Raw genomic sequence first — 72,089 nt, forward strand, 5'->3', positions numbered from 1 at the left:
TTTAATTAATACTTTTCTGAGAGCTATAAACCTGACACTAAACTGGAAGATAAATATACTGTTAAAATAGTATGAAACTTCAAATATGTTTTTTCTTTAACTTTGCATGGTCTTGTCAGTATGTGACTAGCTATGCCTTCCTGAGGTGGAAGATCTCACCTCAGTGCCACTGTAGCTGTGCTGATAGATAAACCTCTGTGTCCTTTGAAAGTGCAAACTGCAGAGTGATGAAGGCTCCTAATGCAAAAAAAGGTGCTCCATTAGTTACTCCCGCCAAAATTTCTCCTGAAAAGAGTATATTTCCATGTAGCATCACTCTCCCTTTTTGAGAACAGACAAGCACAGATGATCTTAGCACTAAAGCAGAGATGGAAAGATTTCCTCCTTCATGCAATTAGCAGCAGAAGGGCAAACCACTGCACATGGTTCTGGAAGGAAACTCCCTTTCTTTCTCCCCTCTTCTCCTCTGCACATCCATGGTGTCAGTTCTGTCTGCGTTTGGGTTTAGGCACTTTTGGATCTGAAAGGAAGAGGACACAATAACAGAAGCTTTCACTTGGAAGCTCAAGACATATAATCAAGCAGCAAGTAAAGGGTCTTTGGACCAGGGGTGTAAGTGGGACCCAGGTGCTCCTTTAGGTGCCTCATTCTGACACTCATTGGTCATGGTCATTCACAAAATCCTGCTTAGCTACTGTTGAATCTAACAGAACATACAGTCTCTTGACATCTAACTTTGTGCTAGTGAAGTTCCCATGGCATTTACCGTTTGCTGCATAATCACCTAGTATTTAATTTGCTGTTACAGGACTAATTACACTAGCATCTCTCTGCCTGTCTTACTTATGAAACCAATGCAGTCCTTATGTTGTCAGTTGAGCTGAACACAGGCCCTGTTTATTTCTAAAGCAGAACTGTTCTGTGCAAACCCACAGTAATAAAATATATATATATATATATATATATAATGTCTATATTTCCTGTAAAGACAAAGTGGGGAAACTTCCCTCTTAAAGCTGAAAACTTTAAAAGCAAACAAGCAAAAAATATATTTGCAAACAAGCAAATGAGTTTGGTTTGTTGTTGTTAAAACCCTAAAACAGATAGAGAATGACAGCAAGAATTGTTTGCCTATTAATTAGTTTCTGTTCAGAAAAATCCTTTCTATATTTTCAAAGGTGACAGCACAATTCTTGAATTAGATGAGAACAATAGAGGAGAAACCCCCTCCCATCTATTCTTACATGCAAAGACAAAGATTCTCTGTCACATTTTGAGATATTATTGGCAGCAAGAATAAAGACAGCAGTTCTCAGTGTAGCATCACAAGTATCCTTTTGCTGGTGGAGCTGTGGAGGCATTCCCTGTTCAATGTGACTTTGTTTTTGGAAAAACGTTGTCTGAAAAGAAAAAAACATCAGAGTATATTCACCTGCAGGATTCCTTACAGATTTCCTATTACAAAGCCTTCCTCTTGGGAGGTGACAGGCAGAATTCCCTGTGACCTGTGGAAATCAGCATGTGAGGAGGGCAACTTGCCACATGTAGGACATGCAAGACCCTGCTGCTTTGAGTGTAGGTACAGGTTTTGCAGATTGTGAGAAGGTCTCTAGACTTGCAACCTGACCTTTGCCAACTGTTGTGTAAACTTAACCTAAATTTAAGCAAATTGTACTCAGACAAAAAGAAGGTTGGCTTTCTACAAACCTGAGAAGCAGCAGGGAAGGTTTTAAACAAATTAATTTATTGCAGTTTAAGTGGCAAGTATAGAAAATATATTCTTATTCTGTACAGAGTTTAGGAACATGATGAACCAGGACCCTAAAAGTAGATTTTGGGAGAAGTATCCCTAAAAATGCTGAGGAAAGAGCAGGAGCTCCAACATCTGTGAGTGACCCCTCAGCAAAAGGCTGGCATCAACATGGGAAAGCAAGACATTTCATGGGATCTTCATGGTCTCTACCATGGAGAATATTGCTAGATAGATCTCAGGTACAGTAATTTAATAAAATTAATTTTTAGCAGAAGTTGCTTGCAACTTGCGCATTAAGAATCAGAGACAATCTAATCTCATAAGCAGAACACTTAGCCTGTGTGGTTGATTCAGGAAACTGATGTCTACCAACCTAGTACCGTTGCAACAAACTAACCCAACCGCATGTGCCAGAAGACAGGGATGAGGAGCAGAATGAAACCCCAATAATCCAAGGGGAAAAGGTTAGTGACCTGCTACACCACTTGGACACCCACAAGTCTATGGGGCCAGATGGGATACACCCAAGGGTGCTGAGGGAGCTGGTGGAGGTGTGTCCTGGGTCACTGGTGGGAGCAACAAGAGGAAGTGGTCTGAGTCAGGTGACCACGAATCGACCAATTGGAGTGTTCCATCCCATTCACGACTTCCTGGATATAAAAGGTGGAGACCTGAAGGACACTCTCTCTCTTCTGCCGGGTCTTCTGCTGCTTCTCTTCGCTTCTTCTTTTCTGCTGTCCCTGCAAGCTGAGGCCTCGTGGCCATCCCTGCAAGCTGAGGCATCGTGACAAACTGAATCTGGTTCCAGTTGGCTGCAAGATCCTGCCGGAGCAGCTGCTGGGAATTGCAAGACTGGTTCTATAATATTTGTTCTGCTTTATTTTTTCTCTATGTTTATTTAGTAGCATTAGGGGTTTTTTTTTCCAACTCTCTTCTCTCTGTCCTTCTTTTCCTTTTCTCTCAAAATCGCCTGTCCTTAGTGAAAACGGGGAGTGGGGGGGGAAGGGGGAAGGGGGAACAGGGTTAAGGAAAATACATCTTCCGCGGTTTTTGATTGTCTCCCCACGATCAAACCACGACAAGGTGAAAATTAAGCCACTTTCCATTATCTATCAACAATCTTGGCTAACTGGGGGGGACCCAGTTTGACTGGAAGTTGGCTAACGTGACACCCATCTACAAGAAGGGCCGGAAGGAGGATCTGGGGAACTACAGACCTGTCAGTCTGACCTTGGTGCCAGAGAAGGTCATGGAGCAGATCATCCTGAGTGACATCACACAACACATAGAAGAAAACCGTGTGACAACCCTCAGTTCAAGAAGGAGAGGGAACTGTGGGGAGAAAGTCCAACGCAGGGCCACGAAGATGATTAAGGGAGTGGAGCATCTCCCTTATGAGGAAAGACTGAGCGAGCTGGGGTCTCTTTAGCTTGGAGAAGAGGAGACTGAGGGGTGACCTCATTAATGTTTATAAATATATAAAGGGTGAGTGTCACGAGGATGGAGCCAGGCTCTTCTCGGTGACAACCAATGATAAGACAAGGGGTAATGTGTTCAAGCTGGAACACAAGAGATTCCACTTAAATGTGAGAAGAAACTTCTTCTCAGTGAGGATGACGGAACACTGGAACAGGCTGCCCAGGAGGATTGTGGATTCTCCTTCTCTGGAGACATTCAAAACCCACCTGGACGCCTTCCTGTGTAACCTCATCTAGGTGTTCCTGCTCTGGCAGGGGGATTGGACTAGATGATCTTTCGAGGTCCCTTCCAATCCCTAACATTGATTCTGTGATTCTGTGATTCTTTGTGATTCTGTGATCAGGCCTAGTCAACATGGGTTTATGAAAGGCAGGTCCTCTTTGACCAACCTGCTCTCCTTCTATGACAAGGTGACCCACCTAGTAAATGAGGGAAAGGCTGTGGATGTTGTGTACTCAGACTTCAGTAAGACCTTTAGCACCACATCCCACAGCATTCTCCTGGAGAAGCTGGCAGCTCACGGCCTGTGTGGGTGTACTCTGCGATGGATAAAGAACTGGCTGAGCCCAAAGAGTTGTGGTGAACAGAGCCAAATTCAGTTGGCAGTCGGTCATGAGTGGTGTTCCCCAGGGCTCAGTATTGGGGCTAGTTCTGTTTAATCTCTTTATCAATGATCTGGATGAAGGGATTGAGTGCATCCTCAGTAAATTTAGACGACACCAAGTTGGGTGGGAGTGTTGATCTGCAGGAGGGTAGGAAGGCCATATAGAGGGATCTGGACCAGTTGGATCATTGGGCTGAGGCCAATTGTAGGAAGTTTAACAAGGCCAAGTGCCAGGTCCTGCACTTGGGTCATAACAACCCCAGGCAGTGCTACAGGCTCGGGGAAGAGTGGCTGGAAAGCTGCCTGGCAGAGAGGGATCTGGGGGTGTTGATTGACAGCCAGCTGAATATGAGCCAGCAGTGTGCCCAGGTGGCCAGAAAGGCCAACAGCATCCTGGCTTGTATCAGGAATAGTGTGGCCAGCAAGACTAGAGGAGAGATTGTGCCACTGTACTCAGCACTGATGAGGCCCCACCTGGAATCCTGTGTTCAGTTTTGGGCCTCTTATCATAAGAAGGACATTGAGGTACTAGAGAGAGTGCAGAGGAGGGTGATGAAGTTGGTGAGGGGTCTGGAGCACAAGTCTTATGAGGAGCAGTTGAGGGAGCTGGGGCAGTTTAGCCTGGAGAAAAGGAGGCTGAGGGGAGACTTTATCGCTGTCTACAACTACCTGAAAGGAGGTTGTGGCATGGAGGGTGTTGGTCTCTTCTTCCAAGTAGCAAGTGATAGGACAAGAGGAAATGGCCTCAAGTTGCGCCAGGGGAGGTTTAGATTGGATATTAGGAAAAAATTATTCATGGAAAGGGTTGTCAGGCGTTGAAACAGGCTGCCCAGGGAAGTAGTAGAGTCACCATCCCTGGAGGTGTTTAAAAGACGTTTAGTTGAGATTCTTAGGGACATGGTTTAATGTTAGAGGTAGGATATGGTTGGACTCGATGATCCTGAGGGTCTCTTCCAATCAAAGTGATTCTCTGATTCTAAGATCATCTTGATCAGCTTCAGTTTTGTTTTTAATGAGCTCTATTTAAGTAGCCATACAGCAAACAGGAGCAGTTCCTATTATTTACATACATTTAAAGTTATCAATTAAAAACATATATATGGGTAGGAGGAGTTACAGCTTTATTTTTAATTTTGATGATATCAGAAGGTATTTCTAGAAAGGTTTTTTCTGAATCTCTAGCGGGAAAGGAAGAAAGGATAGTGTTATAAAAATATCTATTTCCCTGCTGGCTGAAAGATATCTAGAACAAGGCTAAGACTTACATAATTGAAATATTTGAAGACCAAAAAATCCTGGCAGAGATATAAAAATTACTTTTCACGAAAGGAAACCCAGAGGCCTTGAGCAGATTTGGAAAGCTGAATTTAGCAGCTATATGCATACATCTTACAGCAAGATCACGACCTTTAGCACCAAAATCCTGAGAGCTCCAGCAAAAGCAAAATGTTAATGGCAGAAATTTTTTATAATACCAGTAATACCGGTACAGTTTGTGAGTGCTATAGTGTTCTAAGTTCATCAGTGTTGCTTACAGAAAAAAAGAATTCTGAAACTGAAACAAAACACATATATTAATTGTTCTACTTTTATTTGTGATCCGAAAGTTAATGCATACATTTATGTAAAACTCAGCTCTGTTTCATGAATTTCACATTTTCTCTTTGAATCTGTCCTCCACTGCTACACTTCTGTTCAGCAGAGCCTACCAGCCTATTTCAGGGATGCCACCAGTCTTTTTACCTAATAGCTACATAAAAAAGATCATATCACTTTAAATTAGCTTCCATAAAGTAATTATTTGATAACTGCAAAGTAGAAAATATAATTCTTTATCTTTTGACTATTTTGGATCTCCAGGTTTCGTAAAAAAATCTTTGACTATTGTTCACTTCTATTTCCAGCCACACTTATCACTGAAATTTCAGCTTTTAGCAGTCACTTCTGGGAGATACAAAGGAAATAATATGATACAGTTAGAGGAAAGCAAACCTCTTACAGAAAAGAATATGTGCTGCCACAAAAGCATCAGAGCTGTCTGCTAATCTCATAGTACACGTGGTGTGTGAAATAGAGCTTCCCTCAATACACAAGTCCCTTCCACTTTGACGAAAGAAGACTTTCCATTAGCAGTCAGGAGATTAGATTTTCTGGAGGAAATGGCCAGAAGTCCATTGATGTTGGCAGAAATAAATACAGCCCTTTAATACCAATACAGAGCTCAGACTACATTGTCTTTCTAGTTTCCTTCCTCATCCATAATTCACACTGTGGTTTGTAAACTGACCAACTCCTTTTTACAACTAGAATAGCAAGTATATATTTGCTTATTTGTTTAGCTCATTTTCATAAGGAAAAGAGACTTACATATGTAAGTAGTTATGCTAGTACTTATGTACATATAAGTTAATCTTTATGTGTTATAGCCCTTAGAATAGGCTTTTAATGACTTGGAAAATTTTGATAAATTTCAAAGAGAAGAAGAGGTTTCCAAGATAGTTATTTCCTGCAAGTTTTGTGAAAAGCTAGAGAAGAGCAAGGAGAATTCTGCCATAACCCATTCTGCTTGAAGGTACCCAGCTGCACCTAACATCAGTGGGCACAGAAATCTAGACGAAGTATAGCATGCATTATGCCTTTCACAGTAGGTTGTGTTTGAACTTAGGGAAATAAAGAGGAATTTTCTGAAATTTTCTGAAATACGAAAATCGGAGTGAATTCTTAATCAGACTAAAAGCCTGTACAATGTCACTTTAAAATTAATAGTGTATATGTTTTATTTTCCTTCCAGTTAGAGACAATATTTTCAAATTATTATTTTTTCCCAAATAAACATCTATATTTTAAAATATACATTATTAAGCTACACCTTTATGACCTTTATCATGTCTCCTCAATCATTCATAAGTGTGAAAATTGTTCACATCTTTATTGATCAAAGGAGTCCAATAAAATACTTAAAGAATCAGAAAGCTAATTTCTTCCATAAAACAAGGGATACTCATCTGGCAGCATTAGCTAGCACTACAGTTATGTTAAACCACTGAAATCATATTTTTTATTTTCCTTTTTTATCTGGTAGCTGTGCGGTTTATTGCATCCGTCTGATTTCTAGCAAGTTCTGAAAAGTCTGGAAATCTTTTCTTTTTAAAAATGAGTCTGAAAAAAACCCCTTTTAGCTTCATAGATTCATAGAAAGAAGCATGATGTGAACTTTTTCTACATTGCATAACTTTCAAGCTGACACCTTTAAACAGTTTTTCATAAGATCATCCTTTGCAGAATTTGAAGGCTTTGAAGACTTCATAATATACAGCCACAGCTTTATTGGTATTTGATTTTGAAACTTCAGTAATTTTAGACAGTTATCTTTTTGAAATTTTGAAACATTTATTGCCTGGGATATTTATAGTGAGACCTTTTCTCTGCAGGAGGGAGAAACAAGGTTACCAGAAAAAAATCAGAATTTTTTATATAAGTATTTGCTATGTTATACTTAGTATACTAGTGTTCTTACAATTTAAAATATGAAATTAAAATAAAATTCATCTCCCATGGTTACCAAGGGAGTCCTTAATTTTGACAGCATGTGACTGCCTTTTCTTGACAAAAACACTACTTGGAATTTAGAATTACTTACATTTGCGTACAAAGTCATCATATAACACAAATCTCAAGGCTGAATATTACAATTACTTTGCATCAGATAAAAAAAGAACCAGTATATCTATGATAACAAAATTCAGTAAGTTTATTGACATTATGAAAGCAGAACATCTATATTTAAGCTGAAAAAAATAAGTGACACAGCATACTATGAGCACCAAAGGCTGAAGACTGAAGTGAGCCTGATTTCATCACTATATCTTTCTTCATGCTTTGTCAGACTTAGTTCAATCACACAAATTCCTAATTAACTTTCTGTATTTTAATGGCTCTATAACTTCATTTAATACATACTTGAACTACTTCTGAAGTCGGGCAATATGGCTGAGCATATATTTGGGTGCTTAAAAGCCACTTGGGCTTTTAAGGTAGGATTTAAGTGGAAGTTAGATGGCTTAGCTTCAGAAAGCTTGTGCTTGAGAGGCTTTATCACACTGGAGATGACTGAATTTGTAAAATTGCCTCCCTTTGAACTGAGATTTACCCAGAGACCTAATTAGGAGACCCTCCAGAAAAACATGGGCAGCCTGGTGCCTGGCTTCTTCCTAACTTCTAATGTCATTCAGAAAGAAGTCCTAAACTCTTGAATGTAACATCACTGTCAGTCTGACCACACCTAATGCAGGTGGGTACCACTGTGCTCGGCACAAAGAAATGTGAGCAAAGAGGTTTCCATTCCAATAAAGAGGCAAAGGAGGCAGTGTTTTGTGCTAATAGACTATTGGTTAGAGTATTGTAAAGAGAGAAACCTGGCCCTATTACCTAAAATCCAGAATGGAGTCAAACCCAAGTCTGTCATTTACTGGAGGAAAGTCTTGAAGCTGTGGTGTAATGTAAACAAACTTAAAACTGATTGCCTGTAAGATGGTGCTGGGAGAAACACTCTGTAATTTAATGACTAGGACATTTAGAGGTAGAAAGAAGAAAAGAAGAGAGAGCAGCCCAGAAACCTGTTTCCTATATTCACAAATATTTATTTAAACAAGAATTGTTTAACACGAAATACATACCCAGACATGCAAGTAAGGAGAAGAGCACTGAATTCCCACCTTCAGGTCAGAGTTCAAGGCATTGACCTATTGAGCCTTAGTCTGGTTTTCAGTCCCTCGGTTCAATGCAGATTAAGTTTTAAACTACTCTATGGCAAAGCTTTAGTAAAAGAATTCACTATTTTCTTCAGGTTTTCTAGAAGAAAGATAATTATGAATCTGAATCTCTCAAGTAACGGATGGCCTGGAATTCAAGTGTCTGGCTTGGCCACAAAAAGTTTTAGTCATTAATGATGCTATAATACAGATGGATACGGGAGGAAAATATTATATTTGGGCAGATTTTTTTTTTTTAAATTACAAATCCAGAATGAAACATTGAAATCCAGTTTCTCCTACTTCATAAAACAGACTGCAGAATTTTCTGATTTGATTCCTGCTGGTACAATATGCCCCGACATATCAGATGTAGAATATCTGACTCCGGAAGACCATACCACTAATCTAGACAAGACTGTTCCAAGTTAATTATCTTCATTATTTTAAAAGTGTGTTTGATAAGTCCGAATTTGTTTAGCTTCAGTTTCTAGCCATTTATAATTTTACTGATAAATCGAGAAGCCTTTCAATGTCATTTTGTTCTCCACATGTATACTTAGAAGCAGTGGTTCCTAGTAATTTTCTTTTTTGTTAAGTTGAATGAACTGATCTCCATGAGCCTTTTACTGCGTGACATATTTTCCAGTCTTCTTATGGTTCTTTACCAAACCCTGACGATTTTTCAATATTCTTCTTTAATTGTGAGCATGTAGAAATGGTCAGGATGTGCCCATATTGGTCAAACCAATACAATTATAAGGTAGTATAACCCTTTTACTCCTGTTCAGTATGTGTCCCTTTCTCTTGGTCTGTAGGCCAGTCATGATGCTGTGAGTTAATATTTGCTGATTATTCACCATTACCACCAAATATTCCAGGATTTAAAGATATAACTTGTGCTGTGTTTTTTTACTTCAAATGTCTGAATTAGGAATTGTCCAGCTCACTAAATGCACAGTTTCAACGGGAATTATGTTTCTAGCATCCCTTATTCCATATAGAAATCTCACTTGGTGCTTATTGGTCCCTTTTTTACCAAAACAATTTTGAAAATCTGGCATATATTTCCACAGCAGAGTTAATAACTTTTCATTTCCTTAAAAGAGGTTTGAAATTGATGTTGTAAGAAAAATGAAAATAAGAAAATGATGTTACATATTTTTAAACCTGCTTTCTACATGCTAAAAAAATAGAGAGTAGCGAGACTGATTCACAAGAGCGTTGTATCCAAATGTAATAGAAAATTCCCAGAACTCAGAAGCAGAAGTAGTTCACTCTTTTGTTTACTGCTCCTTGTATTTACTCATGCTCTTTGGTGTCAATAGGTTATTATGACCTTATTGAGCTGTGAATACCTAATAGAAGAGGATAACCTCATTCAGTACTAGAAGAAGAAATTCGAAACACAGTGTCCATTAAAATCAATCATTCATAAAATATTAATTGTATTAAAAATCTAAATACAAGCCAGAAAGTTTTTAATAATTAAGCCAGAGCAAAAACATTTATCCATGTGCAATTGACAAAGTAAACTTTTAAGTGCTTTTGATGGCATTTTAAAATATTGATAATAATATAGATTGAGGTGGTATATTTGAGGACCCTTACAGGAATAGATCAGTTTAATATCCTCAGGTTCTTTTGTTGCAGATAAGCTAATGGTATGAAAGACAAAAGAATACATTTACATTCTTTTCATATAGGTACCTATTGAGCGTAGGAAGAACAAGTTGTACTGAGATAACCATCTAAAGGGCAAACATCTCTATTATGTACTTTCAACTTCCCAAGAGGCTCTCAGTGGCATCCCAAAATACTGTATACTGTTGTGGTCTTTGAGAGTATGAGAACTCTGCATTCAGAAGTGCCAAAAGCCAGAAAGTTGTGAAAGCAGCATCTCACCTTTACCACTGAACTCAGAGTTAATAAAAAGCTGTTGTGCTCTACAAACACTTCTGTAACTTGTTGAGTATGAGCTGGTAAGAACAACCACAGACTTGATATGAGGAATGAATTGGTGAAACTTTTGTTCTGAAGTTCTTTAAATTTGAGAGAGGGAGAGAAGAAAAGGAAAGGAAGGAGTGGAGAAAATGACTCATTTAGTGATGCTGTCTGCTGCCAGTTGATTAGAAAGCCCTAGGAACTGGGAAACAGGAGGTAAAATACCTGCCCTGATCTAAGTGGAGCATAGCTGAGCTTGGTCTTTTCATAGAATCATAGAATGGTTTGGGTTGGAAGGGACCTTAAGAATCATCTAGTCCCAACCCCCCTGCCGTGGGTAAGGACACCTTCCACTAGACCAGGTTCCTCAAAGCCCTATCTAACCTGGCTTTGAACACTTCCAAGGATGGAGCATCCACAACTTCTCTGGGCAGCCTGTTCCAGTGCCTCACCATCCTCATGGTGAAGAATTTCTTCCTTATATCTGATCTAATTGTACCCTCTTTCAGTTTAAAACCATTACCCCTTCTCCTATAACTATATGCCCTTGTAAAATGTCCCTCTCCAGCTGTCTTGTAGGTCCTGTTTAGGTACTGGAAGGCTGCTATAAAGTCTCCCCAGAGCCTTCTCTTCTCCAGGATGAACCTCTTCCAGCCTGCCTTTATAGGAGAGATGCCCCAGCCCTCTGCTCATCTTCATGGCCCTCCTCTGGACTCACTCCAACAGGTCCATGTCCTTCTTATGTTGGAGATTCCATAGCTGTACACAGTACTCCTGGTGGGGTCTCATGAGAGTGGAGTAGAGGGAGACAATCACCTCCCTCAAGCTGCTGGTCACACTTCTTTTGATGCAGCCCAGGACACAGTTGGCTTTCTGGGCTGAAAGTGCACATTGCCGGCTTATGTTGAGATTCTCATCAACCAGCACTCCCAAGTCCTCCTCAGGGCTGTTTTCAGTCCATTCGCTGTCCAGCCTTTATTTGTGCTTGGGATTACCCTGACCCATGTGCAGGACCTTGCACTTGGCCTTGTTGAACTTCACAAGGTTCATACCAGCCCACCTCTCAAACCAGTCAAGGTCCCTCTGGATGGCATCCCTTCCCTCCAGTATGTGAACTTCACCACACATTTTGGTGTTGCTGGCAAACTTGCTAGGGTGCACTCAGTCCCATTGTCCATGTCACTGACAAGATGTTACACAGACTGATCCCAATACCGACCCCTGAGGAATGTCATTTCTCACCCGGTCTCCACTTGGACATCAAGCCATTGACCACTACTCCTTGAGGGTAACCATCCAACCAATTCCTTATCCACTGAGTACTGCATCCGTCAAATCCATGTCTCTCCAATCTAGAGACAAGGATGTTGCACAGGACACTGTCAAATGCTTTGCACAAGTCCAGGTAGATGATGTCAGTTGTTCTTCCTTTATCCACCAACACTGTAACTCCATTGCAGAATACCACCAGATTTTCCAGGTATGATATGATTAGTGAAGCCATGTTGTCTGTCACTAATTATCTCCTTATTTTCCATATGCTTTAGAGTAGTTTCCAGGAGGATCTGCTCCATGATCTTGCTGTGCACAGAGGTGAGACTGACTGGCCTGTAGTTCACTGGGTCTTCCTTTTTTCTGTTTTTTAAAAATGAGGGTTATGTTTTCCCTTTTCCAGTCACTGAGAACTTCAGCAGACTGCCATGACTTCCCAAATATGATGGATAGTGGCTTAGCAACTTCACCCACCAGTTTCCTCAGGATCTGGGGATGCATCTCATCAAATACCATGGACTTGTGCACCTTCACGTTCCTTAGATGGCCTTGAACCTGCCCTTGTCCTACAGTGGGAGATTCTTCATTATTCCAGTCTCTGGATTTTCCTTCTGTGACTTGGGTGACTTGGACTTTTCTGCATATATTATTACTATTAGCAACTGACTTTTGAAATGGATCTCTGATTTTTGAGAAAGATTCCCAGACTTCAGAATGTATCAGTCTGGAAAGGCAGCATTTTCTTGGCATTCATGAAGTTTAATGGATTTAAAAACAAACAAACAAAATCAGACACACACACAAAAAGAAACAAAACCAAAACACAAACACACAAAACACACACACACACAAAACAAACAAAACAAAACAAAACTTCCAACTCTGTAACCCATATTCCTGAGGTACAAAGAAATCACGGTATTCCTCTGCCTCAGATAATTCAGCCCTTCTGTGTCTGTTCAGTCATATTAGCACCCACTATTCAGTAAAAGAAAGGACTGGTCTACTTTCATTTTAGGGAGAAAAAAAGTACTATTGCTTTTATTGCAGTATTTAATAGGAATAATTTTTATTAGAACTGGTTGGAACTCTCAGGTGGGCTAAAGATAAATGAAAGTGATAAGCATGCTATTTATGAAATTTAAATATGGAAATATTGTTTGAATACCTAGTTCTTGTGTAAATCATATTAAAAACTTTACCACTTATTAATTTTTGTGCAATAAAATAATAAATAATTTTTGTGCTATTAAAGTTGAAAAGACAGATTGTCAAAAGCAATCAGCAACTCAGCACCTTCTGGTTTGGTACCAATATGAGAAGACAGATTGTCTGAAAAGTTCATTTCCATTTAAATATATAAATGAACCACAGAGATATTCTTCAGTATTCAACTCTCAGCATGTCCCAATGAGAAGAATGGATCTGTTAAGCTCATGCTCTTGAGAACAGAACTGCTTCATTTAGGTGCCTAAATGGGAGGGATGTCTTTTGACAGTTTTACAGGAATAAGAAAGCCTCACAGACCAAAACTTTGTCCTATTATAAAAGAGACACGTTAATGGTAAGATTCTCATATCACTATGTTAACTTTCTTCACCTGTAATTACTTCTATCCTGCTTATATGAAATAAGCTGATAAAATACATAGTAAAATGTTTTTAGGATTTCCCAAAATATTTGTTTGTTTCTAAAGTGAATTTGCTCTACAGTGACCCAATCTGCTGAGCCCTGTGGTTGGATTTCTAAGGATATCTGCAATAGATTGAGTTATAAGCTCAAGGATACAAAAGTATTTCTTTCTTCCTAAGAGTACGCCTTTTGAGACTACTAAATATGTATATGCAATTCCCTACTAAACCTCCATGGATTTACTGGAAACTGTTTACATCTTTGAATATACCTTTATAGCTTCATAGATTTTTACACCAAAATGATCCTAGTCTAATAGTTTGTATATCACCCATAGAAATATTTCTCCATGTCAGTACTGCCTTGGACGTGTTTATTTGGAGTTTGTTCCAGGCAAGGTCTCAATGGCCCAGAGCTGTGTTACATCTTTGTGCTTTTAAAACTATGAGTGGCAGTTCTTACACAAGAACAGGGGTATTACATATGTGACTGACAGCAAAATAGCCATAAAAGATTTCTTCCTCTTGAGTGGAGGGAGTAGGAGACCCTCAAAGAGTTTTAAGGGTATGAACAGAAATACTAGATTTCTGCTTTTTTTCCCGTCTTCCATCTTGGAAATATTGGAATCCCTTCGTTGTCTCAGAGAACCCTTTTCATCTTCAATTACTCACTAAAATCTGCCTTGAGGAGTGGGATGTCGAATGTCTTGAGCATCTGCATTTGGATTGCCCCATCTGATGATATAAATGATTTCTGCATGTCCATTTTCTCTGATTTTTCACATTACACCCATCTTCCCGCATCGGGAAGGCATGGCTAACTAGCACTAATTGGGTTACACTCTGGACTGAATGGAAAGACAGACAAGTTGCATCTAGCCTTCTAGTTTATTCTAAGCACTTATTAACTGATCTTAAAGAAAAAATCTAAAGTTCCCAATGCAATGTTCCGTTTACCCAGATCACCTTTTGCTTAGCTTTTTCAAGCATAAATCTCTGTGGGTGAAAATGCATATTTTAAAATCACAGAGAACAACTCAAACCTTTTTATCAAATTAGACATGAACCATTATGACAAATAAAATCATTATGAAAGTAAGGTTGAGGATATGCATTTTTAAATGAACAGTAAAAAATTTAAAAAGATAAATAAGTTTTATTGGGAAGTCTCCATTTGTGCATGAATTTAAAATAATTCCTTGCAGCCTGACATTCTTTAGAAAATTTTCCCTGTCTTCACATCTCTTCATCAGAAAAAGGAGGAAAGTAGTAGAGAAAATTTTCGAGATTAGACTGTACATTTCACAGCTGTGTAAGGAAATATGGGATCTTTCTTTAGTGTTTTCTCGTACTTTGACTTTTTTGATGCTGTTAACATCAGATGTATATACTATGAACAGGGATGTAAAACACATACAACTGAATTAAAAATAATGAGATGTCAATGTAAAGGGCTTTTTGATGTTCCTTTCTTTGAGATTTTTGTGTGTCGTTTTTGTGGTTGGTTGGTTTGTTTGTTTATTTGTTTGTTTACTGATGGACTAGAAATCTGCAAAAATGTTAACACGAGTTACTTGTCTCTGGGAGCTGTTGCATAAGATAATACATGAGAAGCACACTGAATCAAAACATTTGAGACCACTCTTATATTGGTTTTTTTAACACCGTAAATCCATTTTGCCTGTGGAGCTGCCTGCCAGTTTTTCTCATTGACTAGTTCCATTCTCAAAAACGCAAATGCAGCCCAAGCTATTTGGATCCCTTGCCTCTCTCTCATATAATTGTCTACCTAAAGAAATGCCCGATTTATTGTAATAAATATCTAGGTATGCACATGGGGCTAACTTTTTGGAATACAGAGGGGTTTTTAATTCTTAGTTTTTGTTCTTTGAAATTAATATTTTTTTACCACCTCATGACAAGTTTGTAGCCGCCTCTGCATAAACAGGGGCCTAAAGCATCCAAAATAAGAAGCTTTTTAGAGAATAGTAGTGAGAGAAAAGATGGGTGAGCTAGCCTAGATAAAGCCATATCACTGGATTTTTAAAATGTATGGGAATTAATTGATAAGAGGGTACAATGAAAAGGTAGTGGAGAGAAACAAGGAATGTCAGGGATGCCCAGGCTCTGGAGCACAGACTGTCTTGAGCTAACTAACTGAAATGGCAAAGCCACCCAGGGCAGCAGCACAGGCATGAGGATGTACCACTCCAGGACAGAGGCTGGCTCACACAGAACCAGCTTGGGTTTTCAGCCCATGGAGAAAAATTAATCTACAGCCTAGGTTATCCACCCACAGACAACTGAAAGTTTGCTATAGGGTTTTTTGGTAAATACAATAATGAAAAGGGAAAAGCCTCAGGAAATGCATCCTGCAGGTTTTTTTCACTGCTGAGTGAAGCAGAGGCTGCTTTCTCTAAGCTCCCTGCATTACAAGTCGAAAGCAAAAAATGGAAACCTGGATAGAACTCTGAAATATTATAGCTCAGTAAATCACACTTTCTTCCAGGTGTGAAAAAACAACCTAGGTTTTTCTAAGAGACAGTTGCAAACACTTATTGCATGATTATTGATAGTGCTTGTTTTCTACCAAAAAGATCATTTTCCAAGTCTCATTGGAGTGACTGGGATTTTTCAGGTTGTCTTCAGTGAGCTTTGGATCAGGCCTATACACAAAGACCAGAAACACAGATGTTCATGAGTGTACAGATAACAAATGTGAAAAATACTTTCCAGTAATCTTCTTAGCAATCTTTTTCAAACCCCTGAAGTTCTTTCATTTTTATCTTGTCATTGGCCTCTGGCTTCTCTGTCTCTCAGCTTTTCCTTGGTTTTCCAGAGCTTTATCTCCAATCTTTTGAGGATTTTCTGATGTGAAACACCTTTCTCATGGAAGACGAAATTCAGCTTTAGGTATGTTTCGCGACATGAAACCGTTTAGTCAACAGGTATGTACTTGTTTGCATAATTAATGACTTCATTTTTTAGTAGTTTTCTACTGTCTTGTGGATGGATTACTTAGTTTTATAGGCAAAGAAATCAATTCACGCATGTGTGACTCACATCTAAATATGCATCAGCTTAAAAGTAATTTCTTGCCCTCTTGCAGAAAAGAGAGCACTTTTCACAGGGTAAATGTTTCTTAAAATCCTGGGTAGTATATTTTTTCTTAATAACACCTAAATAAATTCACAGAACTTTTATCATTCAGTTTGGGTGACATTAATCCCTGCGCAAAGTCTCAGGACCAGAATATACTGAAATTGCACTAGTGCACTAGTGCCAACCACGCATGGACAAACTTTCACTTTCTTACCCACATATTCCTGTTCCTCGGAGCATATGGTCTTAAAACTACTTTATCTACCCACTTCCCTCTACTAGTCTATTGTCATGAGCCAGATCTCCTACCACATGTTCCCAGCTAACACTGTATGACTCCTTTTCTTCCCTTTTGTAAACAAGAGTGTGCTGTGTTCAAGGTGGTTAACTGTGGTCTCATTAGTGTTCCTCACTTGCTATTCGGTGCTACATTTTTTGCTCTGATGTTTCCCCAGTGCTCCTGAAAGAGTCCTGATGAGCTAGGAAAGACAAACCCCAAGACTACCAGTCTTCTAGAATGATATTTTCAAAGGAGTCAGCACTTAGTCCCATCTTGACATTTTTCTGGCAACAGTAACCATTCCTTTTGCATGTAAGTGGCCGTATCACTACTGTCATTGCCAATGTGATTATTTTTTTCTGCTGATTTGGGTAGCCTTAATCTGACCTCCCTTCCCTTTTCCCTCTGGTGCCAATTACTTCAAGCATTTTTGAAATGGACTCTACTGGAAAACATATGCCAACTAGGAAAACAACGCTTCCAACTACTTTCCCCACATGCTTCTAATGCAAGTAGTTACTTTGTTTTAGTCTGGTTCCAGAGTTGATCTGTGCTTGGCACTATTAGCATTGCCATTAGCATCTGCTTGACCACATGAGACATTCAGCTAGGTAATATCTGAGAGAATCTGAGGTAACTTACATTGAAAACTCCAGTTTCTTCTTTACTACTAGATTAAACACTGAATCATTTGCAAACCTATGGACTAATTTTACCCTGTGGAACTCAATGAAGGCTTTCTCATTTCAAGGAATAGATCAGGCTCAATAGCCGTCCCTTATAAGGTTATTTATATATGTCTGTGCTACATAAAGTATGTTTCTGTTATGTTTGCTTCCAAGTTCTTACACAGCCATGGTTTTTATAGAGAGATTTTTCTTTTGTTGTCTGTTAATCTTTCTGTTTCCTTTGTGGAACTACTACATTCACTCTCTGCTTGTTGTCTATTTAAATTTTGTTTGAGATTTAGAAAAGTCCTCAGACTGAGATTTTTCCATTAAATATTGTATTCCAAGCCACTTTAGTACCTCTTTCAGCCATGGAAATGAACACAGAAAGCTGAAATACTTGCCAGTATGTGACCAAATCTTTTCAGGAATATATTTGCTTAGTGTAATCTTTATAAAGCAAGAGAGATGGAAACACATGCCTTAGGCGGGACAAGCCAAGTTAGAGCTAAATTGCTTCTGCCTGCTTTTGCTTCATGAATTAATTTCTCTCACATTCATGTGTTCCAAGAAATTCTTAGATTCCAGGTACTCATGCTTTTTGTGCAGGGCGATCTAAGTATTTATCTGCAATGACAAATGCTGAAAACCTTTGAGACAGACTTGAAAAGTACGTTTGCCCTCCCTGTTTGGTAGAGAAATTGATCTGTTCTGCTTGATATCTGTCAACTCTTCCCCTCCTGGTCTCGTGCATCCTTCCAATGTATGCTGCATTTTGAAAATATTTCCTGAGCTACTGATCATTTTCAGAAATAGCTTCAAAGTTTGGAACATTTAAGGGGCAATGTCTATCCCTTGTATATTGCTTTCAGGTATCTTCTGTTGCACAAAATCTAGCACCTGTGTTCAGAATGGGCAAAGCTTTCAAATCCAAACATGACTGATCGAATGAGGATGGTGTTAGACGTCTAAGTTGTTAAGGTGAATTGTATCTTCTTTAATTCCCACTTTTCCTTCATCTAGACATTTATCTCTTGGGATCTGCACTTGTGTCCACTGTTGAAAACATAGTAAGGGAGTGGTTCTGCTGCTGCTGCCAGGTTTTTCATCACCAGTATGATTGTTCCAGTTCCCACAGGGGAGTTTTCAGCTTAGGCACGATACACTTAGTTCATGATAAGAGGAAAAACTATGTTGCACTTCAGCTCTAACCTTCCTTAAGGAATGACTCTTCTTCTGTTATATTATCTGGTTAAAACATTGTGCAGAAGAATGTTTCTTGTATCAGAGTGTCAAATTCCTCCTAGGTGCTCTTTGGTTTTGGCTATTTCACATTCTAAGAAAGAATGTGGTGTGGAGAAGCGGAGAAGAGGTAGGTTCTGGAGGATGAGCTGGCAAACCCCTTCAAATCTTCTTTTTTGAAAAAATATAGTATTGTTCTAGAAACGTATTTCAAACAATTTATTTTTATGACAGTATCTTCTACTCTATTAAATGGTAATAGAGCTTTAACAAAAATTTATTACCAAGCGACAATATGCTACCATAAAAATGTTTATCCTACAAAACTCATCATGAAATGACAAGGCTTAGTATACCAGTGGTGTGATATTAAAAAACATAAGAAATTTAATTGGAATAATATAAATTTTTATTTGGAACCAAGAATATAACAAGATGTTTTTGTTCAGCAGATACGAGAGAAGAATTTAAATTTCCAACTGGAGTGTGCAAAAGTTTTGTCGCTGACTTCAGTTCCTCATTATTGATTATTATAAGACATGTGATCATTGTTAATGGGAAAAAAAACATCTCAGAGAAAAACTCAAGTCAGGTAGTCCCTTGTATATTACCACTGTCTAACAGGTGAAGCCCCCTCACAGGAGAGACAGGGCAGCACTTGGCTCAACATCATTTAAACTCTCTAAATGCTGGAGTGAAACAGAAGATATAGTAAGTATAGTTTCTACTCTAAGTCTGTTTTGATGTGTGTCCACTGCTTCTCACCTTCCTACCCAGGTTGATGGTTGAGCTGGATACTCATCTGTTCTTGACCAATTACATAACGAATGTATCCAGGAATGGATATGATGTATCGAACCCATTCATGGTATCCAAGAATGGTTACCATTGGTGCCCAAAAAGCAGATGTAATAGTAACCCTCAGGGACAGACTTTGCTACCAAATCCATGGGATTAGAAAACTGCAGAAGATTTGAGGAAAGGTTACATTTCCCCTTCAACAGTGTTTATACCTAAGCAAAGTACAATCACACATGTAGAAGCTTGCTGGATATCCAACAAAGGTGTTGGATAGCAAAAAGTTATTAGAAAAAATACGAGGAAAAGTTTTTTAACAAATAATCAATGGAAACTTAAAGTTTGGGCTTATCTAAAATTGGTAGTAAACTGATGCTGAATTCAGCAAACATTTCTGGCAGAGAAAAAATAAGAGAGAAAAATATTTTGTGAAAGTTGAAACATTTTATTTTGACATTTTAACAAGTATGTTGAGATTAATATACCAACATTTAATTCTAATAAGAGAGTAAAGGACAAAAAATCAAATGGTACATTTGGAATCCGATTAAAAGTTTTGTTCACCTCAAAGGAAAAACAAAGAAGAAAAATGCTTTATTTCTGCAAAAAAACCCTAAAGAATTAAAAGAACAGATTGACCCCAATTTTGTTTTTTTCATTCAGACACTGTGCTGAAAAAAAACAATTTTTCACATCAGTTTATTTGCCAGTGTTCTGTGAACTTTCTAGCTGCCTGTTGTTTTTCCTGTGAAAACTGTAATGTTGATTTTAACTTATAAAGCACTAAATGAGAATTTTCTCTCTTCTCATGCTGTCAGCTTGACCTACATTCTTGTCATTATAATGAAAGCTGGATCCCTCTCTTTGCAAAATATGCAAGACATAATATAAAAGTCTCTTTTTTCTTTAGGATGTTTTGTACATCGGTGTCCTAAAATATTAGTTGCTTGACCTTCAAGGCACATTTCAAAGCCTGCCTGTTTGCATGAATGTTAGCATGGACATAAGGCAGATGAGGATTAGATTTGTATGAGCAGGAAGTATAAAAAGAAGTTTTAAGATTTATTTGTCTGTAGCCCTTTTTATCAATTGATATGTGTAAAGAAAGAACTACTGTGTTATAATTTTTGCCTTATACTACTGCCTCATGTATTCCTCTTACTTCTAATCAAAGTTTACCTAAACTTTGAATCGCTCTTTTCATTGAGGAATTGAGGCAAAAACCTGAGTCGATAAAAGTAAATTCAAAAGTATCTAATTGTACTGTTCATCAAGTAATAATAAAGCTCATGTATTTTGAGCTGTTCAATAATTGTTATTGCTTTGCACAGGACATGTGGGGTCTTGATCCTGATATCTATGGCAGAAAGATGGATCTTCAAGAAGGACATCAAACTAAGAAGACTGAACTTTGAAATAAATGTTACGTGACTCTATTCCAGAAGGACAATCAGGACAAAAAAACCCCACCAGTGTAAATGGGACAGCCATTGATGTAGGCACTGGAGACCAAGCTCTCTCCACCTGAGGACAACTGCAAGGTAAAGATTGTGAATATGCTGATCTTTCACCACACAGAACAGACCCAGAGGTAGACAAAACATGGTGTCATTAAGTGGAATAACATACTGTTTATTCCTTTTTTCCGTCTTTCCTCTGACACAGGATCCAATGACAGAACAAACATTGCTCTTCAGTCTATGATGTTGTAAGTTACTGTATCTTTCTATTACATGATCCCAGTCAACATTTTTGGCTGTAGATTTAGATGCACAAAAAAATTAGCCCAAGAGTGCTGGGTAACCACGGTTTCTGTGGAGACCTTGAGGTTACATATTTTGTAGCTGTAAAACAGAGACAGAAGAGGACAAGGTATAAATGGAATGTATTGCTTGCCTTTCACTGCTTAGTCGCTACCTCAAAGTGTGAGTTTATTGATGGTGGTCTTATCAGGAAATTAAGGGGATCACATCATTTATTTATACTTCAGTAAACTATTCTTAAACTCCTCTCAGAAATGTCTCTGTGGAACTATGGACTACTTCTCCTTCCATTTTTGACAAAAATGGGGCATAGTTTTGAGAGAAGTTGATTAAGGTCACCTAGGTACTTTAAATAATGACTCTAATTTAGATTTTCTGTCTCCCATACTTATGTGAATATTTTGCTAAATGTATTGTAGACTATGCATTTTAAAGATAGATGTTTGATGTCCCTGCTCTGATCATATAGGGAAATGAAGTACATCTTAGGACAAATATATGCTCTCAATTAAATCAGGATGGATTTGAGTAGAACTACAAGTTTATGTTGATGTAAATGAAAAGAGAATTTGTCAGTTTTGCACAGAACAGAATTTTGAATTGCATGTTATCGGTGACTAAGGACCTGGCCTGGTTCTTATTTCTTTGTCTTACATCCATGATGTTACAGATGATGTTCAGAAACCGTCATAATTAATCAAGTGCAATTTTATTAACCTAGTTATGAAAGCTAGGTATAAGAACATTCGTAATAGGGTGGGCATGGGAAAGAATGTGGCATTGCTGCATTTTCAGTAGTTCTATTTCTCTTATTGAGAGGACATAAATTACGGAAGGAAGAATGTTTAGGTCACATAGCAGGTGTGATGTTGTGGTTTAACCCCAACTAGCAATCAAAACCATAAGAGCTGCTCACTCACTTCACCCTCCCATGACCAAGTAGGGGAAAGAATTGAAAGAGAAGTAAGAAACTCATTGATTTAGACAAAAACAGTTTAATAAAATAACAAAACAATACTAATACACTACTACTACTCATATATATAAACTGAAAATAGAATATAAAATGAAAAGTATTCAATGCAATCTCTCATGAAACCTGTCCATGCAGAGCAGCCAGTCCCAGGAAACAACATCCTGGTCCCGAACAGCCAATCCCAGAGAGAAGAGAGGAAAAGGCAGAAAGATCCAGAAGCCTCTGCGAAATGGCAGAATGTCAGAAGGCTAAACTAGAGGAACTCCTGAATGAAACTCAACCAAAACAGAGAAGAACTGGAACGTATCTCTCCGGCCGGAAAACCTAACTCTCATTACATATGATTCATGATGTTAATGGCATGGAATATTCTCATTGATTAGTCTGGATATCAGTCAAGGTCTGTCCCATTTGTGGCCCCCTTCCCAGCTGCCTCATACCTGCAGATAGAAAACCCAGGAAGACCTTGATCTCCCAGACAACAGCTAAGATATTAGTAAATTCTTAAATTCTCTCCATTCCAACTCAATACTACTGGAAAGTTACCGCTTGAAGAAAAACATTAATTCTGTCCTGGGGATGTTATCTTATTATTCTCAACCTGAATCCAAACAATGACTGTGCTAGCTACAAAGAAGAAAAGCTTCTAACTGGAAGAAGAAAATTAACTTGATTTCAGTCAAACCAGCACATATGCAGAATCATAGAATCATAAATTGATTTGGGTTAGAAGGGATCTCAAAGATCATCTGGTTACAAACGCCCTGTCATGGGTAGGGACACCTTCCACTAGTTCAGGTTGCTCAAAGTCCCATCCAGTCTGGCCTTGAATGCATCCAGGAAGGTGCATCCACAACTGACAGAATAGAGAAATAGAATATAAAATCAAATACAAGAAGTGTGTGGCCAGGTATATGGAGGGGTAATCTGTGTAACTACATTTAAGATATTTTATTTAGATAATTTTATTTTCAAAATAGATTTAAATCTCCTCTGGAGACAATATTTCTGCTAGTGCTAACCACAGGAGTACATCCTTCAGACTATTTTGGTCATCATATTGATTGTGGCTATTATTGTCACTGGGAGGGACAAAAAGAACACAATAAACAATAGATTTTCTTAAGATAAAAGGATATTTTTGTAGTGTTTGAATGTAAATAATATTTTGATTATTTTAAAATAAAAATAATTGAAAGGAAAATAAGTATTTGGGATGTTTTAAAGCTTTTATTCTAGGGTCCTCAAATACACAGTTATTGTTGATTTAAATTTCTTTTTTTGTTTGTTTTTTGTTTTGTCTCAGGAAATGAGTGCCTATATTCTTCAACATTTTTGACCTTTGGATAAATAACCACCTTTAAAAGCTACCTCAAACACATCTACTTAGGAAAGGTAGTTAATTATGGAATCTCCAGAGTAAAAAACAAATGGAAAGTAGGGGGAAAAAAGTTATTGGTGTTCTGTTTCTATAAACCATACTTTTGTGTGTGTATGTAGAGGAATTAACTGAATGTGGTGTGACACTCAATGTATCTTTAGCATACTGATCTCAATTGAGGAATGCCTGAAATTGGAGAAACTGTTCAAAAACATGAAGGAAGCCATGGTGAAAATGCCATACTGAATCCTTTCTGTACAACTCTGTCTTAAACAGCAAAATGTTGATTGAAGAATATTATTAGTTCTTGCACGAATTTATGATAAATCAAGTGAAAGGTTGTGCCCAGGTTTAGACATTGATCAAAGGGAAGATCAGGGACAACTTCACAGACTCTACCTTCCTTGCTTTGTGGAGTACTACCCGAGCCCAGCCAGGCAGTCTGACAGGAATCATGGATAATCACACATTGGCGTTGGGGTTTGAAGTGACCACTGGAGATCATCTGGTTCAACCTTCCTGTTCAAGCAGGACCACTCAGAGCTGATTGCCCAGGACCGTGTCTAGTTGGCGTTCGAGTATTTCCAAGGATGGAGGCTCTATAATCTCTCTGGGCGACTTCTGCTAGTGACCAGTCACTCTCACAGTGAAAAAGTGTTCCTTGATGTTCAGACAGGACCACTTGTATTTCAGTTTGTGCCCATTGCCTCTTGTCATATCACTGGTCACCACTGAAAAGAGCTTGGCTCTGTCTGCTTTACACTCTTCCCTTCAGGTATTCATGCACATTGATGAAATCCCCCATGGGCTTTCTCTAGGCTAAACAGTTGCAGCTGTCTCAGCCTTTCCTTATGAGGAATTCTCCAGGAGTACAAGAGAAAAACCTAAGTTTTCTCCTTTTTTCTCTCTGATCGACCTTGTATCCTTCTGCTTATGCACAAATTTTTCAGGTTTCCCCTCAACTGAAATTGTTGCAGACATGCTACTAACATATTTTCCAAGTTCTTAATTTCTGTAACCTCTACTCTTTCATCTACAATCCCATTAAATTTTTCTTTCCTTTAAGCATTGTTCTGTTTCTGATGGGTGACTTACAGGCCTGTGGATCTCTGCAAGGTGTTACTAGTCTCTAGAAAATGTGTTAGGATGATTCAACACTTCCAGTGAGAGATCTTTTTCTTTCCAGTGTCTCTTAACTCTGTCTTCCTAATGCTTAACCAGTTCCTAACATCTGAAACTTGCCTTCCATGTCATTCACATTTAATCCTGAATCACTGAATTCTGCTGTGACCCTTTACTTGAGTGTATTGTTAGGTACGCTTCAGTCCTTTGGTCACAGTTCTTGCCTGAGTGTCTTTCCCAGAGTCTGCTTCCACAAAATGCAATTATCAGGTACCATAATGTGGGTAGAATCAGTGAAGCCAAAAGTTGTATCAAGCCAAGAAAACACAAGTAGCATATGGGATGAATCTTAGAAGTTGAGAGACATCAAAGGTTATGTTGAGAGGGGTGTGGCAAAAGAAGAGATCGACTGGTTGGTTTCTGAGGTTCCTGAAAAACTAAACACAACCATCTACTGTTCTTGGGTGGATTATGAAAAAACTACCATGATTTTTTTCTGTGATGATTTGGGCCTGTCATCTTTGCAATGCTTGGGAACTGTTAAAAGTGCTAAGCAGTTCTTGTTTCACAGCTATGTTTCTTCAGAAAATTCACCACAGTGGATCTCTAGGTGCTCTGCTTACCTGCCCTGTTCTTCAGATCTGGTGCATTATTCAGTTGTTCAACTTGGTTTGCTTTGCTGTGAATGCCATGCTGCATTATGCTATGTTAATATTTTAAGGGATTTGAAACTCCTGATAGCTGTGTACCAAATATGAAAAAATCTATTTGTATAGTTTTGCCTGTATGCTTTGAATTGCTTTGGTTTTTCTGTCTGTATATTACTACAGTTCCTAAAAGATAAACATGCATAAACAAGGGATCAGCTCTGATCAACTTCAACCTCTCTGAACTCAACCTAACATCAGGCTTCCAAAGTCTATTTATAACTTTTGGCAGTATAATACCATGGTTCTAGACATTATTTTTCTTGTAATCTCTATCCTTCAAAACCACAGCAGCATCAGGTACAATTGTGGTGGCTACCAATCCCACTAGTATTTGATTCTGTGTACTTTAGAGGATCTGTGTGATATTAATTATGTCTACAAGCATAACCAACTACTGGCCTCTATGGTAATGTGGCAACGGTTGGCAAAAGAGTGGTTCATTTAATTCAATATGTCAGAAATTATTTTAATACAACAAAAATGAGGATGTTTGCACTGGGATAAATTCACTTTTCTCATGCCTGTGGATGACCTGGTAGGAGGAAGATGAGGCCATTTTTTAATCTTTGCATTCCTTATTCTCTTCAGATTGCTGTGAGGAACCAGCTCTGTCTGCATTTGAGAATGATCTCATTTCATATTCTGACCAGCTGAGTGGCTTTATTGTTCTGCTTCCATATAGCAAGTGGTGTTTCTGTCTGTCAGATACTCCGAAGTCCACTTTATGCTATCTTATTGACTTCCTGCGTTTTCCCACTGGCCTTAAATAGTTTTAGTGTACAACATTATAACACTCTCATATTTCTCTGTTTATCAATGTTGTTAGGATTACATCATGTCTGGCTTCACAATCCATCTGGAATCAAATTGGTCATTGGTCTAATATTGCAGTGTATCAGCATTGTTTGGTTTACATTGCAGATGACTCTGTATACCAGCTGGAATTGAACTGGTTGTTAATCTAATAGCATCATTGCAAATGTGGCAGTTAAATTGTTGCCTCCTTCTGAAGTTTCTGTGCAATAAATATCTTTGCATTTGCTTGAGTCAAACTGCAGATATCATCTTCAATGAAGGAGGTATCTATCTACTGACTAATTTTCTTTTTTTTTTTTCCATTTCAAAAGTCACTTTAGGATAAAAAGTGCTTTTGTTTCAAAAAAATAATGTCATGACTCAAAGGTAAGACATTGTTCTGACCCATCTTTCTATATTATTTCACAGTCTAATAATTACACTGAGACAAATCCTTTATTTCACAGAATCACAGAATCACAGAATCACAGAATGTTAGGGATTGGAAGGGACCTCAAAAGATCATCTAGTCCAATCCCCCTGCCAGAGCAGGAAAACTTAGGTGAGGTTACACAGGAAGGCGTCCAGGCGGGTTTTGAATGTCTCCAAAGAAGGAGAATCCACAACCCCCCTGGGCAGCCTGTTCCAGTGTTCTGTCACCCTCACTGAGAAGAAGTTTCTTCTCACATTTAAGTGGAACCTCTTGTGTTCCAGCTTGAACCCATTACCCCTTGTCTTACTGTTGGTTGTCACCGAGAAGAGCCTAGCTCCATCCTCGTGACACCCACCCTTTATATATTTATAAACATTAATGAGGTCACCCCTCAGTCTCCTCTTCTCCAAGCTAAAGAGACCCAGCTCCCTCAGCCTTTCCTCATAAGGGAGATGCTCCACTCCCTTAATCATCTTTGTGGCCCTGCGCTGGACTCTCTCCAGAAGTTCCCTGTCCTTCTTGAACTGAGGGGCCCAGAACTGGACACAATATTCCAGATGAGGTCTCACCAGGGCAGAGTAGAGGGGAAGGAGAACCTCTCTGGACCTACTAACCACCCCCCTTCTAATACACCCCAGGATGCCATTGGCCTTCTTGGCCACAAGGGCACAGTGCTGGCTCATGGTCATCCTGCTGTCCACCAGGACCCCCAGGTCTCTTTCCCCTACACTGCTCTCTAATAGGTCATTCCCCAACCTGTACTGGAACCTGGGGTTGTTCCTGCCCAGATGCAAGACTCTACATTTCCCCTTGTTATATTTCATTAAATTTTTCCCCGCCCAACTCTCTAGCCTGTCCAGATCTCGCTGGATGGCAGCACAGCCTTCTGGCGTGTCAGCCACTCCTCCCAGCTTGGTGTCATCAGCAAACTTGCTGATGGTACACTCAATTCCCTCATCCAAGTCATTGATGAATATATTGAACAGTATTGGTCCCAGAACTGACCCTTGAGGCACTCCACTAGATACAGGCCTCCAACCAGACTCCGCCCCATTGATCACAACTCTCTGGCTTCTCTCCTTCAGCCAGTTTGCAGTCCACCTCACTACCCGATCATCCAGTCCACACTTCCTCAGTTTTGCCGTGAGGATGCTGTGGGAGACGGTGTCAAATGCTTTGCTGAAGTCAAGGTAGACCACATCCACTGCTCTGCCATCGTCAATCCACCTTGTTACGTCTTCATAAAAGGCTATGAGGTTGGTCAAACACGACTTCCCCTTGGTGAAGCCATGCTGACTGTCCCTGATGACCCTCTTATCCTTGATATGTCTTAAGATGGCACCAAGGATAAGGTGTTCCATCACTTTCCCAGGGATGGAGGTGAGGCTGACCGGTCTATAGTTGCCCGGGTCCTCCTTCTTGCCCTTTTTGAAGACCGGAGTGACATTTGCTTTCCTCCAGTCCTCAGGCACCTCTCCCGTTTCCCAAGACTTGGCAAAGATGATGGAGAGCGGTCCAGCAATGACTTCAGCCAGCTCCCTCAGCACCCGCGGGTGCATCCCATCTGGACCCATGGATTTATGGATGTCCAGATTGCTTAATTGCTCCCTAACCCAGTCCTCATCAACTGAGGCAGACTCCTCCATTGCCCTGCCTTCCTCTGGGGCCTCAGGGGTACGGGGCTCCTCAGGACAGCCTCCGGCAGAGTAGACAGAGACAAAGAAGGCATTCAGTAATTCTGCCTTCTCTGTATCTTCTGTCACCAGGGCACCCACCCCGTTCATCAGTGGGCCTACATTGCCTCTGGTGTTAGTTTTATCTGCCATGTATTTGAAGAACCTCTTCCTGTTCTCCTTGACCCCTCTCGCCAGGTTTAACTCTAAGGAGGCCTTAGCTTTCCTAGTTGCCTCCCTACATCCTCTGACAACAGCCTTATATTCTTCCCAAGTGGCCAGCCCCTCCTTCCATGATTTGTAAACCCTCCTCTTCCACTTGAGTTTGCCCAGCAGTTCCCTGTTTAACCACGCAGGTCTCCTGGCTCCCTTCCTTGACTTCCTGCGCGTCGGGATGCACTGATCTTGAGCTTGGTAGAAGCAGTCCCTGAATGTTAACCAACTATCTTGGGCGCCTTTACCTTCAAGCAGCCTTGCCCACGGGATTCCCTCCAGCAACTGTTTGAAAAGGCCAAAGTCGGCCCTGCTGAAGTCCAGGGTTGCAATTCTGCTCGGTATTCTGCTCCCACCACAGGAGATTCTGAACTCCACCATCTCATGGTCACTGCAACCAAGGCAGCCCCCCACCTTTACTGCTTCTTCTAATATTAACCATTCAAAAGTGACATGCCCAAGTAAAATTTTAAAACTTGTTTTTTGGGGGAAGAGATGGGCCTTTTAAGTAAGCTGTTAGTCCCACTAGTCTTTGATTGTGATTGAAATGATTCACCCAATAGAAGAACCTGTATTCTCCACTAACTAGAGATGATCAGTTTAGAGTACACCTAGTTTTTAGGCTGCTAAAATTTGATGTGATGAATTCTCTGTTTGGTTTCCTTGGTCCCTTTCATTTTGACTATATGTTTATTCTAAATCACAAGGTGCTTTGGTTTGTTGCTCTTGCTGGACAGTTTAGTCTGCTCTGCTCTGGCAAAGCATTCTCTGTTTCTCAAAAATATCTTCCATCAGCTGAAGCTTCTTGTTCCATTAGAGAAAAGCTATTTCTTAGAAAACAGATTTTTTAGAGAGTTATCTGTGGATGTCGTAGATCTCAGATTTGTAATACATCTATTCTGTCTTGTGCTTCTTGGTTTCAAGTAAAATCTTCCAGTTCTGCAGTCTTGCTCTGTCTGAGATCAGTCATTGTCTGATACCTTCATCAACTGATTCAAATGCCCTTCACTATTTCAGGCAACAGTTTTTCATGTTCTCCCACCCCACTCCACCCCACTCTCACCCCCTTCATAAAGGAGCTTTGCCTTCATTTTCTCGTTTTTATTCACTGCACTGAATTCCTTACATCAGGGGTGTATTTTAGAACTGTATAAATGTAGTAGTTACATTTATATAGTCCTAAAATTACATTTGGCCCTTTGAAGGCAACCGTGAGGCTGATGTGGCCCCCGATGAAAATGAGTTTGACACCCCTGGTTTACATGTTTGGGCATGATATTCTGCATGTAAATTTGGCTTTTCTTGAAGCTAAGGTTATGGCATTCTCTTTGATTACTCTGCTTCTGGAGGCTACCTTGTCTCTGTGTTTGTCTTAACATCCTGTTGAGGCTATCATTACAAGTTCTATCATGCTCCTAAAACTGAACTGGTTCCTTTCAAAGACAAAGTATTGGAGAACAGTTTAAAATGTAGCTGCCTTTGCAGCTGCATTTACATATTGTGTGCTCCCTCTAGACTCTTTCCTCCTGAAAGCTGTGCTCCTCCAGGAACACGCTACACTGCAGTCTTTCTTACCCTTATGGGTAAGCAAAGGCTCTGGCATCTACTCCACACTGGGAGAGAACAGAAACATTATTAGATCACACTGGCTTTCCCATCTTCTTCAAGTGCTTTCCTGACCTTTTCATAAGTGTATTACTGCCTAGTATAAAGTTTTAAGATTAGCCAGATGGGAGAAATATTTATCTTGGTCTCTTAATGCCTCATGTATTTTTATTTTTCTATTTATTGTTCACTGTTCATTAGAAAGTGTTATTTAACTCTACTGTGGGAAGCCCTCCCAGTACGCCAATGGATATGCTAATCATCACTATGGGGAATCCACAGAAAAAAAAAGACTAAAACTGTTAACATTTTCCATTAGATATTTTGTTGTTTTTAAACAATACTTTTAATTTATCTTCAGTGATAATATAAATTTGATACTGGAGGATTCAGACATCCCTTCAAATACAAAAGCTTCAGAAGGGTAATGAGGATAATTCCACCTATGTGAATGCAGTGCAATCTTGCTAATAACATGGGTAAAGAGGACTTGAATCAATATGAAAAAACCCTGAGAGTCTGGCTAAATAACTGTTTTCCTCAACTAAGAGACAAGTTAACAGATAAGCTTGTTAAAGGGTGGGTACCACTGAGGAACAGTAAGAATGAAATACTGCTCCAATAGTGGTAAAGTTAACACTCACAAAACTCACAGTGGTTTAAAGATATAAATTTTTAACCACGCTAATAACTACTCCAAAAATGAATATAGTCTAGTCCACACTGGGAGTTGGCAAAAAGGTATATTTTTTATAGATTTTGTCTTCAGTCATCGAAGACCATGCTGTCAGATGAACATCTCTTTCAGTATCCACACATAACTCAGCACATAAGTGGGAACTATCACCTCTACTAAGTCAACACATAAAGTTAGAATAAATCAGTCTGGCTGTTTTGAAATACACGACTAGTTAATGAAGATTGCTTCAAAGCACAGGTGGAAGCTAAGTGGAGACCCTCCTGAAAAATTAGGTGCATCTGTTTCTGACCATAGTTTTCTCATTCTGTGTTGCTGTGAATCACCCTCTGTCCTGTAAAAGAGGACTGGAAGAGGACAAAGGCAGGAGAGTCAGGTTTGTCCATTTTCTTTTGAAAATCTGAAAGGTAACCAAGGCTCCTGGAGAACTGCAATCTCTCCTCACTTGCCACCAGCAGTCGAGTGCTCAGACACGTGTCCTAATGAGAATCTCATTCCTTTCAGGACCCCATCTCACTCATTTGCTGGATTCTTTATAGCACGTGCCTGAACAATATAGCTCACTGTGGAAAAAAACACAATCCCGGGTATTTCCAAAACAAGTTATTGTCCTTAAAATTAGAACTATTTGAAAATAAACCAAGTGATGAATTGCATACGGTGGTGAAAGAAGCTCCCTCGAAATAATGAAGGAAGGGATTCATACAGCTGCAACCTCACTGCACGGCAAGAAAGACAACTTCCATGTCTCTCTTCCCCTATTAAGCCTTCCCTCGGCATATTTGCTGCCACATTCTGCCATGCAGATACAAAGGTAAAATAGGTAAAGCTAAGTATGTTCATAACTGTGCATGGGAATCTGCTTGCTTATTCATGTGCTTAATTTTTTATGAAGTTGCCACTTAGATCATGGCCTAATATCTTGGACCACATGTAACTGTTTAACTTAGTAGAAGCAAAGCAGAGTCTTATTAACCCTTTATTCTTTGCTGAGCCTAGGATGCTTCTTCATCAGCATGATCTGTAGAAAGAAAATGGAAGAAACCATTTGTTCCAATCACAATCTAGCTCTTGTGAAACTCCTTGAATTTCTTCTTTAAAGGCAGCTATTTTGCTATGTGAGGGTTATATTCTGTTACTTTAAAAATGAAAACTGTTTGAAACTGCCATAAATTAACATTGAACAGCTTGAAGAACAACAAACAACCAAATGAAAAAGAATAAGTCAGCCTGATATGTGAAAAGAGAAAAAAAATCAAGAAATCCATTTGCAGCAGTAAAAGCATTAAAGGCAGCAAAATAATCAGAGTAATGGGTAAAAAAAAATCCAATGAATATAGTATTAGTGGAAGATGAGGATGTAATTCACAAGTAAGATGAAATTGTTAAGAGAGCGGATCAATATACGTAAACCCTAACATCCAAAGTAGCGTAACCTCAAAATACTGAGTATACCAAAAGAAACAGGAAACTGCCAAAAAAAAAAAAAAAAAAAAGAATAATTGACAGAGGAATTAACAAAGCCAAAAGAGGATATTGTTGATGAGAAGACATAGTGAAAAAAATCACTATTATTATGAAAACATCTAAGTTACAATTTTTTTTTTTTTACTTCATAATGTACAAACTTCAGTGATTTGGTTTTAGATCATAGAATCATTTTGGTTGGAAGAGACCCTCAGGAACACCGAGTCCAACCATAACCTAACCTACCTCTAGCACTAAACCATGTCCCTAAGAACTTCATCTAAATGCCTTTCAAACACCTCCAGGGATGGCGACTCCACCACTTCCCTGGGCAGCCTGTTCCAATGCCTGACAACCCTTTCCATGAATAATTTTTTCCTAATATCCAATCTAAACCTCCCCTGGTGCAACTTGAGGCCATTTCCTCTTGTCCTATCACTTGCTACTTGGGAGAAGAGACCAACATCTTTCATGCTACAACCTCCTTTCAGGTGGTTGTAGACAGTGATAAGGTCTCTCCTCAGCCTCCTTTTCTCCAGGCTAAACTGCCCCAGCTCCCTCAGCTGCTCCTCATCAGACTTGTGCTCCAGACCCCTCACCAGCTTTGTTGCTCTCCTCTGCACTCTTTCTAGTACCTCAATGTCCTTCTTATGGTGAAAGGCCCAAAACTGAACACAGGATTCAAGGTGAGGCCTCACCAGCACCGAGTACAGTGGCACAATCGCTTTTGTAGTCCTGCTGGCCACACTATTCCTGATACAAGCCTGGGCACACTGCTGGCTCATATTCAGCCTGTTGTCAATCAACACCCCCAGATCCCTCTTTGCCAGGCAGCTTTCCAGTCACTCTTCACCGAGCTTGTAGCACTGCCTGGGGTTGTTGTGACTCAAGTGCAGGACCTGGCACTTGGCCTTGTTAAACCTCAGACAACTGGCCTCAGCCCAATGATCCAACTGGTCTAGATCCCTCTGTAGAACTCTCCTACCCTCCAGCAGATCAACACTCCCATCCAATTTGGTGTCATCTGCAAAATTATTAAGGGTGCACTCAATCACCTCATTCAGATCATTGATAAAGAGATTAAATAGAATTGGCCCCAATTCTGAGCCCTGGGGAACACCACGTGTGACCAGCCACAAACTAGATTTGGTTCCGTTCACCACAACTCTTTGGGCCAGGCCCTCCAGCCAGGTCTTTATCCATTGAAGAGTACACCCATCCAGGCCATGAGCTGCCAGCTTCTCCAGGAGAAGATGAAAGCATTTGGGATAACAGAATTGAATTATTTCCATGCCTAAGATGTGGCTATTCCATTTAAAACAGTAAAACGGCAGCAACCTCTCAGCTACTATTAAGACTCTCTAGGTACAACACCCACAAGATGAGGTAGGATGGCAGTGGCACTGCTCGCTACCCGTGGTGGGGTCCTGCACCCTGGGCTGTGCCTTGGGGGTGTGAGGATTTCACAGGCAGGAAACAACAGTTTGGGATGGTGAAGTAAAGGTGTCCACGCCCAGGCCATTTAGATAGATGTGGAAGAGAAATACCAGTGGAAAATGTTAATTTTGTGGGGAAAAAAAAAGAAAACAATAATGAGCCAGTTTGCTTGGCACTTCAGTTTTTATGACAGAAGTTGTATGGTCTGATTGTTTCAGTGGGTTATTAATCATGATGTTTGGGCTAGTTGTTCACTTCAAGCCTGGGATAAGTGGGCACAGATCAAAGGTTTAGTGTATACTGGATTCATTTCCTTAGCTATGTACTGAACAAATATGTGATTATGTAATATTACATTACATTACATTACATTACATTACATTATATTATATTATATTATATTATATTGTATTATATTATATTATATTATATTATAATATTATTTCTGTGTGTTTCACACAAACTGAAGCAACAGAAAAATAAAGGTTTGGCAAAGCCCAGACTTAACTTAAATGAGTATCCTTGGAGAAATCTGGTAACTGATGCCCTTAAAATAAATCAGTGAAATAAATCTAAATTTCTGTTCTGAAGAATTGCAGTAGTCCTGTGTTCAGAGTAACATTGGCACTGAGTGCTCACGGTTTATTTGGTCGATGTCAATGAGGGCTGCAAGGGCTCAGTATACTGTCTGGCACCACTGTGAACACAGTCCTCACAATAAATTGATGCTGTGAGGAGTTAATGATTTCTCTTCATGACCAACAAACTGCACCCCACTGTCACTATAGCAATAATTCACACTCACCTCACATGTACAAAACTAGCCCAGCCAGTAAGAGTCCCAAGACCATATGTATCTATACAGTACAACTATTCCGTACATGTACTGATCGGTATAGCATTTAAAGATTTAATTTATTAGATTAGACTGAGGAAAAAGAAAAAAGGTACAATGGCAATCTTCTGAAGAATTACTTATCTATTCCATAACATTACACTGAATATAGTCCTTTTGGTGACTCCCATTATTTCTGTTTCCCTGCCTGATGTTAAAGATGGTATACAGCTTTTGCCTGTCTTTTGGTCTCATGAGACAGTATATCTACTACTATTACCTCCATTGGATAAACTAAACTTGAGATTTCCAATTGCTGTGTGCATTGAAAAGTATTTGCTTTACTTAATTTCTGTGCAATATGTATATTTCTTCCTAAGGTACTAATTTTACACTTCACACTCTACTGTAGCATTTTATAGCTGTGTATGATCTAACAAAGAAATAGATTATCTGAGGAGTCATAGTTGATCACCAGTGATTTCTCAGGTGGGAAACTTTAGGAAGTATATTCTGTGATAGTAATTGTGTATAGAAAAGAGAAGCCCCTAAAATCTGTTCCCCAGGATTTGAGGGGTAAATAAACTGAAAACCACAGTTTTACCATATCAAACTTGTTGAGAAGAATGAATATAAAGCTAACATAAATTCAGTGTGGCACCAAAATTCATTTTCCCTAAAGGAGTTCATAGTTAAGGTTCTGTGTGACTTTTTCTTCCTCCTTAGAAAGAAAGGATTTTGGATGAAACTTTTAAAAACAAAATCAGATTTCTTACCAATTTTAATACAATAATAGAAGTTTACAGGAAGTTACAGATAATATAACTTTTGTTTGGATGAGCACACTGAAAAAGAAACTAAAACAAAATAAAATGGTCTCAGAGGTATTGTCTCTTTTACATGGAAAAAATGGAAGCAAAGTTAATTTCAGTTACAGGCAGATGAACAAACTTTCCTTACAAGTAAAGATCCCTTTGGGACACCTATAGTGCTAGCTGACAGCCTGTCAAGCTGTTCTTCTGCTTTGCCTTTTTATGTGTTGGTGGCTGTCTCCACATTGTCTTTAAGCAGGTCAGTCTTCCTTCCTCCTAGGTCAATGATTCTCAGCACAGTAATTTATGTATTTCCAAATTATTCTTCATTTCTGGAGATCTGTTGGCTGGCTATACTGTAATCCCCAAATAAAATTAATCCACTAACTATTGGTTCTAACATAAATCACTGAAAACAACTTGAAATGTCTGAGGTTTCAGAGAAAGCCAAGAAGCAATGGCTCAGAAAATGTTTTATCTGCTGTTTGCATATTACATCTGACTAGCAGTAATTGCTTGCATGTTGTTTCCCAGAATTGGATGAATTAGTATAGGCATATTTTTTCTTTACCAAGTGACTTCATGTTCTTACTTTTTTCTACATGGACCCTGAAATAAAAATTATTTTAGGGCATAAATCAGTATATGCTTTTTTGTTATGTAACTGTCACCAACATCAACAACAGTTCAGGTGGAATTGTTTACTAAGCAGGAGATATTCAAAACACGATGTCTTCAAAAGAAAGCTAAGAGCATAAATAACCTTTGTGCTTATGAAAATCACCCACCAAATGTGTTAATACCAAATAACTTATTTTCTGTGGCACTCTGACTTAAAAATCATTATACAAATGTGATGGAGTTAATGTAATGCCTAATGAAATACCTAAATTGCAGAAACCAAAGTCAATTAATTATTTCATACGTGGATATTTCTTTTATAGCATACTCAAACCTGAAAGAAATAACTCCATCTTTTGGGCTGTTTAAATACTCCATGATAGTATGATGTCCTCAAATTTCTTACAACATAAATGAAGTGGGATAAGTGCAAGATGTAAAAATGAAAGTTAACTGTAATAAAATACTGTAGTTTATTTCAAGCTAACAATTTAAACAATTATAGGTAGCTGTGGAAAAAACAAATATGTGCAATAAAAATTCTGCTAAGCTAAAAGAGATAAGAATAAAATTTACAGTAAAGTTTATCATAAGCATTTTTTTTGTTCTGCTTTCAATCTTGTAGAGAGCTATGAAGAAAATGGCAAAATTTTGTAACACATTTGAACAACAAATACCGAAGGTTACTGGTACACCTTTTTAAGTATATTTGACTTATAAGAGCTTAAAGGCAGGTCTGGCTTTGTCCAGTCTATGGATGGATGGCCTGCTGGAAATCTTAATTACTGTAGGCAAGAAAAAAAGGATCGGATCAACTCTGCAAAGTACTTCTGTACTTGCTGAGCTAATGGATGAAAGAAAGGGCAGAACATGCAGAAAATTGAGGAGTGAAAAATACTGTGATGTGGGCACTGTGAAAAGCACTAGCTAACAGTGAAGAATCAGGTTGAAAAGTTGGAAGGTTAGAAAAGAAATCCTTCATATGTTCACCACTTTTGTCTTATCCTTAATCCTCAGAACATAAAGAGTTGGAAGCTTGAGCCTGTTATGCAAAAAATCCTAACAAACTCATGCAACTTCTTCAAAGTCATTGAGGAAATCAGAGACAGACAGATAGACTAGATGATGAAAGTAAAATGTTTTGACTATAAACTGTGCTCTGTTCCTTGTAGCTATTCTACTCTCTATGTATCAAGGTGACACTGCTATATATATTTACCCAAGGTCTCTATTGTTTACTTTCATTGTTTTATTTTTTTTTATTCTCATTTTCAGAATGGAAACCTAAACAAGCAGTAATGCGTATAGAGAAAGTGACCTTGTTCTGTATTTCAGGATACTTCTACCAAGAGACATAGCATCAACCTTATAGACTACAATTGTGAATGAGGAAACTTCTCTCAGTAAGCTCAAAAAAGCTGCAAGTCTACTGATGTTTGAAAGGAAAAAAAATACAGAAGTTTGCAAAAGACTTCAGAGAAACATTAAAGTGGGAGACAGGGGAATGGGACAACTTGAAAGGTGGCATCCTAGGGATCGATTGATCGCAATTTGTCTGAAGAGTCAAAAGGGGCCATGTGAGTGTTATCTGTTTTCTGTATCCTGGGAAGGCTTTTCTTCTCTGTGTGAGATGTAATCAGGCTTTCTAGTTTTATTTATCTATTTATTTTAATTGATAATGGCCAGCAAGTCCTGGCTTTAAATGAACAAGTTGACATCTGATGTCTGTGTTCAAGATGGTAAACCTTTTATTTTTTTTTTAATATTCATGCTCTTCAATTTTCTTGTCAAAAAGACTGCAGGGCTGACTTGCAGGAATCCTCTCTTAAGTAGGTCAACAGGTAATGGCATGATGTCCAGGTTGGCTGGAACACATCTGACTAGGTGGTGGCTCAAAAATGCTGTGGAAGAAGTTGCTGGAAGAGTGTTGTGCAGAGCCAAAAGAATCTGGAGTAAAAGATACCAGAAAAGCACTAATGGTGATAATTTTGTGGTCTGGATTTGCAAATACTGACAAAGCAGATTTTCGCAGTGGCTGGAATCTTATATAAAACACTAATACAAGTCGCCCTCCTCCTGCAAATGAGGAAAAATGCTGTAAGCTATGTGTGGGAAGTAATAAATCCCATGTAGAATCCTGGCAAGATTAAGAGCATACCCCATGCTACAAGGAGAATCTCTCTAATAATATTTACAAGCCAACTCGTCCACTTTTCAGTCATTTAAAGGGAAATGTGTCATTTTGAAACCTTTTTTACTAAAGAAGGCTCTGCAAGAATACAAATTTTTGTGGAAAATCATGTGTTTGTCTGCACTGATTCAGCAGTCATTGTGTGGACACCTGCTGCAGTTCCAATTCAAGGGTAACTATACCTGTCACATGATCCTTAAATTTCTCTTCGTACATATGTAGCAGTTGATTTCTCACTAAAGATTGGAGGTTACATTGATCTGAACAAAATTTTTTGTTTATTACTCATATACATTCAAATGAATTGAAAAAAAGAAAGAAAGCCTCTATTTTGATGTTAAATGCAGAGAATAGATTTGCTAAATAGTATTTGCACATTCCCCTGAGACAGGTTCTGAAACAGTAGTCTTCCTGGCTGGTGTCAGCATGATACATGCACAATGACTGGGAAAATGCTGTCAATTCCCTTGCTTCAGAAGATTCAGCTGACACATCTGAAGCATGAAGAAACTTAAACACCTGTTCAAAGATGGGAAAAATCAAAGGGAAATCGATGCAACACTTTGTTTTGTACTTTCAGCTCATGAGGAAGTGAGTATTATTCAGAAAAAAAAAAAAAAGGGGGGGGAGGGGGGAGAAGCGATTCCCCTGTCCCACAAAGCAAATGAGAGCATCCTGAGCAAAATAAATAGAAATATGGATGCAAATTATTGCTTTGCTGATGCTGAGGCAACTGTAAAAATATAATATTGTAGAAATGAATAATTCCTCCTCAACTTTGGAGATGAACCTGATATAAACAGACCTAAAAATATTTCAAGAAAGCTGTTTGGAGATGGGATTTATTTTGAAGTGCGAAGTGCTGGATGTGAGGGAAAATTCAAATGTCAAAGATTTGAGTCACGCAAACAGCTAATGAAAATATATCAATGTGATGTCAGAAAACTATAAGCAAATTAAATCCTACACAACAAAAGGTGTGGAAAGCAGAAGTCGTTTACTATTGAAAACGTAAAGAGTAACTATTTCCAAAGCTTAGTAGCCTGGTATTTTGTGCCTGATCTATGCCTCCTACACCCACAAGCATTTTACGTTCATTTAGTTCTGTTTGGAGAAATTCTAGGCGAAAGACAACTTTCAGTTTGAACATGAACATCTGAATTTGTTTTACTTCAGCAAAGACAACTGTGACACCTACAAAAGTAATGCTTCTGGTCCTCACAGAGACAAGAGCCTGATGAAACTGATTTCTTTAAAGACTTGGTGAATTACACTATTTTAATAAATGTTTTGTGCTTTTACAAATCTTACAACTTTATTTTGAGGCTGAATTATGTAAATATGTATGAAAACTGTAATTAAATTTCAGTATGTTTTCTTCACAAGATTTGCAGCTAGACTTATAGATAGAGAACACCAAATGATGCAAGCAAGTATGAAAACCAAAGAAAAATTATCAGTAGCAATAAATGTCAGCATGAATAGCCCCAAATAAATGTCAATTTTAGACGTCAATTTTCATTAGAACTAGAGCTGAATGCTAGATATGATTGACAACTTCTATTATCAGTTCTAAAAATTCACATAACTTTATTTGATAGGCATCAGTATGAAAAGTAATGCATATTATGTTATTACTTGCATCTGAAATGTCATTCAGGGAGGTCCCAGAAATAAGGGGTAAGTAACTGGATGTCTCTCTGTGTGGACCCACATGTTGGAGTCACACTTTCCATCTGGTATAAATTCATTACAGACCTGAATGAAGATATATTCAAAAGTGTGAAATTATTCCGTCTTCCAATTCACATTTCGAGAAACAGCAAGAGAAAAAAAGTTCAGCTATGAGCTGCTCACAGTCACATAGGAAGACCAAGACAAATTCTCTGGAAATAAAAGCCATGAACTGACGCAATGCTGAAATGGCAAGTCCCAATTTCCTTTTGATTGCTGAAGATTTTTTATGACAGTTTTGTACTCTGCTGCCAATGTTATCACCAAAATACACTGCAGAAGTATTTGAAGCTACTGTATGTAATTCAAAACAGCAAAGGAACAATCCTCCAGCATTCCCTGGCTCTGTACAACCTACCTGGATCAAGAAACATACTCTTTTCTGACCCCATTATCCCTCAGATTTTGTTTTATATTGAGGTAAAATACATTGCAAAAAGTTGAATGACTACCCATAACAATGAGACGGCTTCGTATAGTTTTAATAGGTTCCAGAGGCCCTCATCAGACAGCTATCTAACTGCTGGTGTGACTGAGATGTAGCTCACCAAAGAATATTTTGTCCTGACTGACTGAAAGGGTTAAGAAGTATCTTTGCAATTATGACTAATGTCACTGCAGAGCTGAACAATGAAAGAGCACCATGGAGAACAGGAGAGCATGTTAGTCCCAAATGCCAACTTAGTTTATAGTATTAATGAACAACACTAAGGAAAAAGCATCATCCCTTTCTTTCTGCACTTCATTAGAGGAACTCTCAGAAGGCTAGAAGCAGAGACAAGACCTTAAAGAACTTGTGTCTAGGTTATGTTTAAAACAAATGCAAAATTGTGGCTGATTCTCTATTCTGTGTACAGTTTATTCATTATTAAATCTGACCTTAAGGCAGAGTTGGAAGGAAGTAAGAGTAAAAATTACCACTGAGTAAATAGTTCTAACAAATTTCTGTTAGGAATTCTTCCTGTTTTAAATTAGTTTCTGATATGTTCATGTTCCCGGTGCATTAGTTTTAAAAGATAATTGTGTTTTACTATAAACCAAGTTCAGACAATCATTTAATTTCAAAGGAATCTTGTAAAATACTGATAAAAAGTGCATTTTGAAGTAGCCAATGTGGTGGCTTGCATAAAAAAAAATAATTTGTACCAACTAGGGGACATATTACTGAATTCTGTGCTTTTCACAAGCCAATAGTTATCTTGTACTTTATCTTTAATTCTCGATGTTGAAAATAACTGAGAAAAGTGAAAGCTATTCAACCATAATTCTAGAAGAGGCATGAGATGGGTCATCATACTGCAAATATTTTTTTTTCAATTATGGAGTGACTCCAGGAGAGATATAAGGAAGGACATAAATTTTGCAGTTAATTTTGAAGTCCGGTGAACTTTTTCCACTGAACACCTGAAAAACTGTAAATGCCTGGCTTCAGCAGAATCTGTGAGACATCTCAAATTAGGGACCTACTTTCCCTGTGTAATCATTTAAGAGATTAAGGTCTTAAGTAAGGGCCTACTAGCAGATGCTGTCCACAGAGATTTGAGCCTTTATCCTCAAGGGTTAAGACCCTCAGTTCACTTGATAAAAGAAGTTCTTCTCCTAAGGATAAAGCTTTTCAAAGAAGAGCTCATTTATTTTGAAAGAGCACCAGACACTTGTAACGCACACCTTTTTGTAATATCCCACTTGTTCACATGCCATTTGGCATCAGTGAGTAGTACTCTCCAAGAAAACTCTTCATTCCTGTATGGAAGAAATATGAAGATTGTTAGGAACAACCTCTTGAAATTGCTCCTCAGAAGGTGCTGATTCAACAGACTGAGGTGTTTTAAGAGAATCCATGTAATGAAAAATCTTGACCAAAAATTATTGAATGTTTTCTTCTTGAAAAGTTTGGGATAGTTTGTATGTATTTTTGTGATTAATATGGCAATAAACAAAAAGGTACCTGTCATCTATCAAATACAACATTAAACAGCTGTTTTCCACATATCTTATGCATCATTGATGTGGAGTGTTAATGATACAAAGCAGGTAAACATGTTTTAAGTCAGGGTATAAATAAAACTTTCACCTCTGTGCTACTGTATCAACTTCATAGCTAATTTAGCAGTTTCCTACTCATTTGAAAATATCACGCCTCTGTTCATTATACAGTTATTTGAAGGGAAACTGCCTGCACTGCCTAGCTGCTATCTACAGTGTAGGTATTAGGCTTTTATTGCTTTTCAAATCCAACTAATGCTAATTTAGTATTTGAAGTTTTGGGATTTCCAGAAAAAAAATCTCTAATACTCTTCTCTGCTTACAGCAGCTCTAACAGTCAAGATTTTCTGAAGCTAATGATTTATTCTAAGTTGTGAATGCACACTGGGGAAGTTTCTCTAAAGGGTTTTTTCCCTAAAAATCCTAATAACTTCTCCTCATGCTGCAATTCTGACACCTCTAACAATGATGAGATTTCTGGTGTTGGCTGACCACTGGTGCTTTAACTTCCAGGATAGCTAACACTTTCTAAGGGAGGTCTTAAATAACAAATATATTAAAAAAGTCAAAGTTGTGAAGCCTTCTTATTTGTAGACTCCTATCACTACATCTTCTTTACAGAGAATGTGAGTAGAGATAGACACAAGGCCAGAGTGATCTCTCAGATAAACTGGGCATTATATCTCACTTTTAATGCTTGCAAAGTTTCAACCTTTCACTCTTTACAGTTCATTTAACAGTATAATTGAAATTAAATCCCAGTGTTTCTACCCATTACTTAGCATTTTCCTTTACACTCCAACTGTTGTACCCTTTTCACTTTTCCTATGATCTTTAAAGTTTGTATAATTTTTCTTCTCCCACTTTATTCTAGTTTTACCTTTCCGTGCAGTCACTCCACATTTTTTTCCTGTCTGGAAATAATGCATCCTGAAATTTTCTTCTGCCTTCTTGTGCTCCACTTCAGTGATAGTACCCTATTAAAACCTTTCTATTAAATGAAACACCTACAGAGTCCATCTTCATAAAAAGCTTCATTCCTTTCCCATAACTTAAAAATTCCCGTTCCATCAGTTATGTGATCTTTCATGATATTTTTAATTTTCTTCCTTCTACTCACTTACTTTCCTTGTCTATCATCTCTTTGTCAATGATGTACTTAATTTGTGTCACTTCACTCATTTGGTCCTGGTAGAGCCATTGGTGTGCCCCATGACATCCAGCATCCTAAACTTTTTTTTTTTTTAAATGCACGATCTCACATTTTTTTTTTCTTTTTCCTGCAATTTCAATTCTTCCTCACTACTCAGATCTATCTTCTCAGGTTTCAAACTTTTTGCCAATACATCCTTGTGCATTTGTTATCTGTTGCCTCCTTTCACTTGGCACTGAACCTGAGCTAGGTGTAGATGAGCTCTTTGCCATCACTGTGGTCCCTCTCCTGTAGGAGGTGGATTTTTCTCAGTTCTGTCTCTTTTTCCTCCCTCACTCATCACATTTCTGGAGTGCCTTACTTTGCCATCCTCCCTCTCTGAGCTCTCTGGGACTCCTCTAATATCCTTCTCCCTTTCTTTTGCTCACAGTTGTGTTGGCAATAATCAGACAATTCACTGTCTTTTCTTCTTTCCCTCAAAAAATCTACTATGCTGTGACATCAGGTAAAGGTGGTATAAAGCCAGCATTAGCCTCCTCAAGGAATCCTTTGAATGTTTTTTCTCTCAGCTGCTCAAACCAGACTAGTGAGGCAATGAGAATCATCTGGTGTCAATGTGAAGTAGGATTTTTCCAATGGTAGTTGGAATGTTGAGGAGGGTAGAAAACAAGACAGTGGCTACTTTGCTTAATTGATATCCCTTTACGAAGCTACAGGATTTCAGGAATAACATGAAAAGAAGATTACACTTACAGTGCTATGCTGAAGTGATTTAAGTTGCGAGGTGTTCCTTTATTGGGTAATTAACATCAAAGAGACATAAACAAATTGTTAAGCATAGTTTTGTAACAAAGACCTAAAATGTTTACTATGGTAAGGGATTAACTCTTTAATATCTAAATTTTGCTTCAACTCCTGTTTCAAGTTGCAGTTTCTAAAGCAAATAAATTCCAGCAATACAAATGAGAGATTGCCCCTTTCAAATAGAAAATATAACTTCAGTGTGAAAATGAATGCATCACTCAGAATGACAGACATTGCAGAGGTGTGCTAATCAACCTCAGCTGCAATAGAGAGAGATTCTGCTACCTTGTGGTGTCAGCTGTCTCTGGGCAGAAGCAGCATTGATTTAATAGACAGAGCCAAGCTTGGAAGGAAGAGTTAAAGGTCCCAGGCCTCTGATGTTACCATGCAGATGTCTCAAGGAGCCTTGGGCTATGTAGCACTAACTGCTGATTCTTGAGGAGCAAGACTGAAGTCTTGGCTGGGTGTTTGTATTTAGTCAATAAACTAGCTAATGATAATTTCTCCAGACAGCCCCACAAGATATCTTAGCTCTGTTCTGGATGAACCACTTCCCAGATAACCACTTCTACAGCCAGTTGGTATTTACTCTTGGCAAACACTGTTAAATAATGCTTAAAAGGAAGTGCTAACTGCAACGGCAAACTGCCAATATTTTATCAAGCTGCTATCACAAAACTGCCTCTCCTTACCTGAGCTTGTAGATGTTTGCCTACCCATATAAATATAAGGTTTTATTTCTTCTGAGGATCTGATAAACATAAGCTCGCAAGACAACTTGCATTGATTGCATTCTGCTGAGACATATATATTATTCTGATAAATCTAGTGATACCACATTGTTCATTAAGCAGAACTTGAAGAAAGCAGGAGGAGCAAGTAGGCATAGACGAAAATCTAATGATTTAATGCTCTCAGAAAGGGTCTTAAAACATTAGGCAACATCTCTTATTCTGAGATTCCTGTATCCATGGTATGCTGGAAATGCACCTTCTCAGTGATTTCTAGCCTTTCACTTCTCCCATTTCAAAACCTGTTTTCTCAAAAGCAAAGGGAATCTACTCTGCTATTACTATTTTTCACTAAGGTAGGAACAGAAAAATGCAATAGAAAAAGTGCAGTTTCTGTGCACAGTTCTTTCATGAACTACTATGGGAAAATAACAAGCCATTGGTTCCACATTACGTTCAGTAAGATTCAACATCTCTTGCAACTCTGATTATCAAAGCACTCCAGTGGGCAAAGGGCGTTTCCTTGTGAGTGTTATAACAGGATAAGTATCTGTTTTCTCATCTTAATTCCACCCACAAACTACTAAAAGAAGAAAGACTATGCAAATTATAGTTATTTTGAATTAGGTTCATCAAACAGATGTCTTCATCTGAAGAATCAAAGAAAAGGCAAAGAACACCTGCATGGCTTAAAAAAAAAAAAGAAAAAAAAATAGAAAAGAAGAGGGATTTTTTTCCCTCCCTCTCCCGATCTGATACAACAGGCAGGTGCTTACCATTTTGCTTTGAGTGTTGTGAGATTATTCACCCCTTGATTGCTTCTTGACTTTTAAAGTGTTCCTCCCATGAGTGAAGCATTACAAGAACGAGACAGGAGATGTGAATGTTATGGCATCCTACTACCCTATTTCATGTGCAGAAGTCACATATTTTCTATACCTTACATAGTTCCAGTCTCTGAGTTTACTCTGCATTTTTTACAATCAACATCAAGATTTAAAGAGAAAACTGTTTCTTTGAGACACCTAGCAGTATTTCAGCTTTAATTGTAAACACACACTAACTGCCAACAAATGTAGCCAGATTTTTGGAGCAAGTACAGTATGTATGGAGAAAAGAGGAATATGCAAAAGAAATCAGAAAATAGAAAAAATATTATTAAAATATATCATGGCCCTTTAGAATGTTAAAGTGTTGAGTTAGTTTGATTGCTGACGATGTCTCTGTACTTTGGGAGTCTCCCACCTATTTAGAAACATCTGGCACGCTTCTAAGCATTGTGTTTTACAACTTGAGTCATATTTCTAGTTACCTTAACAATGCATGTAATATGTCTTCAGTAAATTATGTAACGATATTATTTCCTTTTCAGAAAAGGTGAAAAAGGCTTATTTCCTTTTCCATTACATTCCTTAATGAGCTAGAATAGGTACATCAAATTAAGGAAATGAATGCAAAATTATCGAAGATGTCAAATGATACAAAACAACAATAGATGAGATAGTTACAGCAGGTTGCCTGCTATCTGTAACTAAAAATAAAAGAAAAAAGGGACTCTTCTCTCTCAACCCCAGTTACATGAATGATAGGCACATGCGTTTGGTTTCTGGCTTATATTGGAAGAATCTGTTAAATAATTAATCCTTAAATATTTTGGAATAGAAATGGCGAAGACCCATGTTTTCAGAACACCAACAACATGATAATTGGTTTATGAAGACGTTGTCTCCTTAGGAGTCTTTTTAAAAATATTTTTTTTTAATACAGGGAACATACTGCTTGCACTAACGTTGCAGAATTTGACTAGTTTTTAAAAATATGCCAGCTTCTGGCAACTTCTCACAGAAGCCACCCCTGCTGCCCCCCCCCACTCTCCTGTTACAAAACCCTTACCACGTAAACCCCATGCAATGACTTACAATATTCAGCTCTCCATTGTCTATTATTAAGTATAATGCTGAATGCAGGAGAAGAATATCAAACAAAGCAATGATTCAGCAGAGAAAGTAAGCACATTTGTAAGTTACAGGGATTATTCAAGGACATAAAATGCATGTATATGCATAAATGCCTTAAAGAGACTGGGCCAGAGGTTCTTAAAGATGTGCTTCACCTTGGTTAAATGTAATGTAATTTATATCATTATTCCTGTGTGGATAAATTAGGAAAATAAGAATATTAGTAAATTTTAATACCTTAGACTCTTTACTGATCATTGATAGAGTTCCCAAACTGTTATAATCTGATTTGTATATACAAAAATAAAATGAGAAAATAAAGACCACACAGTACTTTATTAAACTATTGGTAATATATAATTACTTAAAGAGAATTCTTTTCTTAATTTAAATCACAATTATGTTTGTCAGTGTTGCACTGACAACTTGAAAAAAAACTCTCTAGCTGAATTTTGGCAGTCACCCAGCTGTTGGACCCGATGACTTAAGTTAGTTGTGGAGTTCGTTTATGTTTCAAGGGACTTATTCACAAATCTTTAATGAAACTTCTATGCCAAAACTGTACAGAATGTATTTCTTTTTTCTTGCCATTTGTCACGGCTAAAGAACAAGTTTCTGCAAAACTTGAGGCTTTCTAAAACATTCAGGATGCCAAGTTCTTTGGCTTCAGAGTTGCATGAGTGAAGCCAGAAAATAGATGGATCTGGCAATTTCAAAATTGCTTAAAAATAGAAATATTACAAAAGTTGCACACATGTGCAATAATAATACTTGTTCTGACGGCAGGAACAGCATGTACATTGTACTTTTTTTCTTTCTTTTTTCCTCCTTTAAAGACATAAGCTCAGTCAGCCCTCCTAATTGTAGGTACCTAACTCAGCCAGCTCTTTCTCTCCTTCAGAACAGCAAACTGGATCAGCTTCTTTACAATGAAATCTCACTGCGCTGAAAGTCACTTATTGAAACAGCAGTGAACATAAACCTCTTGCTGCCTCTGATGCTTACACATCTACTGCTGCCAGAAGAATTTTCCAGGCTTCAAAATTCCAGTTTCCTTTGTTTTGTCACTGAAGTTGCTTATTCCCCATGACAAAAGCCAGATACTTATCTAGTAATGTGAACTTGTATGAACAACCTGCAAGCTGCAGAAATGTTTGGAATCATGAAATCTTTTCTGTTATGAAGGAGGAAAAGCAACCTTGTTCTCCATAGCAATTTGTGATCAGTCACCATTTAATGACTGGAGTTCATGGGAATGAGTACTGGGCTTTTGATAGTATTTCTGTGGCAGCTTGACCAACTAGGTTTTTAAGTTAAATAGAAAGATGAATTCAAAGGTGCATTCTGATGCCCTGTACGAGCTCCACAGAGAAGAGAAATGACATTTAGACTTCATTACAAACCGTTATTACTGTCTTAAGGGTAAATGCACAGTTCTACCCAATGTTGTGTGCTGAAGGAATGAAAGCAGTAGAAAACCTATTCCTCTGGACCAAAGTTTATTAGAATGTGAGAGGCACAGCCAGTACAGCCACCCCATTTTCCTCTTTTCTTTTACCACCTAATGATGCTGAAACATCTTTCCTTGAATGTTTGACTTCTGTGCTTTGAGAGAAATATAAAGTGAGGAGGAGAACACTGAAGAGACAGATTCTCCTCTGTGGCAAAATCTTTCTGGAATTCTTCAGCAAATCCAAATATTCACATCCATTTTCATAATAAAAGATTGAAATAATATCAATATCTCTACATCTCTGAATTGCAAGCATATTAATCATTAAAGAAACTGGTTTGTGATATTCATGCAATACTAAAATGAACTGAAGCTGGGTACTATTTCATGACACATCCTATTCTGATTTTATCTGTGCTTTTTTCACCTGTCCTTCATCAACCTGTTAAACTACATGCTGCTAAACCTGTGCTTTTGCTATTTACCATTTATATTATTGAAGTGTCTGAATGTTTCAAAAAGTTTGACTCCCTTTTGTGTTGGGTTCAGTACACATAACTAGTAAATAATAACCTGCTCACAAAGAGATTAATACAAAATTGTATAGTAATATCCAGAAAGAGATTTTCTGAAACTATGGAAACAACAGAAGTGATAGATGTTAGGAAAAATGAGACAGGTAATACACAGTAATTAATAATGGGTATGCTCACAGGCTATTTCTGTGGGTATTTTAAGCAGAGACCAAAAATATTTCCAAACTTATACATGAATGCATGGAAATATCAGGATTATACTTCACCACATATGACCAAACAGCTGTAATCAGGATGTCTAGTACTGGAACGAGAATAGTCCATGAGTGAAGAAAAATTGGTTGAAGGTCAACAGAAGTAAGGATCATGTCAGTCTGAAAAAACAGAAGAGGACATTTTGAAGAGTACGTAGAAATGGCATAATTTTCTTTTTTGGTAGGAGTAAAAACTGCTGCATTATAGCAGCTGGGAGAGACAAGGGAGAATACATGAGAGAAATGACTCTGCAAACGCCAAGGTCAGTGAAGAGGGAGCAGGAGGAGGTGCTGCAGGAACTGGAGCAGAGATTCTCCTGCAGCCTGTGGTGCAGACCATGGTGAGACCATCTGCAGCTCCTATAAGTCCATGGTGGACCAGAGATCTACCTGCAGCCCACAGAGGAAACCTATGCCAGAGGAGGTGGATGTACCCTGAAGGAAGCTGCAGCCCATGGAAAGCTCCTGCTGGAGCAAGCAAGTGGGACCTGTGACCCTGTGGAGGGGAGATCACTCATGAGTAGGTTTTCTGGCAGGACTTGTGACCTCATGGGAGACCCACGCTGAAACAGTGTGTTCCTGAAGGGCTGCACACCGTGGAAAGGACCCAGGCAGCAGCAGTTTCTGAAGAACTGCAGCCTATGGGAAGGACCCATGTTGGACAAATTCATGGAGGACTGTATCCCTTGGGAGGCACTATATGCTGCAGCAGACAAAGTGTGAGGAGAATCACAGAATCACAGAATGTCAGGGATTGGAAGAGACCTCAAAAGATCATCTAGTCCTATCCCCCTGCCAGAGCAGGAACACCCAGATGAGGTTACACAGGAAGGCGTCCAGGCGGGTTTTGAATATCTCCAGAGAAGGAGACTCCACAACATCCCTGGGCAGCCTGTTCCAGTGTTCCGTCATCCTCACTGAGAAGAAGTTTCTTCTCAAATTTAAGTGGAACCTCTTGTGTTCCAGTTTGAACCCATCACCCCTTGTCTTACTGTTGGTTGTCACCGAGAAGAGCCTGGTTCCATCCTTGTGACACCCACCCTTTATATATTTATAAACATCGATGAGGTCACCCCTCAGTCTCCTCTTCTCCAAGCTAAAGAGACCCAGCTCCCTCAGCCTTTTCTCATAAGGGAGATGCTCCACGCCCTTAATCATCTTCATGATCCTGCGCTGGACTCTCTCCAGCAGTTCCCTGTCCTTCTTGGACTGAGGGGCCCAGAACTGGACACAATATTCCAGATGAGGTCTCACCAGGGCAGAGTAGATGGGAAGGAGAACCTCTCTCGACCTACTAACCATCCCCCTTCTAATACACCCCAGGATGCCATTGGCCTTCTTGGCCACAAGGGCACAGTGCTGGCTCATGGTCATCCTGCTGTCCACCAGGACCCCCAGGTCCCTTTCCCCTACACTGCTCTCTAATAGGTCATTCCCCAACCTATACTGGAACCTGGGGTTGTTCCTGCCCATATGTAAGACTCTACATTTTCCCTTGTTATATTTCATTAAATTTTTCCCTGCCCAACTCTCCAGCCTGTCCAGATCTCGCTGGATGGCAGCACAGCCTTCTGGCATGTCAGCCACTCCTCCCAGCTTGGTGTCATCAGCAAACTTGCTGATAGTACACTCAATTCCCTCATCCAAGTCGTTGATGAATATATTGAACAATACTGGCCCCAGAACTGACCCTTGAGGGACTCCACTAGGTATACGCCTCCAACCAGACTCCACCCCATTGACCACGACTCTCTGGCTTCTTTCCTTCAGCTAGTTTGTGGTCCACCTCACTACCCGATCATCCAGTCCACACTTCCTCAGTTTAGCCATAATGATGCTGTGGGAGACAGTGTCAAATGCTTTACTGAAGTCAAGGTAGACCACATCCACCACTCTGCCATCGTCGATCCACCTTGTTATGTCTTCATAAAAGGCTATGAGGTTGGTCAAGCACGACTTCCCCTTGGTGAAGCCATGTTGACTGCCCCTGATGACCCTCTTATCCTTGATATGTCTTAAGATGGCACCAAGGATAAGGTGCTCCATCACTTTCCCAGGGATGGAGGTGAGGCTGACTGGTCTATAGTTGCCCAGGTCCTCCTTCTTGCCCTTTTTGAAGACCGGAGTGACATTTGCTTTCCTCCAGTCCTCAGGCACCTCTCCCATTTCCCAAGACTTAGCAAAGATGATGGAGAGTGGTCCAGCAATGACTTCAGCCAGCTCCCTCAGCACCCACGGGTGCATCCCATCTGGACCCATAGATTTACGGATGTCCAGATTGCTTAATTGCTCCCTAACCCAGTCCTCATCAACCAAGGCAAACTCCTCCATTGCCCTGCCTTCCTCTGGGGCCTCAGGGGTACAGGGCTCCTCAGGAGAAAGGAGTGGCAGAGACAAAGAGTTATGAACTGACCATGACATCCCTTTCCCATCCCCTTCTGCTGCTTGAGGGGAGAAGGTAGAGAAGTCAGAAACTTAGTCCAGGAAGAAGGGAGGGGTGGGTGAAGATGTTTGTAGATTTGTTCTTATTTCTCATTATCCTACTCTACTATTAATTGGCAATAAATTAAATTAATTTCACCACGCCAAGTCTGGTTTGCCAATGATTGTAAGTGGTAAGTCATTTCCCTGTCCTTATCTTGACCTACAAGTTTTCTATTGTATTTTTCTCCCCCTATCCTGTTGAGAAGGGGAACTGATATAGTGGCTTGGTGGGTACCTGGTGGCCGGCCAAGGCCAACCCACTACACCTACAGTTAATTCTAAATTAGGTAACCAAGAACAACCTTCAGTAAATCCATGATGCAATTTGCTTTTTGTGGCTGGGGTAGAGTTAACGCAGCACATGCAGTTATGTGGTCCCTCTGATACAGTACTGCTTTAGCTTGATTATTGCAGTCTATCTTGTAAGATAATAACCCAATTTTAGTGATTCACATGTGCCACTTTTCATCTAGAGTATTGTAACACCATATAAGTGGACATAACATCTTCGGAAGTTCCAACTAGTCTAAAATACTTCAATACCTTTTCTCCACAGCTAAAGCAGTCACAAACATTATCTAGTTTATCCTTTCTGCCCTCTTTTGCCTCCCCACAGACTATCAAATCAATTCAGGGTCTTTGTTCTTATCATAAAAGCTCTCCAGGACGTGGGCCAAGGCTACCTAACACTGCAAGAAAAATCTCTGAGATAAGTGCTGTTTCTCTGGTACAGTGGAAATTTGCACAGTGAAGAGAATTATTTGTGTGGAAAACAGAATTTTGCACTGGCTGGTAGGACTGTGGAATAAGCTTCCTAGAATCTTCGAATGTCTCAGTGCCTTCTAGACAGCTTATTGTGTTATATGTACACCTAAGTAGTGTTTATATATTCAAAATATCTACTTCTGTGTGCAGACTGCTAGAGGATTGAATTTGTGACTGAAACATTTAAGGGAAAAGAGCAGGATTTGACATATAGATTTATGGGAAGGTAACTTTTGGGGTGAAATTTAAACATCCAGCTTTAATTGTAAACTGTTACATCTAGTATTCCTGCAATATCTACAATATTCTGTCACTGAACAGGGATAGATATATACGTAACTGACCTGCTATTATGCACTAGTAATGTTACAGATACTTTCAAAGAAATCTATTCATTTTTAAAAAATGTTAACATGGAAGTCATATCAGGGAACCATCATAATGTGGTTTCAGCTAGACATTAGAAATCGTACACTTAGATGGATTTTAATATTCTGGTTTTCTGAAGATCAGAGAACTGTAAGAATACTAATTAAAAAAAAAAAAAAAGAAAAAGAAAAGGAAAAAAAAGTACATAACCTGTTATATTTTCTGCGAAAAGAGTGAAGAGAAAAATTGCATCCCAAGAATGATTCTTTAAAAAGATTTTTTAAAAGCAAAACATGAACTACTTTGTCATTTTAAAAATAAACTTATCTTCCACAATGTATCTTCTAGACACCCAGATTGTTTTAGTGATAGAATAATCAAAATAAAATCAGAGTATATGACTTGATTGACACATCGTTCTTCAGACCAAGTGAAGTTATGAGAGCTGAAGTAGAAATTATTAAATTCTAAAGACGACTAGTAAAAAACAGCCAACCAGACTGAAAGGTGACAATTTGGCACAGAAGGTAAGCACGTGTTTAATGTTTATTTCAATGGATTTACCCACAGACTTGGTTTGTAATGTCCTGTGTATTCTGGTCCCGATCCAGCAAAACCACCAATTTACGTGCTTAGAGAATGCATATGCTTAAGATATAAATGTGTTCAACTGAATACCTTGATGCTAAATTCTCAGAATTAAGCATGTGCTCAAATCTTTTTTCCTGCAGATGCATGACCTACTCTTTTTTAGCAGAGAATATTGGAATTTTGCACACAAATGAAAGCAACCAAATTTGTAATACTCTGATAACCACCACTAAAATTACCGCACAAATTTGAAATTCAAAATGTTATGCTGATGAATGGGTTTGACTGCCAATGTTTTTTGGCATAGACTAGGATGTCAAAGTTTTTTTATACGCATGGGTATTATGTAAGCATTGTTTACTGTATTCATAAAAAATATAATGTCTGTGAAGATTCAGTGAGTGTAATAAACAATATAGAGCAGTTTTGTGACAAACTATTGCTAATGGAAGCCGGCTACTAACAGTATTGTATACTACGAACCATTTTTAGTGAGTCCCAGCTGGTTTATTTAATCTCACAAAGACAGTGAAGATTGTTCATGAGCTTCTGGGAGGCTTGCTATCAGATAACATATTTGAGGGATTTTATGATTTGCTTCAATAATTCTACTGACAAGCCCAGCCTGGGAGGATAAGTGAACAAACTCAGTCAAACAGTTATTGTTGTTCTTGTGTCTTCCGTTTCTGTAGAAACCATTTCCCCAAATTTAATGCAGTAAATTTTGTATTTATCATTTGATTTATTTTTAAGCAATCTGATAACATCTTTCCCTAAAAACATTCGTCCACAGTTTGCCCTCAACCATAACCACTTTCAGCCTAATTATAAAGCTGTGTGCTATAGCAATTACCATGTCCCCTACTGTATGACAATTTGGCAGGACAGTTATATAAAAATATACAAAAATGTATTAAAAAAAATCAGAATGCTTCAGAATATAAATTAAAATTACAATCTGCCACAGGTAAAACAGACCAGCAAATGGACCTTCAGCTAAGCATCTCCAGTTTCTCAACAAAATCATTTTACATTTTTCACTTCAAACAGAGACAATTCAGGGATAAGATGGTGCAAAAAGCCATGAGTCTCAATTTGACTCATGCCTCCTTACAGCTGTTTTCTGGATCCTGGGGCACTATGAATGATGTCTAGGAAGGACACAGAGACAGAAAAGTCTTTAGTGATGACAACCCTTCTCTATCAGAAGAACCTCATTTTGAGTATGAGCTATAAGACAATGTAAAGGAGGCCTCTGTCATCTTCTGTGGGCTTTTCTTATCCTCTTCTACTCAACAGGAACCACTAAGGCAAACCAGGAAATTTTCCAAAAGTGCTGTGTTGTGCTTTTGCTAAGAGAAGAAAATGAGCCACAGAAATGTACTGTTCACAGAATATTTCATAAGTTACTAAACTCTAGAGTCCACCCCTTTCATAGATCATTTGAGTTATTTGACCAAACACTTGGTTTATAAACAGGTGAATTCAATCTTAGTATTTTTTTGTTCCTAACACAGAGGCTATAGACCTTGCTATTTGCATGAAGTTTCAGAACTGTTGTTATTTCAACTGCCTTTTTATTTCTATAAACGTGAGCCTGTTTCCACTGTTATGTTTTTCTTTTATGGTAAATAGGCCATAAAGACAGCTTGAATAAAACTCAACACATACAGTGTGAGAAGAATTATAATATCTTTCAGTTAAAAAAAAAAAAAGACATACTTGTACCATGAGTTTTGAAAGATCAGTGGTGAGAAACTTAGTAAAAAGAGTAGTTAGTGCTCTGTGGATACAATGCTGGCAGAATAGCGTACACAGTGAGGAAATCAACACAACTGATTGGAGATCCAAAAGTGATGCTGAAGAAAGTCATCAAGATAGCTTATAAATGGCCTGCAGAGAGTAAGGAAGTGACTGACACAGCATAGATTTGAAGAATGAACAAAAGCCTGGTGGAAGAGTCCCACCAGCACATTGTCTTATAAAGAAAAAAAACACAAAGACATCCTCACTTTGGTCTTAAGAGATTTTTTTTTTTTTCTAAATAGAAAATAATAAAGTCAGTAGGTCTCCAGTCTAACACATTTGTACAAACATTCACCATTCTCTTAGACTGCAATAAGATACAGATATTTATGTACAGCTACTTTTTAACTGGCAGGGAGAGGTGTCTGAATTATTTTAGCTGTTGTTATCCCAGTACCTATTACCCCTTTCACAGTATGGTGGTTTTCACATTTAGCTGATGATAGTAGAATATACGCTACCCTTAATACACGAAAGTATTAAGTAAAGATGCAAAACTTCCTTATAGAGCAGAAAACTGAAATAACAGAGATGCTGCTATGCAGCTCCTGAGCCATAACTTCCTTGCCTTTCATACACCTAAATTATAAAGACAGAGATTTCACCAGGTCTAGATAGGGAAAGATCTGAATGTTTGCTTTTGTAAGAAAGCTTCAGGCATGTGTAAGACAGACAACAGGAGAAAGTTTCTCAGAAATATTCAGGTAAATCATTTGTGGTACAATCTGACAATAAGCTCAGAAATAAAAAATACTAGACCATTTTCTGGATGTAAAAATGCCTTGATATTACGAACAAATAGAGAACCTCTTTCCACTTAATTCATGCTAACCTCAGGCCTTTCTGACCTTTTTCAAGACAGTATTTAAAAGACGTGACTGGTGATGTATTCATAATTTGTTTCCAACAAACACGTAAACCATCAGATAAACAGATGAACAAACTGTTCAGTGAAAATCAGCCAAACAGCCTTCCCTGCCCCACCTGCCCCCCTTCCCTAGCCTACCCCAGATGTAGAGTTGCAAAGGAATATTATTTAATGAAACTTAAGCAGCAGGAGGGCTATTTGAAGTCTCTCCCTGACTAGGTACCCTTTTCCTGCCTTGGCAAGCACAGAACACAGGATTACAGAGGAAGAAAGATCAGAGAAACCCCTTTTCTAGTACAGTTCTACATCAAGAATCTTAATATGTAGTTGGTTGGTTTGTGTTTTGGGGTTTTGGTTGGTTGGTTGGTTTGGTTTGGGGTTCTGTTTGGGTTTTTTTTGGTTGGTTGGTTGGTTGTGGGTTTTTTGGCTTGTCATTTTTGATTGGTTGGTTGCTTGGTTGTTTTTCTTTTCTTTCCTTGAGAAAAATACTGAGAGTGAGGACTGGTAAGGGAAGAGAATGAGAGATCATTAACCCAGAAAGGATTGAGGTTTTAAGACGTGTCAGAGATACCCAAAATGAAATCACATGCTCTGATTCAGACCAAGAATTTAAATCTTCACCCAAGTGAATGCCTTGAGTGCAGGCTGTCATCAATTTTTTGGACTGAGAAGGAAAATATTAGACTGTGCATGAATAATTGGCAATTTACTGTTCCACAAATGTAAGCAAGTTTTAAATGACAAATTTTCAAAAAAAAAGGCAAGAAACATCTTTAATTACAAAATATTTTAAAAATATTTGATAGTCTTGCTCTTCTAATACCCATATTCTATTTATTAAAATAAAGTATTTCCTACAAAAGAAGCGCTTACCACAAAACCATTTCTAGTTCATTATGTGAGTCTTGCTCTGTCTGTGGTCTTGGAGGTTTGTAAACCTTACTTACCTTTAAATCTTTACCCTTCTTTATTTTCCTCTGTTTCCATTGCACTATAAGTACATTACATAAAACCTTAACATTATTTTTTAACTGAGTGTATTCTTGTTCGTTATTGCTTAATCTTGTGCACTACCCTGAGGTGCTACATACATTTCTATATGTCTTTGTAAAGTCAAATCTCATTATTCTTATCTGTCAAAGGAACTATATAGCCACTGACAGCAAATAGGTAAATGCTGTATGAAAGTACTTCCCATCCTTGGGCTGGGTTTTTTGGCTGAAATCATATTTACTTGGATGCTATCAGAAAACTAGTCCCGAAAGACTGGGCATGGGCAAGATGACAGAGGACATGGGATGGGACATAGGACCATGGACAGGGGTCTTATACAGATGCTGGTAGGGCTTCCAAATACTTACAATGCAAGTTGGGAACTATTTTGTTCCTTACACCAATTCACGAAATGTTTAGGAGGAATGAACTGCCTGTCATCAAAATACTGAATATCGGCAGTGGAACGGCAGATATATGTTTACCAGAAGGACTGATATTCTCCAAGAGTAGCCAAGCATGGACCTCAAATAATTCACTGAGGCAAGTATCAGTGTTGCTGCCAACTCAAGGCTCTCTGAGATTTTTTAATGGCTGGAGAACAAAATAATGGCCTAGCTTAACAAGGGAAAGAAGGTCTACAAGTCATATCCCGATTTATAAGAATGACAGAGTGATAAATAGTCATGCAATACAAAACTGGGACAGTTTAGGAAGTCTCTACTGTCTTGCCCCATATCCTTTTCATCGAGAACATTGTGGTAAGAGTGGTTACACACTATCAGGAATTATTAGGACATACCGAAAACCCTGACTACCACATCACAGCTATGGCAGCTGGTAGAAAATTACAATATATGGAGACACAAAACACAATTGAGAGAGTAGGGCTGTTACGGTGATGTTTGTTCATTGAAGATTATTTAGCTAACTAACTTAAGTACAGATTTAATGATTGATGGCCCAATACAATGTCTGTGGTAAGAGATATCTGTTCTATGTGTGTTATGCTAGCAGAAGGACTCAGTGCAGGTGGAGGGTCAAGGACTATTTCCTAGAGGAAAAGGAGGATGCAGACAGGTAGATCCTGATCTATAATAAAGTGTTAATCGTATTAGCTCTGGATTGGCAGGTCACGAACCTTGGGGAAAGCAGTCTGCAGCCTCAGGATATCTGTAAGTATACCTGGGTTACAAAGACGTGGTTTGTGACAATATCTGTTTAACTGCTATTCAGCATAAAAGACAAACAAGAAACAGGAAAATAAACGAGTCAAACACACATATACACAAAGTCTGATGAGCAGTAGATATTGGAGACACTGATAAAAATCAGAGCTCTCCAGTCACCGGCTGACAGACCACTGAAGAAACCATCCGCACAGGTGAGTCTTCTCCAGAACTTTGTTGCCTCATGAGGAGGAAATGGGTTTGTCATGGGTCTGATGGAAAAGAACAAACCTACTGTGGGATATTTGAGGGGGACTTTGTTGTGTGTAAAACTTGTCCTGGGATGTTCTAAAAGGATTGAAGGAACATGTAAAATTTATTACAGACTGTAGAGGAAGAGCCAAATGCAGGAAAAGAGGAGCCTAACAGTAGATCGGGGAGGAACAAATATGGGAAATTAGAGGGAAAAGACAGAATAAAAGATGCCATTCGTGTGCAAATAGGCCGATCAGTACTCTTGTCTGTCTAGACCTTGCACTTGACCATCAGAGTTTGTCCTATCCTATTTAATAGACCAAGAAGGAGAAACCACCTGGGTCTTAACAGAAAGAGTCTTTCCTATTTACTCATCATGATTTTAAAAAAATGGATCACAGGACTTCAGCATTCCATAATTGAGGTTGTATGATAATGCAATAGAAAAAGACAAAGGCATAATTTCTGTTAATACATATTTTTAATATAAATTACTGTTGCAGCCTGCCATGAAAACTGACTTCAATGGCTCTGTTTTGCTTTGAGCCTGAGGCAATACCAATTTTGTTTCAAGTGAGTAGTCTTTCTGTATGTCTGGTCACTGGGTTGCACAGTACATTATTGTATATTTGTTCTTTCTCTTGTACTCCAGTGTGGCTCCTCAGCTGTTTTCCGAACCTGTTTGTAGTCCTCATGTCAGAACCAGGAAGATTTGAAAAATGCAAATCCCATCAAAATAAAAGGAAGGTAATCAGTGACAATCACACACCAGATTTTCTGTTTTCTCGTTTATTTATGGGAGATGTCTGTAATTGGAGATTGTCAGTGTCTGTCCACCAAAAAGCATTGCATGGTAATGTCTACGACTTTGCCATGTACTGAATTTTTAAGTAGCACATCAGACTTGATTTCTTTCTAATTAAAATAGAGTTTTGCCATTTACTATAATCATAAAATTGGATAAATGAGTATTGCCATATATTTCCCTAAAAGACAAGAAGTTTGTATCACCAGATCATCAAAGACAGGCTCACTAGACTTGTGATTTGATAGGCCTTAAAACATTCATTTAGATAGTGTAAATTGGGTAAATGAACACAATTATCATGGCAGCTAGCTAATGATAACACAGTAAAAGGTCATGCTGTTGTATGACAAGTTTATTTTGACTAATGATAATAATTGTTCTATTATTTCACTTAATTGAATTGAAGCAAAGGGATTTGCTGATGTGATTTAATATTAGGCTTTTAATTTACATTTGCTTTGCAGAACTGTCATGAAAATTGACTAGCAGAGGAAAAAATCCATTAACACTACTCTTCACAATAGTGACCGGTAAAAACCATAGTACTTAGATATTTTAATCAGCTGTCAAAGACGGCCCATTTACTCTGAATGTCTAGAATTTGAAAAGGCAGATTTAGACAATGCTTTGTTTAAAGTCAAGGCAAGCTCCATCAGGAAAATTTCAGATACAGATCTCGAGTACTGCAAAGTCATAGGCAGCTTTTGTTATGAATTTAAATTTGAGTATTTTTTCAAACTACCTAAGACTAACAGCAAACACTGGAAAATTAAGAAATAAATGAAAATAAGCTATGAAGTGCATTGAATCTCAAGGATAAAAAGATGGAGGGGGACTTTTTACAAGGGTATGTAGTGATAGGACAAGGGATAATGGCTTTAAACTGAAAGAAAGTGAATTTATATTAGATATAAGGAAGAAATTCTTCACTATTAGTGTGGTGAGGGACTAGAACAGGCTGCCCAGAGAAGCTGTAGATTTCCCATCCCTGGAAGTGTTCAAGGCCAGGATGGATGGGGCTTTGAGCAACCTGGTCTAGTGGAAGATGTCCCTGCCCACGGCAGGGTAGGGTTGGAACTAGATCTTTAAGGTCCTTTCCAACACAAACCATTCCATGATTCTGTTTTACTATGATACTATGATTCTCTGACTTTATGATTCCATGATTCTATGATCTATACATACATACATGTCCAGACACATATGTCAACCCTGATAGACACACTCAGCACTCACATAGGCACAGGCAGCACCAATGGCCTCATCCTGTTTCCAAGGTCCAGAGATGGGAATATACATACACACGTGTAGTGTGATTTCTCTCAGCTGCTGGGCTCAGACACCCGGTCTTGCTCCGTAGCTGCTCCTGGATCCCAGTCTCCCCAGTTGCTGGCACTTGGGCATGTAAACCCCTAAGAGCACATCCCCACTCCTCTTGCTGATGCTCAGACCTACACACATACGCATATGCATGTACAGAGCTGACTGGGAATCTCCTAGTCACCAGTAGACAGTCTTTATACTCTCATCCTTGGAGAAACACCCCCAGCTCCTTGTACATGTCACTCGCTCACCATCTCATCAGGCCAGACCTTCACCAGTGCTCACACACCTGCACTGGCTCCTGGTGCTGCGTTACAGACACATGTGGGCTCTGGCCCTGGTCCCACCTGGGGCTGTCACTTGGTGTTACTCAGTCTTGTCCAATCCCAAAATGCTCTTCCCCAGCATCCCATAACATGTCCCACACCTCAGGCAGCAATGCCCCCAGTCCAGCAGTGGATCAGGAGCTGCTCCTCCTTGACCATCATGGTGGGTGTCATATCTGGGTGCTGGCACTGAGGCTTTCCTTAAACAGCCCCTAGTTTGGGTTCCTGCCTGCCCTGGGGCCTCTGTGTTCCTCTGGGCATGTGGAGATGGGGCTTTGATGGGCTTATATAGCTCCTGGGATGGGCCTGGGAGAACCTGTCATTGTCTCTGTGCTCCATTGTGGATGTGTAGACAAGATTTACACCATATAACATGACATAGTCAACACAATATTTGATATTTAAAACATCTATTTAAAGTAAATATTTCATTCAGAAACTAAACATTTTACAGAAATGCAACTTCCAAAGCCTGTTTCATTGAATATCTTTTTTTATTAATGCTAGACAAAACACAACTTCAAAGGAAAGTCAGCCTGAAGAACAAAGAAGTCAAGATATTTCTTTTTGATTTAGTATGAAAATTGCAAACTTAATCACACAAATATCCTATCATTCTCTTCAGCCATAAAATGTCCTATATTCAGCCTACTGAGATCTAAAACAGAGAATCTGTTTTAATCAGGTCTTTACATTCTCAAATGGTTTCTGTGCTGCTTCAGTACTAATGCCACTTCTTTCAGAAAATGTATGTCCCTGAGTCTCATGCTGCCAACTTTTAAAAGGTGTTTTGACACCATGGTTCAAATATGAGAATTAAGGGAAATTCCTATTCATTTCAAAGGTATCAGCTAAAATGGCTGAAGTTAATCCAGCATCTGGCTACAGGCAGTGGGCTATAACAAAGTAAGGTCCCTTGAAAACACCTGAACTGCAGAAAAACTGGTTTATGCCTAGTGCACAGCTGTGGACACACATCACCCAAGAAGAAAAGTGTTGTGAAAGGCAAAATCCATATAGAGAGCAGCCATAGAGACAAGGAATGATTATTGGATGCAACCATATTTTTTTTTAGATGTGATTTTTCATTCACAATGAAAACTCTAAGGGGAAAACTATGTGTCCAGCCAGCTGCAGACACAGTATTACATTCTCACACAGTAAAATCAAAACATCTTTAAATTTTTCCCTATCAACCACCAGGATGCCATGTTACCAAATCCAGTAAATCTACTGAGATTCTCTAGAGAGCTCTTCAGGAAAGCCAGCAAAATACAACCTTCAACAGTCTTCTCTGTCTAGTCTTCCTTCTGTCCTTGTACTTGTCCTTTGAGGACAATATTGGGTAGCACATCCCTGCTCTCTGGTGCTGAACCCTTTGAATTTTGTTTATTTTCATTGACATCTTATAACCTTCTATCCATCTTATGATGACATTTTAAAATCCACTAAAATATTTTCTGAACTGTTGTAAGACTTCACACAAGATGAGGGCAGAAGGCATTATCATATTTGTCTCTCCTTTTTGTTGTTGTTGTTACTTTTGTTTGTTTGTTTTTGTTGGGTTTTTGTTTGTTTGTTTGGTTGGTTGGTTGGTTTTTAGACCTCAGTTTTGTCTCACCTGTTTTTGGTTTTGTTTTTATTTCCTTCCTAGAAATGGACGCTGGAGAGAGCTAAACTTAGGTATATTTCTTTATCTGTAACCGATACTAAAAATGCTCTCAGAACTGCTATACCTTTAACTGTTAACAGAAATGCAAAATATCCTCCTGGAGATGTTTCATCTCTGCATGAAACAGCATGGATGCTACTCTCTGTTTTCAGGTGCATCAACAGAGAAATCTGGCAAATATTCTGTCTTCTCTGCCTGCTCTTTTCTAATAAAAGAGTTGTGCACATACTTTCATCCAAACGCACATGAATAAAAGGATTTATAATTTCATTAACAGTGGCAACATAGAGAGATGTTTGTGAAAAAAAGCATAAGTACAAGATAGAGGAAAGTTTAAGAGATTAATTTCATTCATATGGGGCAAGTTTAATTAGACCATAGTTGCATGTACTTATGCCAGTGTTATGTGTTTATTTTTTCAAATATGTGCACCCCAGATTTCACAGGATATTGCATGCCTGCCACCTTAAATGCTTGTTTCCATGTCTTTCTTTCCTAGGAACTGTTTTAAGGGACTGTAATCTTGTTGCCTGGTTATGTTGGCCCGTGGCTTCACCTTCATTGCCATTTGGGAACTGGAGTATTGCTTTCTTCAACACTACTGTCACTTAATTCACATGAAAACCCATATAGTTCCTTCAATGTTATTACATAGAAACAGCTGCCTGGATCAGTGGAAAGGATTTAAGTAGTATCTCACCTAAATTTAGATAGGTGTGATGTTTATCTGTAAAGGTTACAAAGTACTTAAATGTAGAAGCATAGAGTTGTGTTTTATGCTGTCAGGGAATATTCCTCATGTTACTAACACTGATCATATTCAGCCTTATGAACAAGCAACTAAAAATGAATTTCTTTTATGTGCATTCAAAATGCAATCTATGTAGACAAAATCAGCTGGCTAACGTGTGAGTCTATGACAGGATACTACTTGGCAAGTAAAAACCTTCAGGGAACATCCCACAGTTTCACAAGTATGAATGGATGCAAGTGGAAAATGAAAATACATTCTGTTAACCAAGTATATACCTCTACGATGTAATTTGGCAAACCTTTTACTCTAGTCCTTCCTCTTTTTTCATTTGACTCAATCCCAACCCCAATAAAGTCCAGTTAAGTCCATTTCTATCACATGGAAAAGTGCAGAGTATGAGATTTGAGGGAGAAGGAAAAAGTTTAAAATAATCTAAAATAGCTGTGCTACAGGTGAGAGCCAAAAAATAAATAACCAGCAAAAATGAGTCCTGTTTGTAATCCAGTAAGAAGTCTATATTAAAATAGTTAATAACTTAGGGGAAAAAAAGAAGACAAGAAATCCAGAAATAATTTTCATTAATGTCCAATAAAGACAAATCTGAACATCCATATTCCAAACTACTCTTAATATTCCCAATCGTTTTCCAAACTTACTTGTTCAAAGTCCCCACATGTTCAATGTCATCTTATATCAAAGGTTATTCTGGAAAGAAGTTGGCAGGTTCCACATTGGTTCATTTTAGAAGGATGAATACCATTCATTAGAATAGCTTTTGGAACTAATTGCTTGCAGCATTTGGGTGAATGGTGCATTTGTGGCTGCTGTAAATCACTCATTCTTTGCTTGCTTAGTTTTGCATCCTTTTAGAGATGTCTGCAGTCCATGACTTGAACCCCAAAATATAGTAATGGTGATACAGTTAGCAAAAGTGATATTGTGTGTTGGAATCCTAGTAGTAGAAAACCTAACAGCTTGTGCCTCTTACCAATAAACTAGACAGAGATTACCTCCACATTGAAAGAGAATTACCTGAGAAATTACATTGCACAAAGAACCCTGAACCAAATATCTGGCACCCGATGATCAGCCAAGCCTCACGATCATTAGGCATACTCCAGAAGATAGTATCCAGGAATTTGTTAAGGAAAGGGTTCCTAAAGAAGTTTAAAAACAGTATTGTCAGCCTTTCTTCCCTCTCACAATGAACAACTGGCTGGTTCTGCACATTTTATGACACTTTTATACATAAAATTAATTAGAGCATCAGTCCAGATAATTTCCCAGTTTTTATTCCTAAAATGTTATACAGGTGCACGTGTTTGTGCACAGAATTATAATTCAAATGATGCTGAAATATACATGTGAACTTTGTAGGGGCCAAAAGAAACCTGCAAACATAGCAAAAAATAACATGGTCCTACATGTTACAATTTAAACAAAGCTAGACTTTACATTCTCATGAACATTGAAAATGCCAGAAATTGCAGGTTTAGTCCCTCCTAAATGACTCATGTATGTAGGGTGCAGACACTCTTGCAGAAAAGGTGAAGTTAGAGCTATGTTGACATTAGGAAGAAGTGCAGCCCAGTATCTGCTGATTTGTAAAGAGAGCATTCTGAACTTTACATTCATGCTATATGACTTTCAGGGGTTGCTACTTCAGACTACCATATTTCTGACTCTGTGAACTGACATCCTGTTTGCAGCTGCATCCCAGGTTTTGTACTTCTGGAGCACACCTGTCAGTGTACCTTTATCCAAAAAGAATCCAGTTTGTGAGATCCTGGATTGTTCCCAGTGTGAACCAATGCAGAGGAAGCAGAGGTGACTGGGAGAGTCACTTGAAAAATGCCCTCCTGATCTGAAGAAAAAATCCTAATGCAAATGCACCCTTAAAGCTGCAGAAGATAAATCCCAACAGAAGGACATTTTAATTTCATTCACACCTTCATCTGATATAAATTGGTAGTCCCCTTCAAAAAGGTAGGCCAAACCACCAGTTCGAAGAAAAAATGCTTTAATTCTTGTTTACCTGGTAATTTCATTTTGCATACCTAATTAAACATGCACCGGAGCATGGATTTAAGATCACTAACTTCTGAAGTGAAGGTGGTAAATTAAATATTCATTATGCAAGAATATTCATTGTTCATATGAATCAAGCAGAAAGTAGGTGTCTTTTTTTTTTTTTTTTTTTTTTTTTTAATGTCCTAGCCAGGCCACTGAATTACTCTCAATAAATATTTAAGTGTACTGCACAAGATGAATTATCTTCAACAGGACAGACTGAGAGCAACTCACTGTAGAACACCTGAAGGAATGGTGTGTAGGCTCCTCAGACTTAATCTACAGGAGAAAATGGTATTCCCAAATTCAGGTACAGACTATAATTTAATGGCTCAGCCACTTTACTGTCAGAATGATGATGGACTCAAATTCTCTTAAACAGAAAATCATTTGAATCCAAGTCCCCTCTATAGATAACTTCAAAAAGGGAGGTGATTCCTGCTCCTCTGCAGCTCTGTACACCCAATGAGGGCTCCATCCCCTTTTCTTTTTGCATGTGCTTCTCAGTATGATAGAAGTAATTTTTTCCACAGTAACTTGAATTTTAAACTGGGTTTGTTCAGAATTTTTTTTATTTTCTGATAATTACCATCAATTTCAAGGCAAGAAAGGCAGGAGGAGGAACTTAATATTATAGCATATAATTTTACTTACTTCACTGTCAGGACAGATGCAAGTGAGATACCCAATAACCAAATTAAGTTGTCGTGTCCATATGTATTATGGATAGTATAACTCTTATTTTATGCAATTATATTCAGTTGAATTATTATTGTACTTGCATTGCTGTTTAAATAAATAATGATTAAAATGTGTTGCAGTTATGTATAATTTTTATCTTAATATTTTAAGTTTCACTATCTTTGTAGAAGCCTTAGTGCATTCTTAACGAAGAAGGTAAGCCTAATTTTGCATTTCTGCATAATCTGATGAATATTAACATAAAATACTAATACTCTGGGAATGTGGAGCCTTCATACTTTCCTCACCCTGTGCCTTTTTCTCTTCATAAATATACAAAAATCCATCTCACTGCTCTGTTTGAAATCTCTTAACACTTTGTTCCTCTGAAATGCCTTAAAAAAAACCATGGAAATGACTAAGGAATAAGTGTGCTGTGACCTCGGTTTTTCATGGGACTCTTGTAATTATCCTTACAGTGGGTATTTTGTACTGTATCAAATCTCATTTAAAATAGCATTTAAGGAAACAGATTTTGCCTAGAGGGTTCTCAGAGCCTGAAACCTTTTCCAGCAGCATGCAGCCATGGCAGACCAGCCCCTTTGTGACGAGCAGACAGGTGGTGCAACTGTGGCCACACTCATTTCCTTGCATGAAGCCAGAGCTCCTCCTTGCGTACCCTCACCTGGTCGTCTCCTCTGCTGCTTCCACCAGTGTCAGAAGCTGGAGACCAATCATCAAGCTACATAGAGGATAAGGAGCCAGTAAGAAGTTGTGGTGCTTCTCTGACAGTTCAGGAGCACCAACTCTGTGGCAAGGCAGCACAACAAAGAGTTTAATGGGGAGCTGAAGGCTTCCTGGATTCTACTATATGTTCACTGGGTGCCGCCATGTGTGTCTCCCTGTGACAAAGATAACTCCCTCAAGTGCAGGATAATGCTTTCCCATTCCTACTGCTACTTTGCTTTCTTACACATCTCACAACTGCTAAAAGCAGTATCCATGTCATGAATGGTGAATCTTCTTCCCCAGCAGATTAGAGTTCCCATTATAGGTAGATTGGTCAGATTTGCAATATATTTCATAAAAAGAAAAGAAATCTTGCAAACATAGTGTGTACAGTAATGTTCATAGTTGCATCTATTGAATGCAGGAACACCAGCACTGTTACATATGTTAACACATCATTAATTCTTTGTTAAAAGTTCAAAGGAATTAGTGTAATTTATTGTGCTTTTTAAATGAAGAAATACATTATTATATGTTTCAATATAAGTCATGATCTCTGAGAAAGATTACCTCAGAGAACAGCCAGTATTCAGTCTAAAATACAAAATAAAGACCTACAGAATGCAAATAGTATGGATGCAAGATTACGGTCGAGGTAAATGTAGAAATATTCCTATAATGTGCCCAAATCACAGTAAACTCCAGTTTCTGCTGTGAAATAGAAACCAATCTCTCTTTTTCTTTTTTTTTTTTTTTTTTCAGATTTTTTCTTGTCATTGGTAAAGAATTTTTGTTGGTTAATTTTTCCCCTCCCAGAAGTACGAACTTCTTCATGTCAGTGATTATGCTGGTTTTGCACAGTAGAGAACAGCATGCATTTTTTTCGTTTACTGCTGACTCTATCCACATTTTGCCTGATATGCTTTTCCATCCCCATCTTCACCTACCATACCCTGTGAACATAAAAGATAAAAAATAGATTAAATACAAGGCAGCTGAAGAAACTGAAGTGATCACACAGATTCTCTTTCCTGTTCTCAAAGTACTTACTTTCTCCACTAAAAAGACTCTCTCATATGTGTATGGGGTTCAAATGAAAAGTGTATCATTACATTATTAAATGCCAGTCCACATTTTGGCTTGGTCCATTATCATTACAGTATACTAGTTGCAACTAAAGGTAACATTTGACACAAATAAAGGGAGCAGAATCTGATCTGAAAAATCTCTGGAACATGAGAATTTTGTGTTCTGACCACGACTGCTGTTTGAATAGACTGTCTTAAGATTCTTCTAAAACAATTGTATTCTGCAATTATCATTATTAGTGCTTGTTGCAAAGAAAACCTTTATTTTACATAAGAGAAAATATTACTCTTCTGAGTTCAATCAGTTCAAAACCCTAGAGGATTTCTTTTGTCTTCATATTTTAAAGTGCAAACAGAATTACTTCCCCCTCCCAAAAAAAAAAAAAAAAAATATATACTTTCTTTTTCATCACAAAAGAAATAGAGGTATCTATCAATTCTATCAATGTATGTTTTGGTGTTTATTTCTACAAGAGTATTGATCAATGTACTGTTGTACCACAGACATTCCTGTTGTGTCCATGTATGCATGTTTTCATATCTAAGATAGAGACCTTTTCTTTTTCCTTCTCTTTTCTCTCTCTCCTTCTGGCAAGCCGAGTGGAAGGATCTATTTTTTGACAGGCTGTCACTCTCAAGAGGGCATAAAATCTGCATTTCCTTTCATCTATCTGGATTAATGGATTATCCTGCAGTCTGCTTGGTGACTGAGATGCTTTATATCCTTCGTCTCTCAGTTTTTAAAATTAATATAACAACAGGTGTGTTTCTAAGATTTGGCATGTTTTGGAGAGTGAAAGGTTTTCTCATATGGCTGATTGGTATCTTAAAAACCCTTTTTTTTTTTTTCACAGAGACCTCATTTTGGCAACCAACAATATCATAATAAGGAAGTTGTGCTTTTTGTTTTTGCTTCATTTTGTGATAAAAGCACATCAAACAGCAAAGTTGGAAGCCTGCCCCTATTATTTGGTCCAGTTTCAGAAAGGAGGAGGGATGTGAGACAAGAGAAGAAAAGAGGGGAATTAATTAGAGCAACAAAATCTGTATGTAAAGAGGAGGGTTTGTATGATGGTCTCAAGTGTAATGCTGGAATATGAAACAAAATTTAATTAAAAAAACCCAAACAAACAAACAAAAAGACCCACAAAAACCCTAACTTTTAAAAAAAAGCATTGTTCCACTTAACTGCATCCAAACTTCCAACTTCTAAACTAATTCTAACAGGTCTAAACTAATAGTGTCTACCTTGCCAACACCCCTACCCTACAAACAGAAACACCAAAGCAACTGGAAAGAGCAGCTGAGGTAGCCCACCATTCCCCACTACCAGGCTTGCATCATGCACCCTCAGCCACACCTAGTGCACCTCAGTGAACCTGGGACAGGTTTCCTGGGCCAGGCATGTGGTAGTGATGTGGTTTTTCCTGCAGGTATTTCAGGGAGGTACCACCAGCAAGTGTCCAGAGATGGTGAGGAAACAAACAAAAAACTCCAACCAAAGAGAAAAATGAGGATGAAAAAGTATGATTTCATCTGCAGAACAGAACTGTACAGTTGTATATTACCTCTCAGCAAGGTTGAAATTTAAGTCTTCTGTGCAGTTTTAGGTATAAATTTTCTTTCCCTAAGTCTTTCATTTTTAAATCAAACCCTTCCTCTATATTAATACTCGCTGATATATTTTATTGATAATTAACTATGCTATATATCGCAAAATATATGAGTTAATGAATTTCTAATCTATGTTTCCTCAACACCTAACGCCTCCTTTTTTTTTTTGTACATATAACCTCTAACGATTCTTAATCTTTTCAAACTGCTCTGACATCTATTTAATCCTTTCTGCATGTGCTACTCAATAAAGATCTAGATACTCCCCACACTCTGCATCTGGAGCTCAACTGAGTTTTATATAACATCTAATGTATGTCCTGGCTCTGTCCATAAATGCGAACTTCATAATGTGATAGATTGAAACTCTGAGACATTTTTTGGATCTTAGTATTTGTTTCTGGTACTGCCAGCAGTCCATGAAGAATTTTTTATATAGTCAAGACCATGTAGTCACTACTCAAAGAAGAACACCGAATGTAAAGGGAGCAGAGCTCAGAGGAGAAAAAGAACAAAGGGATATTTGTACAAATATTTTAGTTCTGTGCCTGAGTGACTAGCCAAGTTGTAGCATTCTGCATTCTCAAGCTGAGGATACAATGAATAAGGAAAAAAAAACCAAAACAACACTGTCTTGTAATTATTCTCATTGCATATTCAAGTTTGCTTTTGTTTCACTTTACATTTTTTATTCCTTAAAACAATTATATATTCATTTTTATTCTCCTCTTTGTCAAATGGAAAGTGATAATAAATACTTTGGAAGTGTATTTAGCTATTGGTGCTAGAAGACACTTAATTATATGCTTGAATTTCAGAATGCTCTTAGCATAACTGAAACATGAATAAAGGTTTCAGTAGCAGCACACTCAAGAATAAAGAGAATTTCTGGAGCTGGTGGTTGTGCAAGCTAAAGTAAATAAAAGTAGTTGATGGGGAATGAAAAACTCATTTTTTAGGCCTGGCAAGACCAGAAACAAAGACCATGATATTTTAAAGCTGAAAACAGATTGATACAGCATGGTCAGAACATGATGTAGACAGTAGCCCAGACAAGGAAACAAGATACGAGACTCAAGCAAGTGAAATGAGGGAAAGCTAGCTGTAGGTTCACTAGTCCTTACATTGATACCCCAGTCTGCAACCAGCAATAACACTTTTGAAGCAATGAGAACAAAAAAAAAAAAAAAAAAAAAAAAGAGAACACTCTGTAAGAATGAGAAAGAGGAGATGACAGAAAGTACGCTATCCATACACCATGAGATAGCAATTCAAATAGGGAAAGAAAAGAGTTAGAAAGTCTATTCCTTTCTTTAAGACAGTACAGAAGCATGGACCACTGACAAGGGAGTGAAAGATGCACTGAGGTCAAGTAGGTTAAGAAGAAAGAATAGTCATCCACTGCAGCTGTGGGATTTAACTCTTGGCCAAGTCCTGTGTCACTCAGAAGAAAATGGCTCAAATAGCCTGCAAGTTTGCACCTAGCAAGATGGTTCATAAAGTATCTATTACATATTTAGACTAAAATAGCATATACCAAACATTTAAAAGTGCACTCATTTGCTAGCATGCATTTCCTTGGCATTGCTTCAATACGATCATCGTTCTGTGCCAAGATCAGTGGTGGAAGCTTGAGGATACTGCAGTGCTGTGAGACAGGTTACAATGAAAAGGTCCATTTTGAAAATACAGAATGCTCACTATTTTCTTTTTTTAACTATCAGCTTTATTTGGCCATCATTATCATAAATTTGCATTATATTATACAGATTTATAATTAATTCCAAATGTAAAATAAGCATAAGTATTACATTGGGAGATGGTACTCTCATGAGAGCACTGCATGGAAAATACAAGAAACCTCACATTGTGAGAAAAAGACAGCTGTTATTAGGCTAAGAAATGTCTAGTCATAGATACTGCCAACAGCTTTAGTCTGACAATGGGACCTACAAGCTGTGCTGCTTGGCCTGACTGCAGTTACCGACTATTCCTCTTTTAATCTCCCCAGATTAGCAGGCAGAGTTTGCTTAGTAAACAAAGGGTAAGAAAGGTATTTTACATTCTCTAGGTTTATAGAGAGAATCTCCTGGAAGGTAAAGGCTTTTTCTTACAAACAGCGGTTATTTACAAAGCCAGCTGATGTATCTCAGTAAGAGCCTATCACACGAGGCAGCATGTTTTCATGCATGGAACATGGCTTGAATTTTAGAGAGACTTAACGATGGTGCTGAAAGATCCTACAGCAAGATTTCAAGCTTGAGTATGTCCACAGTGTTAATGTGTCCAGAGCAATTCAGAGGAACTTTTAAGAGCAGCTAACAGAGCAGCACAATGCCTAAACTTTAGGCCCTGGAGTTTCAAACTTGTAAAATTTAAAATATTTTTATTTTTTAGTTTAAAGATAATGTTTCATTCTAAAATTTCCTTTGACATGTTTAATACTTTTTATTATCAAACATTCAAAACAATTAAAAATCCCTTTTATTTCAGACTTCAGATTGAATTAACAATGAAAATATTTCAAATTAAATAATGTTATATCCATATAGAGGATAGGTATATAAAAACATAACAAACTCAGAAATCCGTTTTCATTCAGTTTTACTCTAAGGCCTTTTCCAAGTCAATGATTTCCACATAACTATTCCCCACTCCATAAATATGATGTACATTCCGTTTTTCTTTTGATGACCTTGTATATGTTCAAATTAACCTTACCATCTCTTTACCAAATGAGGCACAGTGATCTTTATCACTAACCTTCCTTTACTATTATTTACTGCTCTACCAATGTTCATGTCACCCACAAATTTATCTGTATTGATTTTATATTTTCTTCTAGAACATTGACAAAGAC

This window comes from Caloenas nicobarica, chromosome 3 (genome assembly GCF_036013445.1).
Source record: "Caloenas nicobarica isolate bCalNic1 chromosome 3, bCalNic1.hap1, whole genome shotgun sequence".
Classification (NCBI taxonomy): domain Eukaryota; kingdom Metazoa; phylum Chordata; class Aves; order Columbiformes; family Columbidae; genus Caloenas; species Caloenas nicobarica.